The following is a 60,948-nucleotide window of genomic DNA, read 5'->3' as shown; positions in this document are numbered from 1 at the left end:
TCATGTGTCCGTTGGCCATTTGGATGTCTTCTTTGCAGAAATGTCTGTTCACGTCTTCCGCCCGTTTCTTGATTGGATTATTTGTTACTTGGGTGTTGAGTTTGATAAGTTCTTTATAGATCTTGGATACCAGCCCTTTATCTGATATGTCATTTGCAAATCTCTTCTCCCATTCTGTCAGTTGTCTTTTGGTTTTGTCAACTGTTTCCTTTACTGTGCAAAAGCTTTTTATCTTGATGAAGTCCCAGTAGTTCATTTTTGCCTGTTTCCCTTGCCTTTGGAGACATGTCTAGCAGGAAGTTGCTGCGGCTGAGGTCACAGAGGTTGCATTGCTGCCTGTGTTCACCTCTAGGATTTTGATGGATTCCTGTCTCACATTGCGGTCTTTCATCCATTTTGAGGCTGTTGTGTATGATGTTAGGAAATGGTCCTGTTTCATTCTTCTGCATGTGGCTGTCCAATTTTCCAACATGATCTGTTGAAGAGACTGTCTTTGTTCCATCAGATAATCTTTCCTGCTTTGTCAGAGATTAGTTGACCACACAGTTGAGGGTCCATTTCTGGGTTCTCTGTTCTGTTCACTGATCTATGTGTCTGTTTTTGTGCCAGTATCATACTGTCTTGATGATGACAGCTTTGTAATAGAGCTTGAAGTCAGGCATTGTGATGGCCCCAGCTTTGGTTTTCTTTTTCAACATTCCCTTGGCTATTTGGGGTCTCTTCTGGTTCCATACAAATTTTAGGATTATTTGCTCCAGCTATGTGAAAAAAGTTGGTGGTATTTTGATAGGGATCGCACTGAATATATAGATTGCTCTAGGTAGCATAGACATTTTCACAATATTTGTTCTTCCAATCCATGAGCATGGAATGTTTTCCCATTTTGTTGTGTCTTCCTCAATTTCTGAGTGTTCTGTAGTTTTCTGAGTACAGATCCTTTGCCTCTAGGTATCCCCGTATGGCTTTGGGTGCAATTGTAAATGGGATCGACTCCTCAATTTCTCTTTCTTCTGTCTCATTGTTGGTGTATAGGAATGCAATTTATTTCTGTGCATTGATTCTATATCCTGCCACTTTGCTGAATCCCTGTATGAGTTCCAGCAATTTTGGGGTGGAGTCTTTTGGGTTTTCCACATAGAGTATCATGTCATTGCAAAGAGAGAGAATTTGACTTCTTTTTTGCCAATTTGAATACCTTTTATTTCTTTTTGCTGTCTTATTGCTGATGCTAGGACCTCTAGTACTATTTTGAACAATAGTGACGAGAGTGGGCATCCCCATCCTGTTTCCAACCTTAAGGGGAAAGCGCTCAGTTTTTCCGCATTGAGAATGATATTCGCTGTGGGTTTCTCATAGATGGCTTTTATGATATTGAGGTACGTACCCTCTATCCCTACATTGTGAAGAGTTTTAATCAAGAAAGAATACTACTTTGTCAAATGCTTTTTCTGCATTTATTGAGAGTATCATATGGTTCTTTTCCTTTCTTTTATTTGTGTCGTGTATCACATTGATTGCTTTGTGCATGTTGAACCACCCTTACAACCCAGGAATAAATCCCACTCGGTTGTGTTGAATAATCCTTTTAATGTCCTGTTGGATCCTATTGGCTAGTATTTTGGTGAGAATTTTGGCATCCATGTTCATCAGGGATATTGGTCTGTAATTCTCCTTTTTGGTGGGGTCTTTGTCTAGTTTGGGGATCAAGGTAATCCTGGCCTCATCGAAAGAGTTTGGAAGTTTTCCTTTCATTTCAATTTTTTGAAACTGCTTCAGAAGAATAGGAATTAATTCTTCTTTAAACATTTGGTAGAATTCCCCTGGGAAGCCATCCGGCCGTGGACTCTTGTTTGTTGGGAGATTTTTGATGACTGCTTCAATTTTCTTGCTGGTGATGGGTCTGTTAAGGTTTTCAATTTCTTCCTGTTTCAGTTTTGGTAGTTTATACGGCTCTAGGACTGCATCCATTTCCCCTGGATTGCCTGATTTGTTGGCCTGTAGTTGCTCATAGTATGTTCTTATGATTGTATTTCTTTGGTGTTGGTTGTGATCTCTCCTCTTTTATTTGTGATTTTATTACTTGGGTCCTTTCTCTTTTCTTTTTGATAAGTCTGGCTAGGGGTTTATCAATCTTATTAATTCTTTCAAAGAACCAGCTCCTTGTTTCGTTGATCTTTCTACTGTTTGTTTGGTTTCTAGTTCATTGATTTCTGCTCTGATCTTTATTAATTCTCTTCTCCTGCTGGGTTTAGGCTTTATCTGCCGTTCTTTCTCCGACTTCTTTAGGTGTAAGGTTAGGTTGTGTATTTGAGACCTTTCTTGTTTCTTGAGAAAGGCTTGTGTTGCTATAAACTTCCTTCTCAGGACCACGTTTGCTGCATCCCAAGGATTTTAAACAGTTGTGTTTTCATTTTCATTTGTTTCCATGAATTTTTAAAATTCTTCTTTAATTTCCTGGTTGACCCATTCATTCTTTAGTAGGATGCTCTTTAGCCTCCATGTATTTGAGTTCTTTTCAAATTTCTTCTTGTGATTGAGTTCCAGTTTCAAGGAACTGTGGTCTGAAAATATGCAGGGAATGATCCCAATCTTTTGGTGCCAGTTGAGACCTGATTTGTGACCCAGGATTTGATCAATTCTGGAAAATATTCCATGTGCACTCAGAAGGTGTATTCTGTTGCTTTGGGATGGAATGTTCTGAATATATCTGTGAAATCCATCTGGTCCAGTGTGTCATTCAAAGCCCTTGTTTCCCTGTTGATCTTCAACTTAGATGATCTGTCCATTGTAGTGAGTGGGGTGTTAAAGTTCCCTACTATTATTGTATTATTATTGATATGTTTCTTTAATTTTGTTATTAATTGCCTTATATAACTGGCTGTTCCCATGTTAGGGGCATACATATTCACAATTGTTAGATCTTGTTGGGTAGACCCTTTAATTATGATACAGTGTCCTTCCTCATCTCTTATTATAATCTTTGGTTTAAAATCTAATTTGTCTGATATAAGGATGGCCACCCCAGCTTTCTTTCGATATCCATTAGCATGAGAAGTGGTTTTCCAACCCCTCCCTTTCAATCTGAAGGTGTCTTTGGCTCTAAAATGGGTCTCTTGCTGACAGCCTATCGATGGGTCTTGCTTTTTTATCCAGTCTGACACCCTGTGTCTTTTGATTGGAACATTTAGCCTATTTACATTCAGAGTAACTATTGAATGATATGAATTTAATGCCATTGTATGTCACTGTTGTGACATTGTATGTCATAGTGCCTGTAAAGTCACTGTTTCTATATATTGTCTCTGTTCCTTTCTGGTCTATGTTACTTTTGGGCTCTCTCTTCTCTTAAAGGATCCCTTTTAATATTTCTTGCAGGGCTGGTTTGGTGATCGCAAATTCTTGTAGTTTCTATTTGTCCTGGAAGCTTTTCATCCCTCCTTCTATTTTGAATGACATCCTAGCTAGATAAAGTAGTCTTGGCTGTATATTTTTCTCTTTTAGCACCCTGAATATATGATGCCAGTCCTTCTGGTCTGCCAGGTCTCTGTGGATAGGTCTGCTGCCAGTTTAATGTTTCTTGCAGGTTACGTACCTCTTGTCCTGAGCTCCTTTCAGGAGTTTCTCTTTGTCTCTGAGATTTGCAAGTTTCACTATTATATGTCAGGATGTTGACCTATTTTTATTGATTTTATTGGTTCTCTGAAAAATATGGAACGCTTCATGAATTTGCATTTCATCCTTGCACAGGGGCCATGCTAATCTTCTCTGCATCGTTCCAGTTTTAGTATATGTGCTGCTGAAGTGAGCAATAACCAGTTAAGTTTTGAAAGTTGGGTAGTGTTAAGTCCCAAAGTCCTCTGACTTTTTCTTTCTTTCATTTTTTAAAGAGTTTTAAGATTATTTTATTTGTTTATGAGAGAGAGAGCATGAAGTAGGGAGGGGCAGAAGGAGGAGGAGAAGCAGGGAGCCCGATGTGGGACTTGATCCCAGGATCCTGGGATCATGACCTGAGCTGAAGGCAGATGTTTAACTGACTGAGCCACCCAGGTTCCCCTGTTTTTCTCTTTCAATATTATATTGGCCATTCTGGATCTTTTGCCTCTCATATAAACTTTAGTATCAGTTTCTTGATACCCACAAAGTCAATGAGGTATTTAAAATAATATCAGACTCATCAGTTCCTTGGTTCCTTCAGGCCTGTGCTCCCACATCTGTAGACGTAGCCTGGTCACGACATTCTGGGCCTTCCTGGGAGGCAGGGCTTCCCTCTCTCACCTGAGCACAGCCCCTGGACAGACATGCTCACATAGGGTGGTGGGGATCTAAGATGCAATAGTGTTAACGGAAGACAACTTAGAAATCTCTATCAATGACAACTGCATGGGGCACCTGGCTGGCTCAGTTGGTAGAATATGCGACTCTTGATCTCACGGTTGTAAGTTTGAGCCCCATGTTGGGTGTAGAGATTACTTAAAAACAAACCTTGGGGCGCCTGGGTGGCTCAGTCCATTAAGCATCCAACTCTTGATTTTGGCTCAGGTCATGATCTTGGGGTTGTGAGATCAAACCCCGCATGGGGCTTCGTCCTGGGCATGGACCCCACTTGGGATTCTTTCTCTTCCTCTCCCCCTCCTCTCTCTCTCTCCTCTTAAAAATAAAATAAAATAAAATAAAATAAAATAAAATAAAATAAAATAAAACTAAAAAAGACACATACATGTTTTGCTTTAGCAATTCTGTGTCAGGGGATTTATCTTACCTGTAGATTTACACGCCAGCACAACTGTTGAAGGTCAAGGGTATGCGCTCAACACTGGTTGCAGTGGAAAAGGACTGAAAACAACTCAACTGTCTTGCAGTCAGGAAACTAGTTAAATAAGTGAGATCACAACCATAGAAGATCATCCAAACAGTTGTTCAAAAACTGAGCAAGCTCTCTTTGTACGATATTGAAATCTCTCCAAGATATACTGGTAAGTGAAAGTGAAAAGAAACCAGGGCATGGAAGAGTGTGTAAAGTGTGCCACCTTTTGTCTAAAAATGGGAGGACGTGAGAATACGAATATTTACACAAACCTAAAATTGTCTTATATTTATACAAATATATAATTATGTACAATAGTGAACCTATGTATTATAACAATATACAATTATATATTTCCATTACATATCATATTGCATATGTAAATATTGCATTATATGTAATTTTTATATATTTATAAAAATTGCAATTTTTTATTTTAAAAAATTCATTTATATTGGAGATATATACACATGTATGGGAACATATATGTATAAAATATATATCAATAAAAATCACACATGTATGTATATGCGTGTGTATATTATGTACAGGTGTAGGTATACTATATATGCATATACACGTATACACGCATGAAGAAACTGTAGAAGGACACAAACTAATTGCAGTGGTTACCCTGTGGTTACGGGCATAAAAAATTGGTGGGTGGCGCACACACTGTGGAAGGAAGACTTTTCACTGCAACCTATTTATTTACTTATAAACATGTAAACCATGTATTAACTATTCAAACAGGAGAAAGGCCACCCGGGCACCAGTCCTTTCCTCCCCCCCGCCCCAGCCCTGCCTTGAGCACCCCCAGGGGAACCAGTGAGGAGCGGCCCCGGATTTCCGATGCGCGGGCTCCGGCAGCCCCGCAGAGAGCAAGCGCAGACGCGGCAGGGCGCATGCGCTGCGGCTTCGCCTCTTCGGTGCGAAGCCCGAGCGTGAGCGGTTGTCAGGCAAGGCGCGGGGCGGGCGAGACGAGGCGCGTGGCGGGCGAGGTGAGCGCGCGCGCGTGGGGGCGGGCGTGGGGGCGAGCATGTGAGTGGCACTGGGCATCCCCAGCGAACGTGGTCGGAGGTGACGTGAGGGTGAGGGGCGGGCACACCTGAGAGCGCGAGAAGCCCAGGGCGGCGACGCAGGCCTCCCTGAGGGGCGTCGCCATGGCAGGCCCGAGGCTTTGACGCCTGGCATCCCAGCAGCTGTGCCGGGGGTGGGGATTCAGGGGGCGCCTCCGTATGAGGAGACCACGGGAAGTAGTGGCCCTCGTAGGGAAGGGGCCTGGGTGGGACGTGGGGTCTGCGGAGACCCAGAAGCTGAGGAACACCGGTGCGCGGGAGTGGCCTCTCTCGCTGCGCCCTGATGCGCCTCAGTTTCTCGACCTCCCTTGGCCGTCCTTACCAGGCCTCTGGCCAACGTCCTCCCTGAGCCGCTGGCCTCGGCCCCGCCCCCATGCCAGGCCCCACCCCTCCCGGCCCCAGACTCTCTGACACCCCCAGACCCCACCTCGAGCCTAAGCCCCACCCCTACCTGCTCCAGCGTCGGCCCCAGGCCCCGCCCCTCACACCCCGACCGGCCGTTATCCCAGGTCCCGCCTTGAGCTTAAGCCCTGCCTCCCCCCCAGGGCCCCGCCTCTGTCCCGCCCCTCGTGCTGCTCCGGCCTCTCCTCTCTCGGTCCTCCCCTCTGCCTCAGTTCTGCTCTTGATGTCAGTCTCTCCTCCCTGCCCCGGCCACGCCCCTTATTGCCCAGCCCAGCCCAGCCCCTGCCGTCTGCTCTTCCTCTTTGTCTTGCCCCATTCCCCCTTCAGCTCTGCCCGGCTCTTTGCCTTACCTTGCTCTGCTCCGTTTCTCTTGCCTTGGCTCCACTCTTCCATTTATCCCCTTCAGTCCCTGCTTCCTCCTTCCACCATAACCTCTGTCCACCCAGGATGAAATGAAATGTTTAAATAAAACAGTAATAAAATGTAATTGCATATTTAACTTATTTCTGAATGGAGAGTGATAAATTGCACGTTAAAATATTAAAATTCTACAAAGACTAAAGAGAAGGTGTGGCATGGCTAGAATTTTTTTTTAAGCAAGCAGGACAAGTAATATCCTTCATTTATATATAGTCTTTACCAATCAACAACAGAAGCACCTACTGAAAAGAAGGCGAAGGATAGGTGCAATTTATAAAGGGCCAATAAGTCTGAAAAATGTAGTAAGCTTTATTATTAATTTAGGGAAATACAAAATTTAAGATATATTTTTCATCTGTTTAATTGGCAACAGATTTTGAGGAATGATAATATTCTTGCTGAGCAGACTAGTTACATAATTTGCATGGCCTAATGCAAAATGAAATATCAGTCCCCTTGTTTAAAATATGAAAAATCTCAAGATAGCAACAGCAGAGTATTAAACTAAGCTTGAGGCCCTTCCGAGCATGGAGCCTTGTTTGACTGCACCTGTTGCATGCCCATGAAGCTGGCCCTATTGACTTGCAAGATGGCTAGTAATCTTATATATTGAGATTGGAAAAGGAAACTAGTGGAAGCCTTGTATGAATGTACTATTCTACCATGGTTCTTTCTCCTCTCAAACACTTACTGTTGTCTGATTCTTTTCAATTAGAATGTTCTGGAGGGTGTGTAGTGATAGCTCATTATGGTTTTAATTCCTACTTCTCTGATAACTAATGCAGTTGAGCCCCATTTCATGTCTCTTGGCCATTTCGCTCTGTTTTGTGCAATACCTGCTCAGATCTTTTAACTTTTTTGCTCTTGTTTATCTCCCCTTTTCTTACTGATTTGTAGGCATTCTTTAAATATTTTGCATATGAATCCAGTCCTTTGTAGGATGTATATGTTATTAGGCTCTTTACTTATTCTGTATAATATAAAGTCATTTTTAACTCATTTATTTTTTGAAGTGAAATTCTTCTGTCGTTCATCAAATTAATTCAGTTCGTTGTGTTTGAGGTTCAAGTCTCTTTTCCTTTCAGTGCTGTTTCTGAAATATCTCAAGCCTGTGCCTATGCATTTTCCAGATCTGGGGATAGGGCTGAAGTAGCATCTTATCTGGAGATGTGCAGATTTCTGGGAATGTGTATTTAGGCATTTGTGTGAAGTGAAGTAACTCCTTTTGCTTCAAATCACCTCCACCCCATTGTCCAGTGCTAAGGTGCAGACCATTTGTAAACCTCTCTACGTAACTTCTGCAGGTCCTGGGTTTCTGTATCTTTTTTTCATATGATACAACTCTGCCCACCATCTTCCACAAAGTGTGTTCTGGAGCAGCCTGCCTTTTAGAGTATCTCCATCCTGTGAAGGGCCAAGCTGTAAAGATGCTGCACGTGACAGACGTTTTGGATATCTTGAAGAATCCTCAGCTCTTCTGTCTACGTGATCAAGAAGAGAATCCAGAAACCATCCCCATAAGAAATCCAGGGGCTCTGAAAGTTTCTCATCAAAAGTTTAGGGATTTTCAATATCTTTTAGTGACCGGGCCTCACCAAGTTGTGAGCCAAATCCAGGAGCTCTGCCGGCAATGGCTGCAGCCGGAGACCCACACCAAGGAGCAGATGATGGAGCAACTGGTGCTGGCACAGTTTCTGAACACCCTACCAGAGGAGGTTCGGACCTGGGTGAGGTCAAAAAAGCCTAAAAACAGCAAGGAGGCAGGAACCCTGGTGGCCAGTTTGATCCAAGCATGTGGGGAGAAAGGTGAGAGAGAAAGGAAGCAACTAGCCATTTCCATTTATTGAACATCCTCTGTATGCCTGGCATGCAACAGGAGATGAATAAAAATTTGTCAAATGAATAAATGAAAGAATGAATTTTATAATCCAGTCTAATCTACCTCATTTGAGATGGAAGAAATTTTGGGTTTGGCTTTTGCTTCTAATATTTACTATTTCTCTGAGAGTACCCCTTTTCCCCAGCTTTGTTCCTCACCGCTCCATTTCTTATCTCGCCTAAACTTTAGTATCAACACAAAACAAAATAACACACACAGCCAAAAAAAGGAGGATGTAAAGTGTGGGAGATGCAAGGCCTGGAGGTTTAATCTTGACCAGAATTTGGTCTCTTGGAAACTCAAGTTACTAGATTGGAGCTAAGGGTATTTTAATAATGAAAGAAGAAAGCCATTTATTTCTCATAGTCCTTTGAATAAAAGTGATACTAAACAAAGTATTGTTTAGGGGTATTTTATATAGAGAGGGAGAGAGAGAGAGGGGTAGAGAGAGGCAGGCAAGGGAACAAAAAATATGAATATAAGACCACAGTTACCTCTGAAGAGAGGGCTGGGGGTGGACAGGAAAAAGCAGATGGGTAGATATAAGTTATTGGGAATGTTCTAGATTGGGGGTTGGGTAGTGAATTCACAGGCATTAATTAAACATGTAAATGAATAAATTTAAAGTAAACAGGGCCATGCATGGCTTAATACTGATATGAATTAAGGAGTATGATTAGTCCAATTATGTGCACCTGCATTTCTTAAAAGGATTTTGAAGATAATAGTGAACATGTTGAATACTTTTTTTAAAAAATATATTTTTTAAATTTATTTGATAGTACAAGCAGGGGGAGCAGCAGGCAGAGGGAGAGGGAGAAGCAGGCTCTCCACTGAGCAAGGAGCCTGATGCAGAACTTGATCCCAGGACGCTGGGATTGTGACCTGAGCCAAAGGCAGAAGCTTAACTGACTGAGCCACCCAAGCACCCCATATTGAATACTTTCAATGTACTATATTCTAGGTGTTTTATATATACTAATTTATTTAGTCCTCTTAATAGCTCTTGAAATAGGTGTTACCCTTAATCTATAGATGAAGAGACGGAGGCACATAGAGGTTGAGTAACTTGCCCATGACCCGGCAATTCATCAGGATTCAGGCTGGAGCAGTTGGCTCCAGCATCTGTACTCTAATCGTGGTGTTATACTGCCTCAGGTGGACATACAGGGTATTGTCCCAGAGGTTAAAAACTTGGCCAAAGGCCAGAGCTATTGATGGAGCTGGAATTCAGGGGAAAGAGAACTCCCTGCGTTATGAGAAAGAAACAATAGATGAATAAAGGGTGCACTTGGGAAGAGACTACAGGCAGGGAAGGCCTTCAAGGTTCGGGTTTCTGTAGGGAACATGGTGGCCATCTTCTAAATCAGTGAATGAAAAAGATGTAGGAAAAGCTTTAAGAGGGGCCACATTTTAAAATGCTTGTGTGCTTCATAAGATCCCTTAGAAGTATAAGTATTATTCCCATTTTACAGTTGAGAAACTGAGGTTCCCTGGTGATTGTGAGTGGACGGTGAGGCTGGGAACCACTGATAAAGAAGGAATTTCCACTTTATTTGGAAGGCAGTGGGGAGTCATTGAAGGGTTTAAAGCTGGGAAATGCCCAGAGCTCTTTTTTGGAACTTGCTATACTGAGAGGAGAAAAGATGCCCATGGTTTTTCTCTTATAGGAAGTCCAGGACTGCTGCTGTCTTCTATGGCAGGAAGGGTGGTATGGGGCGGCAAGCCACTCTCTGTCTGTGGGTACTGCCAGACTGGACTCAGTTCCATGGTCATTCCTTCTCTCTTCTAGGTTTCCCTCCTCAGGACTTTGTTCTTGAAGAAGAGAGGAACACCAAAGAACACCAAAAAGACACAGAGATGTCTGATAATCCCTCATCTGCTGGATCCCAGGTGAGTGAAGCTTTCTTCTGATTTGGTTCTCCAATATGGGGATCTCACCTTCCTGATTTCTAGACCTTCCCTATCGAATTATTATTATTATTATTATTATTATTATTATTATTATTTAAAGATTTTATTTATTTATTTGACAGAGAGACAGCCAGCGAGAGAGGGAACACAGGCAGGGGGAGTGGGAGAGGAAGAAGCAGGCTCCCAGCAGAGGAGCCCGATGCGGGGCTCGATCCCAGAACACTAGGATCACGCCCTGAGCCGAAGGCAGACGCTTAACGACTGAGCCACCCAGGCGCCCCTTCCCTATCGAATTAAATCACATTCTCATTTCCTTTAAGTCTTTACATAAATATCACCTAACTGAGCCTTTCCCTGGCTATCCTATTTAAATTTTTTTTCTGACTCGGGGTACCTGGGTGGCTCAGTCTGTTGAGCTACTGCCTCTTAGTTTTGGCTCAGGTCATGATCTCAGGGTCATGGGATTGAGCCCCCCCCTCAGGCTCCGCGCTCAGTGCAGAGTCTGCTTGTCCCTCTCCCTCTGCTCCTCCCCTGCTTATGTGTGCTCTTTCTGTCTCTCTCTCAAATACAATCTTAAAAAATTTTTTTTCTGACTCTTTATATCCCCTTTCCCTGCTTTATTTTTCTCTGTTGGACTTATCACCATCCCACATACTACCTGTTTAACATTTTTCTGCTTTTTCTATCTCTTGAAATAATTGTTGTGTCTGTATTTTAGTATTCCATTTTATGCCTAGTGTTGGCTCCTTCAAAACAACTCTTATGTCGTTTGCACTGTTATGGTCCTTTTTATATGTGAAATAAATGGCAGCTATTATAGGGACACGATACTGTTGTGAGGTTTTACTTTTTTTTTTCAGAAATGTTCTCCTTAATGTTCTTGTTAAATAATTTCTTTAAAGATTTATTTATTTACTTTAGAAGGGGGGGAAGGGCAGAGACAGAGGGAGAGAAAATCCTGAACTGACTCCGTGCTGAGCATGGAGCCTGATTTCTGATTTTAAAACTCCAGTTAATAATATTAAATCTAAATTTTTTGGTGTTGGCAGTTAATATGAATTTTAAATAAAATAATTTTAAAAATCCATAAGAAAAGCCAAATAAACCCCTCTGTAGGAGCTGGGTAGCCAGTATATGACTTCTAGTTTAAATCAATTGTCCATAGATCTGCATAATGTTTTCCTGAAAACACAATATATGATATTGTATATTAATAAAATGTGTATCATATTCTTATGTAGTCTTCTAATACCTAGTTTAAATTCAACCTTAGGGGTACCTGGGTGGCACAGTTGGTTGAGTGTCTGACTCTTGGTTTCTGCTTGGGTCGTGATCTGGGGGTTGTGGGGCTGAGTCCTGTGTTGGGCTCTATGCTCGGTGTGGATTCTGCTTAGGTTTCTCTCTGCCCCTCCCCCACCAGGCACATGTGCACGCACATGCATGTGCACGCTCTCTCTGTCTGTCAAATAAATAAATAAATAAATCTGTAATTAATTAATTGATTGATTCAACCTTCGGTTATCAAGATTGTTATAACTGTAGTTAATTGGTTTGCATTGCTGGAATATTATTCCATGGTATGACTATACTGTAATATATTTATCTCTTCTACTCTAAACAGACATTTGGATTGTTTCCAGGTTTTGGGTGTTATAAACAGCAGTGTTAAGAATATAAGTGTCAGGGGGCCCCTGAGTAGCATAGTCGGTTAAGCGTCTGGCTCTTGATTTCAGCTCAGGTCATGATCTTTGGGTCTTGAGATCAAGCCCCACGTCAGCCTCCACGCTGGATGTGGAGCCTGCTTAAGATTCTCTCTCTCACCCTCTCCCTCTGCCCCTCCCCCTGCTTCATGCATTTGTGCATGTATTCTTTCTCTCTCTCTCTCTTTCTCTCACTGGCTAAAAAAAAAATAGAATGTAAGTGTCTCCAAGTACACATGAGCAAATATACCTAGGAATATAATTTCTGGGTCCAAAGTGGTTTACCAGTTTACATTTTCCCTAGCATCTAATAAGAGGTCTCACGGGTCCACATTCTAGACAACATTTGGTATTGTCAGACTTACTAATTTTTGTCAGTCGAATGAGTATAAATGATACTTTGTCATTTTGATTTGCATTTCTCTGTTTATTAATAAGATTGAATATCTCTTTATAAGCTCTTTGGATTTTACGGATGAGTCACTGAGGCTTAACCTATTCACATTCACAAAGATTGTAAGAACCAGAGCCAGGACTTAAACCTAACTCTCTCTGATTCCTGAGGCTGAGCTATACTACTCAGCTTTTAATTATGCACATTCATTATTTCTTTATAAAGTGGCTTAAAAGGATCTTTTTAAAAAATATTTTATTTATTTATTTATTAGAAAGAGAGGGAGAGAGAGCACAAGTAGGGGGAGCAGCAGGCAGAGGGAGAAGCAGGCTCCCCACTGAGCAAGGAGCTCAATGTGGGACTCGATCCCAGGACCCTAGGATCACAACCTGAGCCGAAGGCAGACGCTTAACTGACTGAGCAACCCAGGGATCCCTTAAAATGATCTTTTGCCTCTAACCCAGATTTGGAGTAATTAGCAGTGGGAACTGTATCAGAAATACTCTCCCTTCTTTCATACAACAAGACAAAGAAAGGTATATGACTAGGTCCCTGTACCCTCTGGATTAGAACACTTGGATTAGAAGCTTTCTGCCAGGGGCACCTGGGTGGCTCAGTCCATCAGGAGTCTGCCTTAGGCTCAGGTCATGATCCCAGGGTCCTAGGATCAAGCCCCAGTCGGGCTCCCTGCTCGGCGAGGAGCCTGCTTCTCCCTCTCCCCTGCTTGTGCTCTCTCATCCTCTCTCTCTCAAATAAATAAATAAAATCTTAAAAAAAAAAAGGAGTTTTCTGCCAGTCTCAATGCTTTATGTTCAGTCCTCTCTCATCAGGCTCCTTCCCCCTCCTTGGAATAATTTCTGGCTTTTGATCATTTGAAGTGTTTTTGGTATTTAGGAGTTGGTGACTTTCAAGGATGTGGTTGTAGACTTCAGTCCAGAGGAATTAACCTACCTTAGTGCTGCTCAGAGGAACCTCTACCGGGAGGTGATGCTGGAGAATTACAGGAACCTGGTCTCCTTAGGTAAGGCTGCCTTCTCCATGGAACTTGGTTTCTGCCCGCTAGGGCAGTGGTTCTCAACTCTTTTCTGTCCTCATATCAGGAAGATCAGTAATAGCGGTTAGCCATGTCAGTGAATCTCAACTCAGATCAAAGACAATTTTTTTTTTTTAAGATTTTATTTATTTATTTGACAGAGACAGCCAGCGAGAGAGGGAACACAAGCAGGGGGAGTGGGAGAGGAAGAAGCAGGCTCCCAGCAGAGGAGCCCGACGCGGGACTCGATCCCGGAACGCCGGGATCACGCCCTGAGCCGAAGGCAGACGCCCCAAAGACTGCGCTACCCAGGCGCCCCAAAGACAATATTTTAATATCAAATTCACTGTTACTCATAATAGAGCTAACATTGAGTACTTAAAATGCGTCAGGCAGTAGTCTAAGCGTTGTACATGTCTTAATTCCTTTAATCCCTACACTAGTCCTGTGAGGGGGAGGTATATTTCTCGTTATTTTTATTATTATTGCCATTTCACAGATGAGGAAACAGAGTCATGGGAAAGTTTAATTATCTAAAACCACACGGCTACGAAGTGGCAGGTTGGGATTTGACCCTAAGCCGTTCAGCTCCAGAATCTACTCCCTTAAATTAAATGGCTGTACTGCCGGATGGGGGTGGGCTTCAGCAGGTCTTGGCACAGTAGAAGTGATGTTTTTTGAATGTGTGAAGAAATTGATGAAAATTTCAGGAGCTCCAAAGGCTTCTACTAGACTTAAAGTTTAAGAGGCAGAGATTGCCAGTCTCTCTTCATATTCAGAGGCAAGGTTGTTTACCTCTCCCCACAAGCTAAACGTTTTTAGTACTAGTGCTAGGATCTTCATTTCAGGTTAAGTTATTTTTTTATTTTTTCTATTCTATTATGTTAGTCACCATACAGTACATCCCTGGTTTCTGATGTAAAGTTCGATGATTCATTAGTTGTGTATAACACCCAGTGCACCATGCAGTACGTGCCCTCCTTACTACCCATCACCAGTCTACCCCATTCCCCCACCCCCTCCCCTCTGAAGCCCTCAGTAGGTTTCTCAGAGTCCATAGTCTCTCATGCTTCATTCCCCCTTCTAATTATCCCCCCTTTCTTTATCCCTTTCCTCCCCTACTGATCTTCCTAGTTCTTATGTTCCATAGATGAGAGAAATCATATGATAATTGTCTTTCTCTGCTTGACTTATTTCACTTAGCATTATCTCCTCCAGTGCCATCCATGTTGCAGCAAATGTTGAGAACTCGTTCTTTCTGATAGCTGAGTAATATTCCATTGTATATATGGACCACAACTTCTTAATCCAGTCATCTGTTGAAGGGCATCTCGGCTCCTTCCACGATTTAGCTATTGTGGACAATGCTGCTATGAACATTGGGGTACATATGGCCCTTCTATTCACTACGTCTGTATCTTTGGGGTAAATACCCAGTAGTGCAATGGCTGGGTCATAGGGTAGCTCAATTTTTAACTTTTGAAGGGACCTCCACACTGTTTTCCAGAGTGGCTGTACCAACTTGCATTCCCACCAACAATGTAGGAGGGATCCCCTTTCTCCACATCCTCTCTAGCAATTGTTGTTTCTTGCCTTGTCAATTTTTGCCGTTCTAACTGGCGTAAGGTGGTATCTTAGTGTGGTTTTGATTTGAATTTCCCTGATGGCTAATATATTTGATCATTTTTTCATGTGTCTGTTAGCCATTTGTATGTCATCATTGGAAAAGTGTCTGTTCATATCTTCTGCCCATTTTATGATTTGTTTATTTGTTTCTTGCATATTGAGTTTGAGAAGTTCTTTGTAGATCTTGGATACCAGTCTTTTATCTGTAGTGTCATTTGCAAATATATTCTCCCATTCCGTGGGCTGCCTCTTAGTTTTTTTGACTGTTTCCTTGGCTGTGCAGAAGCTTTTTATCTTGATGAAGTCCCACAAGTTCATTTATCTTTTGTTTCTCTTGCCTTTGGAGATGTGTCATGAAAAAGGTTGCTTTGGCCAATGTCGTAGGGGTTGCTGCCTATGTTCTCCTCTAGGATTTTGATGGATTCCTGTCTCACATCGAGGTCTTTCATCCATTTGGAGTTTATCTTTGTGTATGGTGTGAGAGAGTGGTCAAGTTTCATTCTTTTGCATGGAGCTGTCCAATTTTCCCAGCACCACTTATTGAAGAGACTGTCTTTTTTCCACTGGATGTTTTTTCCTGCTTTATCAAAGATTAGTTGCCCAAAGAGCCGAGGGTCCATTTCTGGGTTCTCTTTCTGTACCATTGGTCTATGTGTCTGTTTTTGTGCCAGTACCATGCTGTCTTTGTGATCACAGCTTTGTAGTACAGCTCGAAATCCGCATTGTGATGCCCCCCGCTTTGTTTTTCCTTTTCAACAGTTCCTTGGCGATTCGGGGCCTTTTCTGGTTCCATACAAATTTAGGGACTATTTGTTCCAATTCTTTGAAAAATGTCATCAGTATTTTGGTCGGGAGAGCATTGAAAGTGTAGATTGCTCTGGGTAGCATGGACATTTTAACTATGTTAATTCTTCTGATCCATGAGCATGGAATATTTTTCCATCTTTTTGTGTCTTCCACAATGTCTTTCAAGAGTGATTTATAGTTTCTAGAATATAGGTCCTTTACGTCTCTGGTTAAGTTAATTCCAAGGTAACGTATGGTTTTTGGTGCTATTGTAAATGGGATGGATTCCCTAATTTCTCTTTCTTCAGTCTCATTATTCGTGTATAGAAATGCAACTGATTTCTGGGCATTGATTTTGTATCCCGCCACATTACTGAATTGCTCTATAACTTCTTATAGTTTGGGAGTGGATTCTTTTGGGTTTTCCATATAGAGTATCATGTCATCTTCAAAGAAAGACATTTTGACTTCTTCTTTGCTGATTTGGATACCTTTTATCCCTTTTTGTTGTCTGATTGCTGTTGCAAGGACTTCTAGTACTATGTTGAATAATAGTGGCGAGAGTGGGCATCCTTGTCGTGTTCCTGACCTTAACGGAAAGGCTTCCAGCTTTTCCCCATTGAGAATGATATTTGCCGTAGGCTTTTCATAGATGGTTTTTATGAGATTGAGGAATGTACCCTCTATCCCTACACTCTGAAAGGTTTTAATCAGGAAAGGATGCTGTATTTTGTCAAATGCTTTTTCTGCATCTATTGAGAGAATCATATGATTTTTGGCTTTTTCCTTCTGGATAAAATCTAAGATACTGATAGATTTGCGAATGTTGAACCACCCTTGCATCCCAGGGATGAATCCCACTTGGTCATGATGGATAATCCTTTTAATGTACTGTTGGATTCTATTAGCCAGGATCTTGTTGAGGATTTTGGCATCCATATTCATTAGGGAAATCGGTCTGTAATTCTCCTTTTTGATGGGGTCTTTGCCTGGTTTGGGGTCAAGGTAATATTGGCCTCATAGAATGAGTTTGGTAGCTTTCCTTCTGTTTCTATTTTTTGAAATAGCTTTAGGAGAGTAGGTATTATTTCTTCTTTGAATGTTTGGTAGAATTCCCCAGGAAAACCATCTGGGCCTGGAGTTTTGTTTTTTGGAGGGTTGTTTATCACTGACTCAATCTCTTCATAAGTAATTGGCCTGTTTAAAAAATCAATTTCTTCCTGTTTCACTCTTGGTAGTTTATAGGTTTCCAGGAAGGCCTCCATCTCTTCCAGATTGCTTAACGTATTGGCCTGAAGCTGTTGATAAAAGTTTCTAATAATCCTTCCAATTTCATCGGTGTTGGTTGTGACCTCTCCTTTTTCATTCATAATTTTATTAATTTGGGTCCTTTCTCTATTCTTTTGGATAAGTCTTGCCAGTGGTCTGTCAATTTTATTAATTCTCTCAAAGAACAAGCTTCTAGTTCTGTTGATCTGCTCTACTGTACTCCTGGTTTCTAATTCATTGATTTCTGCTCTAATCTTGGTCAGCTGCTTCCTCGTGTGTGGATTAGGCCTGTCCCTCTGTTGCTGTTCCAGCTTCTTGAGGTGAGAATATAAAAACTGCATTTTAGATTTTTCTATTCTTTTGAGTGAGGCTTGGATGGCTATGTATTTCCCCCTTAGGACTGCCTTTGCAGTATCCCATAGGTTTTGGACCATTGTGTTTTCATTCTCATTGGTCTCCATAAATTGTTTAAATTGATTTTTTATTTCCTGGTTTATCGAATCATTCCTGAGCAGGATGGTTCTTAGTCTTCAAGTGTTTGAGTTTCTTCCAAGTTTTTCCTTGTGGGTGAGTTCCACTTTCAAAGCATTGTGGTCTGAGAATATGCAGGGAATAATTTCAGTCTTTTGGTATCGGTTGAGACCTGTTTTGTGTCCCGGAACATGGTCTATTCTTGAGAATGTTCCATGGGCATTAGAAGAGAATGAGTATTCTTTGGTTCTGTGGTGTAGTGTTCTATATATATCTATGAGGTCCATCTGGTCTAGTATGGCATTCAAAGCTCTTGTTTCTTTGTTGGTTTTCTGCTCCGGTGCTCTGTCTATTGCTGATAGTGGAGTGTTGAGGTCCCCTACTACTAACGTATTTTTATCTATATGTCTCTTTATTCTGGTTAAGAGTTGGCTTGTGTATATTGCTGCTCCCCTTTTGGGGGCATATATATTTATAATTGTAATATCCACTTGTTGGATACATCCTTTAAGAATAATATAGTGCCCTTCTGTGTCTCTAACTATAGTCTTTAGTTTAAAATCCAATCTGTCTGATATGAGAATTGCTACCCCAGCTTTCTTTTGAGGTCCATTGGCGTGAAAGATGGTATTCCATCCCTTTACTTTCAGTCTGGATGTATCTTTAGGTTCAAAATGAGTCTCTTGTAGACAGCAAATGGATGGGTCATGTCTTTTTATCCACTCTGCAACCCTGTGGCGTTTATGGGAGCATTTAGGCCATTTACATTGAGACTGAATATTGAGAGATATAATTTTAATGATGCCATGTTGCCAGTAAAGTCTTTGTTTCTATAGATTGTGACTTTCTGTTCTGTATCACTCTTGGGGCCTTTTTACTTTTATAGAACCCCCCTTAATATCTCCTGTAGGGCTGGTTTCGTGGTTATGAAATTGGTCAATGACTGGCGATTCTGGAAGGTCTTTATTTCTCCATCAATTCTGAATGACAACCTTGCTGGATAAAGGATCCTTGGCTGCATGTTTTTCTCTGAAAGAGCTTTAAAAATGCCCCCAACCCTTTCTCTCATTCCAGGTCTGCGTATACAGGTCTGACATAATTCTGATACCTTTGCCTTGGTGCGTGAGAAATTTCGTTGCCCTGGCCGCTTTCAATACTGTATCCTTGGATCTAATATTTGTGAAATGCACTATGACGTGACGTGGCACAGGTTTGTTGTGGTTGAGCTTGGGAGGGGTCCTCTCTGCCTCTGGGACACGAATGTTTGTTTCCCTTGCTAGATTAGGGAAGTTTTCAGGTACAATTTGTTCAACTATCTCTTCTAGACCTCTGTTTTTCTCCACTCCCTCGGGGATGCCGATGATTCTGACATTGGAACGTTTCATTGAGTCAGTAATCTCCCGTAACCTACATTCCTGAGCATGGATTTTTATGAGTCCAGATTCTATTTTACCTTTTTCTTCTACTAACCCATCCTCCAATTTGCTGATACGAATTGATAAGAATGCTGATACGTTCTTCTGCCTCATTTACTCTGGCCGTCAGAGCCTCTAGTTTTGACTGCATTTGACTCTTAGAATTTTTAATTTCTGCCAGATTCGCTCTCATTTCCGCCCTTAGAGATTCTATATTCTCATTAACATTTTCGTTAATACTTTTTTCAAGTCTACACATCATCTTGACCATTGTTACTCTGAATTCCATTTCTGATAATTTGGTTATATCCATATCCATCAGTTCTGTGGCAGAGACCACAGACTCATTGTCCTTTCTTTGCTGGGGGGGGGGATTTCTCCTTCTCGTCATTCTGATGTGGAGAGGTTGCGGGGTTGTCCAGAGCCCAAATTATTGACCGGGACCCAGGCCATGTGCCCTTGTTTTATAGGGATCTTAGGGATGTGGGCTTCTTGATTTTTCAGCCTGCCTTCTGGGGGAGGGGCCTGCCGCACTGATACTCAGGCAACCCTGTTTGGGTAGAGTCTCCGTGTCCCCTGCGAGGGGGGATGGGGATGGGCACACTGTGAGCCGGTGTTTCCAGGCTTTTGTTCTCTGGCGGCTTTCCCTGGTGGTTTGCTGTGCCTCTTCTGAGAGTCAGAGCAGCAGTGGCTGAATCTCAGCCTCTGTCTCAGAACAGAGGGATCGCAGACGGTTCTCCAGTGATGTTCTGGCCACTTTAACTCTGTTTCTGTTGGTGCTGCTCAACCCTGCAGCGTCCCGGGATGTGCGCCCCATACCCGGCCTCCCAGCCCTCACTTCCAGGGCCGGCGCGTCTCTGTCCTTTGTATTTCTAACACCGCCAGCCGCCAGCCACCCCGTGCGCTCCTGGAGCTCCTGGTCTCATTCTGGTTCCAGTGAGCACACCGGAGCTCCGTTTCAGTCTGGTGGCGCGCGTTCCCCGGCTCACGGTCTCAGTCTGTTCTCTCGCGGGTGCTGGTCCGCAAGTCCGCCTGCTCCCCCGTGTAGGTGGCCGCCTGAATGCGGTGGCTCCCTCCCCCTTCCGTTTATCTTCCAGTATCTGTGCTCGGTTTCATGGCACCCCGCTTTGTACCTCAATACTCAGCGCTGGAGATGTTCATTTGTAGAGATCCAGATGTATCTTCCTGCATCTCAGGCTGATTCCATGGATGTTCAGGCTGGTCTGGTACCTATCCAACTCGACTCAGGGGACTGGCTGAAAAAGGGTTCCCCTACTCCTCCACCATCTTAACTCCCTCCCTAGGATCTTCATTTCAGTGGCTTTTTGGGGGGCCTGAGGTCTCCTGAAACATACCATCAAACCAAACACCATTCCAGTGTCAGTAAGCTGGTGCTCTTGTCCTTGTGAAGTCAGAGACCTGTGTGAGGAGATTGGAGTGCCTTACCTCAAACCAGGCACAAGAGTGTATAATGTGAGGGGAACTTGGGTGGTACAGTCGGTTAAGGGTCCGACTCTTGGTTTTGGCTCAGGTCATGATCTCAGGGTCCTGGGATCAAGTCCCACATCGGGCTCTGTGCTCAGCACGGAGTCCGCTTGAGATTCTCTGTCCTTCTCCCTCTGCCTCTCCCGCTCATGCGTGTGCACTCTCTTGCTCTCTCTCAAATAAATAAGTATTAAAAAGAAGAGTGTGTAATTTGAACTGAGACTTCTGTTGGTCACAAGGAAGGCAAAAAAGAGTGCCTTTTCCTGTATAACTCTTCTCTCAGTTACCACATTTATGACTTAAAATAGAGGGAATAAGTCAGTTTTACCTTTTTAGCCCTTGTGCAGTAACCTGGAGGCATTTCTGTAGTCTTGTGAGGCCTTGGCTTCTTGTATCATTGAAGGTTTTGGGTTAATAGAGATCTTACATATCACCCAGGACATTGTCTTCCCAAACGTGGAATGAGTACAGTGGATTACAGAGAAGGTTATTTTAGGTAGTACCTCTTGTTGGCCTCCCATTTTAGTGAAGAGAGAGCAGACCTCAGGCCCTGAGCCTTAGGCGACCAGAACTAGGTAGCACTCCATAACATTAATTTCGGTTGGGTCTATTGCTGTATTATATTCAGGGCTCTTTTCCTTTTTTGCAAATGACTGTGGTTTCTATTTCTAAGGTTGATATAAAGCTTCCATTTTAATAAGTGCTTTTAAGTTAAAAAGAGAGATGATCCAAAGAAGAGTATTAAATGCTAAATATTACTATAAGTGGCACATAGATAGGGCCAGAATGTGAAGGTCGTTAATAAGTTTGTCAGTGAAATTGTCAGTATGGCAGGTTCTGGAATAGGCATTGGTGTTACAAAATTGATGAGGATTCCTGTGTTTGTGGATGTTACTAAGTCTAGTGGGTGAGACAGACAATAAATAAGGAAATAATGAGGTAGAGTCTTAGTTCGTTTGGTCTGTTATAATAATATCACAGAATGGGTGACTTTAAACAATAGACATTTATTTCTCATAGTTCTGGAGTCTGGAAGTCCAAGCTCAGGGTGCCAGCATAGTCAGGTGAGGGCTCTCTTCTAGGTCATAGGCTTCCTGTTGTCTCCTCACTGGGTGGAAAGGGCTAGGGAATCTCTCTTAAGCCTTTTTTTTTTTTATAAGGGCACTAATCCCATTCATGAGGGCTCCACCCTCATGACCTAAGCCTACCTCTCAAAGGCCCCACCTTCTAATAACACCAGCGTGGGCATTAGGATTTCAACATATGAATTTGGGGGGGTATACAAACATTCAGACCATGGCAGGTGGCCTGCAAATGACTGAAGTTTGGGAAACAAAGAACTGGGGAAGAGGGAAAGGAGCATTTTAAGACAACGGGAATGAAGGTATCAGGAGGAAAAGAACTTTTTGAGCAGCAATGACATCAGATCCCGCAAGCTGACGTAGAGAGCCCAGCTCACTGTCCTTAAGCCGCCTTTCAGTTTTTACTCCAGAGCAGGGTTTTTCAACCTTGGCACAGTTGACATTTGGGCCAGATCATGCCTTGCTGTGGAGGAATGTCCTGGGCATTGCAGGATGTTTAGCGACCTGGCCTCTGTGTACCAGATATCAGTAGCTTTCCTTCCTCTCCCTGAACTTGTGACAACCAAAAATGTCTCCATTTGGGCCAAATTCATTAGAAACAGTCTTCACTTTTCTTTTGTGTGAATTTGCATCTTCCTTATTATCTCTGAGTCTTTAGAGCCTAGGCTGGGAGTCGCTGTGGGTGCACGGTAGAACCCCCAAGTTATGAGTCTCCTTCTTCAACAGGGTACCAGTTCTCTAAACCTGACATTATCTCACAGCTGGAAGAGGAAGAGTCACGTGTGATGGAGGAAGACAGTAATGCAGAGATATGTCAAGGTGAGTAGTGAGGGGGAAGCCCATGGAGACTGGAATTATGGGAAGACAACCCCCCCATCAGTCAGATGGGGGCTGGGAGCTGTTGGTCAGGGACCATCCCTCAAAGTCCTCTCAGGCCAGGGAGAGAGAGGTGGTAGGTGCTTGTAGGTGCTCTCATCTCAGGGCTTCACCACTTAGTGTGCACTTAGTTCTTTCATCTGCTCGTCCTGCAGTCGAGTGACACTCTTACCTAGTGCTAGGGAGGCCCGTTTCCCTTTTCTCTAGTGTTTCAACCCCTGTACTTATTCGTGACTTTCCCCTTGCAGCTAGAAAGCCTAGGTCTTTCCTCTTTAACTGAGACAAGAAAAAACCTTGGCGTGATAACACTCTTCTTTCCACTTGACTTGCATTTTCCCTCATGGCAGCTCTTCAGACTTGTTGACACCCAAAGGCTCTCTTTCCCTTCCCTCTTTAACCACCACAATCTGGTTTCCATCCCCCTACCTCTGCCAACACACACACACACACACACACACACACACTCTCTCTCTCTCTCTCTCTCTCTCACTGTATCTCTGTCCATCTTTTCCTCTCCCTCTCTCACACTGTGTTCTACAGCCCCCAAAAGGTCCCTAACAACATCCTTATGGCTTAAAGACAAGAACCTTCTAGATTTAACCTTCTCTAAACTCTATGGCTACAAAATGATAACATTTGCCATCTTCATGAAATCCTCTCCTCTGAATTGGGTCACTATGTGTATCAGCCAGGATCATGGCTGCCCTTCAGCTCCTGTTAACAGAAAACCACACCCAAACTGGTATAAGCCATAAGGGGATTGTATTAGCTTACAATACTGCTCACCTGGGCTTCAGGGATGGCTGGATTTAGGGGCTCAGTGATGTTATCAAGGGCCTACTTTCATTTTTTTTTCACTCTGCCAACAAATCCTAGGTGTGCTTTCTTGTTCTAGTCTGGGGGTGGGGGCTGGAAAGAGACAGTGCTCGTGAGCGCAAGCGAGCAGGTGTGTCCAAGAAGCATTCTCAAGAGCGAGGATGCTTCTTCATTAGAAGCTCTTGCCATGCCTCTCCTCAGTTTTCAGTGTTCCATTTGGGTCATATCCCATTCCTGAACCAGTAGCTGTGCCCAGTCTAGTGCTAATCAATACAGCTTTCCCTGCCTTTTCCTGTGTAGGCAGAGAAGTAGATGTCCAAACAAAGTTCAAGGCCCTGCCAAGGGGACTCCTCTATCTGCCTCTGTGTTGCCTTCAACATCTTCTTTACATTCACTCTTTGACTCATTCAGTCATTCCACAGATATTTATTGAGCCTTTGTGGTGGGCCAGCCCTGTTTTAGGTTCTGTGGCTACAGTAATGAACAAGTCAGACAAAGTCCCTTTCTTTATAGTCCTTGCATTTTAATGGGGATGATAGTTGATACACAGACAAATGATGCAGTCTGAGTGTAAAGCAGACAGTGACAAATGGGAGGCTACTTAAGACAGGTAGTCAGATGGAGGAGTAGCCACATAGAACTCTTGAGGAAGAGTGTTGCAGGCAAGGGGAATAGTAAATACAGAGTCCTCAAGTTTGGAACGAGCTTAGGTGTTCCAGAAAAAGGAAGAAAAGCAATACGGTCTGAGTAAAGTGGAGGGGGGTAGGAGATAACGTTGAGAAGATAGACATAGGCCAGCTCACATAGGAATATGTTAAAGAATGTGGATTTCATTTCTAGTGAGAGGTGAAAAAGGTATTAGAGGGTCTGCACCAGGGAATGAGGTAGTATTATTGACTCCTTAGAACTGTACTGTCTGATGTGGCAGCCACTAGACACACATAGTTGAATTTACATTAATTAAAATTGCATAAATTTAAACTCAGTCACACCAGTGACATTTCAAGTGTTCATTACCTACATGTGGCTAGTGCTCTATATCAGACAGCAAAAACAGACCTCATTTACTGCATTACAGGGCATTCCACTGGGCAGCACTGTTCTAGAAGGATCCCTCTGGCTGTTCTATGGAAAGTGGGCTTTAGGAAGACCAGCAGAGAAACCAGTTGGGAGCCTGCTATTGTAGGCTAAAGCTGATGGAAGATGGTGCTGTGATTGTAGAGTACAGGTTTGAGGTGTTCTCTGTGAGGATAACGGGCAGAACAGCTGTCTCTTAGTCTTCCATGCTTGAGTCTTCTCTTCAAAGACCATTTCCTAAAAGATCTAATCCATTGTGGTGGGTCCAGTTATCCCTTTCCTGATGATTTCCTAATCTGCATTCTGGCTCTACTGTTTTCATCCGTACTTTGCTCACCCAACCTGCTATCTGCCAGGACGAGACTATTGTGTTCATCCTTGTCTCTTGTCAGTTTCTTTCCCACACAGAGAGTTGTCTTTGTAAAGCACAAACTTTTGACCAGTACTACTCTCAAAAGAAAATCCAAACTTTTAGCAAAGCGTTTAAATCCCTCCCAATCTGCATAAGATCTGTTCTGTTATTTTTGGTCCCTTTCTTATGTTTCTACTATAATGATGTGTCTCTGAGGAAAGAATAGAGGAACTTTTACATTTCTTTTAGATGGGGAGAAAAGACCTAAAACCAAAGATCTGACTCCAGAGCAAAGCCTGCCTATGGAAGAGTCACCCTTGGGGGCAGGAATGGAGGATCGGATGGTAGGTAACTTCTGCAGTGTCTGTGTAAGAGAGTCTTCTCCCGATGATCCATCAGATTTGTACCAGGTCAACCAGCAGAAACCTTCGAGTTCCGTAACAATGAGTGAGCCCAAGACCCGCGCTCAAGAAAGAAGCCAAGACAGTGATGATTTTGAGAGAAGGTCAGATCTTACTAAACAATCAGAAGGGTCTCCGGGAAAGGATTCCCGGGAATGTGCTATTCCTGGAATTTGCACCAGTCCCCAGCCGGTGGGTGATGAGCCTTTCCTCCAAGAGAACAGATGTGGATTTTGCGAAAGAACTTTTATTACCCAGACAGCTCGTGAGAGACATGAGCAGATCCATACCGGGAAGAAACCCTTTGAATGTAAACGATGTGGAGAAGCCTTCTACCTCATGCCACACCTCACCAGACACCAGAGGACTCATTCCAGTGAGAAGTCCTTTGGATGCAATGAAGGTGGAAAGTCTTTGATTCAGCATGCAAATATCTGTGGCCGTGTAAGAATTCATAGTCAGGAAGACTACTATGAATGTTTCCAGTGTGGCAGAGCCTTTATCCAGGATGTGCATCTTTTTCAACATCTCAAAGCCCATGAGGCAGCAAAACCCCTCCCACCTGGGTTGCCCCGCGTTAAGACGCATTTAATTCGCTATCAGCGGAAACATGACTATGTTGGAGAGAGAGCCTATCAGTGTTGTGACTGTGGCAAAGCCTTCAGTCGGAGTTCACATCTCATTCAACACTATCGAATTCATGCTCAAGAGAGGCCTTACCAGTGTCAGCTGTGCGGGAAGTGTTTCAGCCGACCGTCATACCTCACTCAACATTATCAACTCCATTCTCAAGAGAAACCTGATGAGTGCAATTATTACTGAAAACCTCCAGTCAGAGAACATTCTCAACATCTTTGGCTCCATCCTGGAGAGAGACTGAGTGCTCTGAATGTGAGAAGACCCTCCCCCAGCCCTCATAACTTAATAACTTGAAAACTCTTCATGATGTGATAAACGAAAATGGTGAATGGTTGCAAGGGTATAAAACAATCTTTTTGCAAAAGAAGAGTCAGCACGTGTCAGTAAGTCAGGTGAAAATTCTTACAAAGAATATTTTTGTTACATAGGAAAGAAGTTAATAGATTTTGCCTTTCTTTGGTGGTGCTCATGGAATGGAAAACCTTCATTTTGACACCCTGACAAAAAAATTGTGACTGGCAGTTGTGCTCCAGACAGGCAATCTGTTCCCAAGTTTTTCTAGAAGTGTTTACATACAGTATCTTCACCACATGGGATGTGTCAATACAGAGCATGGTAGAAAGATTTTTAAGGTGTGCTTATATTGATTCATCCACAGAGCTGATGTAATTGGTAATGTATTTACCTCATAATTTACAAAATATTGTCATGTATATCATTTGATCTTTTAAGGAATGCTGCAGTGTACCTAGTGAGCATATTTATTCTATTTTTACAGGCAAAGCAAACTTGAAACTCCCAAGCTGTGGGTTGATCTGACCTAGGTTGTAAGTGACGAAGTAGGAACTGAACCCAGGTTTTGTTTTATTTTGAGATTTCATGAGATATTTATTTCATATCTTGATTTCGACCCTGGTTTTCTTTATTCCTGCCACTTCCTCTCTGAAGAAAAGGTGCAGTGCTATACTGCCTTCAGCCATCTTCCCCAGCACTGTTTCACGTGAAGTCAGACAAGGACACCTACAGTATTAGAGGTTCAGAAAGCTTTCTTAGGGTGAAGTATGATAGCCACTTCTCTCAGATTAGAGATTAGGATTAGAGGATGACTTTTTGAGACTAATTCAGGGAAGTGTATTTTTGCTAACACTTATAAGTGTTCTTGTAGATCGTGAAACAGTTACTGATTAAGGAGAATTTTTTTGTAGTTTCCTGTGGTTGTTTGAGGGATTGGGGTTTCTTATTTCCCTTTTCTTTCCTTTAAAAAAATCCTATTTGAGAACTTTCTTGGGCTGTGCCATCATTAGCACAGCCAACTTCACCTAAAATCCTAATTCTATGCAGAACACACTTCATTCTTTAAAGGTATGAACCCTGAATTGCGTAAAAATCTCTTGAATACCATATTGCTTTAATGTTGAAAGCTCTCCAGCACTGCCTTGACTGGTGGTCAGATGCAATGACACATGGTAACCCGTTGGACCTGGAGTCCCGGAATCTGATTCCTTGCCTGGTAGGGTGAGTTGTTGCTGTTGTTATTCACTGCCCTGCTTTTTCTCATCAGCCATTTTTGAGGTTGATCTACAGTGTGTGGCCCAGAGTCATGAAATTAAAAGCAAATATGACTCATCAGAACCTGATAGCCAAACGAGTGCTAGCTGCACGACCTCTCTTCATTTCCAAAGTTCTTGACGAAATAGCCCTCATTGGCAGGCCCTATTTTCTCATGACAGTCTACTCTTCAACCCACTGTAAATTGGTTTCTGATCCTGCCACCACTCCCACAAAGGAGCAGGATGTCAGTGCATCTTATTGATGGTGATGCTGATTAGTCTTGATGCCTTGATTTAAAGTGCTGTCCGCTGGGTTGTTCTTTGAAGTTGCTATTTATTTCTCTTTGTAATTAGTAAATATCTTACAGGAGAAACTTTGAGACTATGCAAGTACAGACCTTCCTTGACTTATGATGAGGTTTTGTCCTGATAAACCTATCATAAATTGAAAATATCGTAATGTGAAAGTACATTTAATATGCCTTACCTACTGAACATCATAGCTTAGCGTATTCTACCTTGAAAGTGCTCAGAATACTTACACTTGCCTACAGTTGGGCAAAATTATCTAATACAAAGCCTATTTTGAAATTGTGTGGAATATCTCATGTAATTTATTGAATACCATACTGAAAGTGAAAAACAGAATGACTGTATGGATATATAAGGGCTCTCAAGTGTGTTGGTTGTTTATCCTGTGATTGCAAGGCTGACAGGGAGCTGAGGCTCGCTGCCACTCGCTGCCACTGCCCAGTATCATGAGAGAGTATTGTACCACATATCATTAGCTGGGGAAAAGATAAAAATTCAAAATTTGAAGTACAGTTTCTACTGAATGCATGTTGCTTTTGTAAAGTCACTGTAAAGTCAAAATATCGTAAGTTGAACCATCATAAGTCTGGGACCATCTGTATCCAGTTTCTCCTCAAACTTTTACCCACTAAATTTTAGCATCTTGCAAGTGGATCTTGCCTACAGCCATTGTGACACTGTGGTATTGCAATCGTGAATTTTTTTAAAAAAGATTTTATTTATTTATTTGACAGAGAGAGAGACAGCCAGCGAGAGAGGGAACACAAGCAGGGGGAGTGGGAGAGGAAGAAGCAGGCTCCCAGCGGAGGAGCCTGATGTGGGGCTCGATCCCAGGACTCTGGGATCATGCCCTGAGCTGAAGGCAGATGCTTAACGACTGAGCCACCCAGGCGCCCCTGTAATGGTGAATTTTTATTTCCCTCATTCTTTCTACATTTAGTAATTAGATTTCTCCTGTGAGGAAATTACCCTCCCTATTTATTTTTTCAGTAATTTATTTACATCAGTGTGAATTCATGGATATTTATTTTATTCTATGGGCTGTAATTAAATACTGTTTGTTGTTCACATTCTTCCAGCTTTGGCCATTGGGATCCCTTTCAGTTTGGCTCCTGGACCTTTCAACAAGTTGTCATCCTTTCCTGAACACTTCTAACTTGCTACACCCTCCTTCATTTCTCTCCCTTCCCCTCCGGGAATACCCTGTATGACTTTTTGATGAATTCTACCTCCCATCTTGTGAAATCTGCCTCTTTCCCCAGGGCCATCAGTTTACTCAGACCCCTGTCAATCTCAGCCATTTCATTTCTCCCTTTACCATTTTTACTAAATCTACATTCTACCCCAGATTGTGATTCATTGAATACATTTTTTTTAATTGTCTTCTCTCTGTTTTTTAAACTTTAATACATCTATTTATTTTTTAAAAGATTTTGTTTTTTTATTTGAGAGAGAGCATGAGTCAGGGGGAGAGGCAAAGGGAAAGGGAGAAGCAGGCTCGTTGCCAAGCAAGGAGCCTGACGTGGGGCTCGATTCCAGGACCCTGGGATCATGACCTGAGCTGAAGGCAGATGCTTCACCGACTGAGCCACCCAGGCACTCCTTAATACATCTACTTTAGAAGGAAAATTTTAAAACACCTCAAACAAAGGGTTTTACCCAGGCCATAATCAGATTTCACTGATTGCTGCTAAGATTAGTCTTTTTACAGTTAGCTTATTTTAATCCAGATCTAAACATGGTCTACAAATTGCATTTGGTTGTCTGATCTCTTGAGTCTTAATCTAAAGCAGTCTCCTCTTACTTTTTTTAATGCCTTGTGCAACCCCAAGGATAATGTAGAGATACACCTCTCTCCTCTCCCCACCCAATGCCTAATATATCTAACAGGTTTGGTACTCTTATATTCTGGTTTAATTTTTAGTTTGAAAGCACTGATTTTTAAAACTTCTTATTTACATTGTGATAAAAAGCCCCACATAACATAATATTCGCCATCTCAAACGTTTTTAAGTGTGCAGTTCAGTAGTATTAATTATAGTCACATTATTGTTCAACAGATCCCCAGGACTTTATCATCTTGCAAAACTAAAACTCTATACCCTTTAAGCAGTAACTCCACATTTCTTCCTTTCCCCAGCCCTGGTGACCATCATTCTAGTACCCTTTTTTCCGTTAAAGCTCTGTGTGATTATGCAAATAATATTGGAAGAAACTGTGCCAGTTGTCCTGTGGGATGTCCTCTGTTCTAAACCTGTCTGCTTCCTGTGGTGTCCTTAAGCTTGTTCCTCTCTCTGTGTTTTCTATAAATGGAAGTTAGTATATCAGAGACTTAGATTCATCTTCAACTTTGACAAGAGTACATTTTCGGTAGTTTTGTGTGCTTGACCAACATGATATGGTGTTGGCTTTTCCCAGGGGCCCAGCCTTTTTAAGTCATTCTCCAAGCCACTGCACCAGTCACAATGAGGTTTCAAAGCGTTCACCATCTCTGGATTATACATGGGCCAGCTGCTTTAGTTCCTTCTTCATTACCTCTTCTAGATTTCTCTACATTCCTCCATCACTCCAGTTTGGTCTTCAGACACTTGAATTAAGAGGTGGTGGAGACTCCATGAGGGGTCTGAGTGTGGAACATTTGTTGAGAACCCTGAGCCAGGGCTTCAGACTTCTTGAGGAGCCTGAACTAGAGAAAGTCAAGGAGCACGACTTGACTAATTTTGTTCTGATGCTTCTTTCATGCCAAAACTGGAATCAGTGATAACATGGGATAGCTGACTCTGCCTGTCACCCCTGAACTATTTGGAACATATGGAAGATGTATAAGCCACTGCCTCCAAATCTTAAAAACTTGACCTGACCGAGATGCTACATACCTCAGCCTGTTATTTTGGCTTTCAGCTTGCTGATATTCTAGTGGGCTCCCAAGGATAATGCTTTGCTGCTTCCCTGTTTTTCCCACCCAATTCCTAACATCTGACAGGGCACTGCTCTTTTATTCAGGTTAATTTTTTTAAATTTAGAAATACTCATGTTTTAAGCATTTTTTTGTGATTATGCAAGTAGTATATATTCTTTGACGATTAGAAAATAACATATTTTTCTTTGAATATTTGCATTTCCCTCTCCCAGATACACTTGCTGCTAAAAGGGATATAAAATTGTCCAAATATTTTTCCTATACATAGATCTATATAGATTTTTATGTAAAAATATTTTTATGAGATAGAATTTTACCATTGGCACAGTTTTGGAGGGTGTCATTTTTATTCTAATATATCATGAATATCTTTCCAGATCCATATTTATGCCCCTAGCTTTTGTTTTTCAGGACTGCCTAGTACTTGTTTACATAAATGTGTCCTGATTTATTTTCTAGCACTAGCCTTCATGGTTGTAAACTGAGGTTGCTTTTAATTTATCTTTTATGTGTACATTACTGCTATCATTACACTTCCCTGATATCTCTTAGGCCTTAGCATTTCCCTTATCAATTTGCTTTAATGTCTTTGCATATAGTCATGTTTCCTAAGAAGAAATTTCCAGCAGCAGAATTTCTGGGCCAAGAGGTATGTGTATCTCAAAGGTTTTAGAAACCTTCCTGACCTCATCCCAGCAGTCTTAAAGTTGTGATTTTTTTTCTCTAAGGAACAACTAAACTACTCAACTCTCTCTCACTTTTCTCCTTGAAGAATTTGCTCTATGAACCCACCTAATAACAGGATTGAAGTCAGACCTGGAAAGAGTCACAGGCAAAGTTTGTTAGAACCCTAATTTTAACATAGTTTTATTAGGTTTACTTCCCTCACTAAACAAATAATAGTAAGCATATTAAGGAAAATTCTGGAAAGCGAAGAAGGCTAATATATTTCTTAATAGTCCCAGAATCTCAACAAGTATAAACCCAGGAATGTAGTTATGTTTACAGGTAGAAGAGCTCTTGGCAGAGAAGGGAGAGTGTGGGCTTTGGAGTAAGGCTGACCTGAGGTCAAATCTTAGTCCCTTCTTGGAGCCTGATTGATTAAACTTTGTTTCTGTCAAAAGGCCTGGAGCTCATCTGCATAAAAGAGCCTAATAGTGCCTGCTACATAGTAGGTACTCAGTTACCAGTAGCTGCTATTATGGAATATTTCGTTTTCATGTATTTTTATTTACTTCTTAAGACTTCCTTAATGACAGCAAACTACAGAATTGTAAACCAGATTTTATCATACTTTAGTATTCTCTATACAAGTAAGTTTTTCTGTGTGTAAGGGTTTCTCATACATGTTGCAAATCTGAAGTTCTCTTTTTCTCATTTAGTAATCACATTTTTAAATGACTAATTATATAAAGGTTTGATTAACAAAGCATAAAGCATTGTATTTATAGTTTTCTTAGGATAGATTTCCAAAAAGTGATATTATTAGATGAGATGTGGTATAAACATTTCTATGGCTCTTGAAAGATCCTGATAAATTTCTTTCTGGAGGGGCCATGCCATTTGTAGCAAAGGGAGGTACAGGGGTGTGAAACAGGTGACAAACCATCCTTCCTCCTGAGTCAGTAACAAGTGTTGCTAATCACTTATGCTCTCTGGCTCCACTGCACTGGAAGAATCTTTCACAACACAGCCCTCTGGGCAGACAAAACAAACTGAGCAAAGTTTGTACATGCAAAGAAATGTGTTTGCCATGCCTGGTATAAATAAGCATTTGAACAACTTTACCAGCAATGGGTGGGTAACTCATTTAAAACAAACCAGCAAAAGTTTGCCTATTTGGTAAGCCAAAAAAGTGGTTCTTTGCTTACTAATGAATTTTTCCACATACGCTTTTAAATTTCTTTGTGAACAATCTAGGCCCTTTGCCTATTTAGCTAGTGTGTCTTCATGCCTTTTCTTATTGATTTGCCCAAACTCACTTTACTTTAAAAAATTTTTTTAATTTAAATTCAGTTTAGTTAACATACAGTATATTATTAGTTTCAGGGGTAAAATTTAGTGATTCACCAGTTGCATATAATACCCAGTTTAATGGCCATCACCCAGTTATCCTATCCCCCCACCCACCTCCCCTCCAGCAACCTTCAGTTTGTTTCCTATAGTTAAAGAGTCTCTTATGGTTTGCCTCCCTCTCTGTGTTTCTTTTATTTTTCCTTACCTTCCCCTATGTTCATCTTTTTGTTTCTTAAATTCCACATGAGTGAAATCATATGGTATTTTTCTTTCTCTGAATGACTTATTTCACTTAGCACAACACCCTCTAGTTCTATCGATGTTGTTGCAAATGGAAAGCTTTCATTCTTTCTGATGGCTGAGTAACATTCCATTATATACATACATATATATATATATATATGTATGTGCGCGCCACATCTTCTTTATCTGTTATCTGTTGATGGACATCTGGGCTCTTTCCATAGTTTTTAAAGTAGGCATTTCTGAAGGATTAATGTTTTTATATTTAAAGTAATACTTGGCTCATTAAAGACAACTCCTATTTTATAGAAAGGTAGAGCTCTCTTCCCTTTGCCCCCACAATGCCCCATACACCATGAACACCATTTTCTTATAATTTAAAAATAATTACTAGATTCATGAAAGTAGTTGCCTCTGGGGAGTAGTGGGGAAAGGTCTGGTTTTCACAGTCTGTCTGCCTTTTCACTTTTCTACCCACGTGACTGTATTACCTCTTATAAGGTGTTCATGGTTTTCATAGAGCTGTGATCACCCTGCGTGCAATAGTGCAGATCTTATCTTTCCACCCGGTCTTACACCCTACACCCTGCTATCTCACCTCCTTGTCTGTTAGCACCTTGTTAACAGCTGCTCCAGAGCTTTCCATGTGGGGCCCCACATAGAAGTTCTGATTTTTCATAGTTGTAAATGACACTGTGATGAACATGTTGGTGCTTAAATGTTTTTCCAAATTTAGGATTCTTTCCCTCAAGATAGGTTTTGCCAAAGGGGAATCACTGGGTCAGGATGGGTGGGATTGTTTTAAGGTTCTTGATACATACATCCAAGCTCCTTTGAAAACATGACACCAGTTTACACTGCTGCCTATAACGTGATGGTGTGTGTTCCACACATCCTTGTTGGCATTATGTATTAACAGCATTTTTCTCCATTGGTAATTTAATAGGGGAAAGGGCATCTAATTTTAATTGCATTTCCCTCTAAGTTTGTTAAGCAATATTTTTCCTCTCTTTGCATGATCTTTGTGGCCTTACTACGTTTCTATCAATTTAAATAATCTATTTATATAATAAATATATTAATTCTTTCTCTTCATTTTGGCCCTATTTTGCCGAAATTGTTTGACATTTTCTTTGAATCATTTTTTGACAAGATTTCAGTTTTTATATAGTTCAATCCTTCCGTGTTCCAAGCCTACAAAATCTAAACTTCTCTAAACAGTGTTTTCATTATTTTATTTTCAGATCTATTTTAACTACTCTTCAATTGACTTTGATGTATGTGTGAAGTAGTCAGAATTACCCATTCTTAATTGCTCCAACATCAATTATTATTAAATGATTCATAGTCATAACATATTGTACAGTGTAGGATCTATTATCTGGACCATCCACTTCGTTTCATTGACTTGTCCTTTTTGATTTTACATCTATATTCTTAATTTTAATAGCCTTGAGTTTTCTACCATTGTACCTTTAAAAAGTGTATTTATATGTGTGCATATTTATATGAAAAATATATAATTGCTATTCTTCTGGATGAAAATTTATGTTTTTCAATTAAGTCTCTTGATGATTAGTGATGTGAACTTATAAATAAATTAGAGGAAAAAAAACATTGTTACATTTAATCTTAGCATCCAGGAACATACTGTCCTTTCAATCAAAGTCATTCCTACGTACTGTTGCAGTTGTGGATTTCCTTGTGTAGGGTTTTTCTTTTTTCTGTTAGAGTTCTCGTAAAAAAAGCCAGCATTCCAGGAATGCGGTCACTTCAGTGTTGCTCCACTGCATGCATTCAAGCCAACCAAACCACAGACTTCCAGAAGCAGTTGGGGGCCACAGATGCTCCTGAAATGTTGATGTAAGCTGGGGACCCTTTCTCCAGGAAATCAAGAGAAGCCTAGCAGTGTGTGTGGGTATGTGTGTGTGTGTGTACCCACACACATACTTATGAATACCTCAGTGGGTCAGCCATGCCCCCACCTTAGCTTCAAATCTCTCCTCCCACTGTTCAAATCTCTCTTCCCAGTTGGGAAACTCTGGGTTCAGTGCTGGTGCCCAGGCCATCAGGTCTCCTACAGGTGGGATCTTGAAGGAGGAAAGTACAGGACCTACTGCCATGGCACCTGGCTCACTTTAGCTTCTCAGGTAAAATGTTAGGCTTGGAATAAAGAGAAGAAGGGACCTGAGCTGCATAGAATCTCCACTATGATGTGTACCTGAGGGAGCCAGGTGGGCAGGATGGGGAAAATCATGAAGAGGAAGGGGGTTAATCCTCAACAAATGACCTCTTGTTACAAGATCTTTGATTTTTCATGAGATGCTGGAATGCTCAATTTTTATGTGATGTCACCCAATATTTTAATGGAGGCAACTAATTAAAAAAAACCCCCACAGGACCATGAAACATTTGTGGGCTATGTCTGGTCCATAGGTCCTATTTTGAGATAGCAGAATCACTATGGGCCAGATCCTCTGCTGGTTTCTAATCCTTATGCCTTGACTAGGTAGGGATTTAGAGTGAATAGATTAGGAGGGGCAGTCATTTGCTCAAGAGCACACAGGTAGAAATTGGTGGTATCATAACTGAATCCAAGTCAGGCCTATGTGACTCCGAAGCCATGCTATTACCTAGCCCATGTTTACCTAGCACTGTTTCTCAGCGTGTGGTCTCTGGACCAGCAGCATCCCATTACCTGGTGTAGTAGACTAGTGACGGCCCACAGAAATCAGGTCCTAATCCCTGGAACTTTTAAATTACCTTGTTTGGAAAAGGGGGCTTTTCAGATGTGATCAAGAAATGTGAGATGAAGAGATTATCTGGGTGGGCCCTAATGCCACTAACATATCCTTATAAGGAAGCAGAATGAGATCTCTCTCTCTCTCTCTCTCTCACACACACACACACACACACACACACACACACACACACATGTTTAAGACTAGAACGATTCAGCCACAAAACAAGAACACCAGCAGCTGAAGAGGCAAGGAAGGATTGTTCCCTAGAGCCTCCGGATTACGGCCCTGCTGACATCTTGATTTTGACCCAGTGATACTGATTTCAGGTTTCTGACCTCCAGAACTGTGAAAAAAGAAATTTCTGTTGTTTTAAGCCACCAGGTTTGTGGCAATTTGTTAAAGGAGTCACAGGAAATGAATACATCTAGGAACATCTTAGAAATTCTGAGGCTCCTACTGAACCAGAGATTCTGGGAGTGGGGCCCAGCACCCTGTTTTAATAAGCCCTCCAGGGGATTCTGTTCAAAGGTAAAGTTCCAAAAACACTGGCTTAAGGCAAGGGTTGAAAAACAGGTACCAGGCATTTTGTGCAAATGTGTTAATCAGGCCTGTGGCAGAACCAGAGGTGAGCTTGACATGAAGGCATTCTGTATTTGCATGAAGTGCTTGACAACCCCACAGGCATATGAGCTCTTCAACTTTATCCTGAACCAGTATTTCTCAAACTTCGGTGTACAATAAAGAGAAAGGGTATAAGCAAAACAAGGTGGTATGTGCAACAAAGGAAAAGATGGTGAATAGGCAGAGGGAGTGCCATATGGGTGGGCTAATTTTAAACTGGGTGGTCCAAGAAAAGCTTTCTGAAGAGATGACCTTATGAGAAGTCACCCAAGGAGCATTGGGGAGGACAGGATTCTGGGCAGAGGGAACAGCATGAGCAAAGGTCCTGAGGTCAGAAAAGAGCTTAATGTTGGGAGAAAGTGGTGGGAAAGCAGTGTTGTCACAACCCGCTGTAGGAACTAAATGTGTACTGTGTGACTCCGCTTGGAGAGGAATCCTGAAAATTTGTGTTTGGCTTCCTCCAGACTTCACCCCATGCACCTCTTGGCTGGTTTTGCTTTGTATCCTTTAGCTATGATAGCTCTTAGCCATGAGTATGACTATATGCTGAGTCCTTTGAGTCCTCTTACTGAGTCACCAAACTTGGGGGTGGTTTTGGGGACCCCCGAGGCACATCCCCATGACAAATGTACAATATGATGTCTCAGACCTCTTGGGGTGAATGAAATCTGAAGGTTCCATGTGCATAGTATTTTTTATTAAGAACTGCTGGAAGTTAGTTGCCACAAAGCTCTTTCTCACCCTCACTGTCTGCATAGGATTTCTCCCTGGTATGGATCCTCTGATGTACTTTAAGGGATGAATCACAGCTAAAGGCTTTTAGACATTCCTTACACTCATAGGGTGTCTTGATGCTGTGGGTCCGCTGGTGCTTGGTCAGGGAGGAGCAGTACCTGAAGACGTCCCCACACTCCTTACACATATAGGGACTCTCCCCAGTGTGAGTTCTCTGATGGAGGCTCAGGGAGGAGCTGTAGCTGAAAGTCTTCTCACAGTTGCTGCATTTGTAGGGTTTCTCTCCTGTGTGGGTTTTCCGGTGCTCGATGAGGGAGGACCTGTACCGGAAGGGTTTCCTACAGTCGGGGCACTTATAGGGGTTCTCACCTGTATGAGTTCTCTGGTGGAGATTAAGGGATGAGGCCCAGCTAAAGGCCTTTCCACATTCATTGCATCCATAAGGTTTCTCCCCACTGTGGACCCTCCGGTGTTGGCTGAAGAATGACTGATCACTAAAGGCCTTCCCACACTCATTACATTGATAGGGTTTCTCGCCAGTGTGAATTCGCTGATGGGAGATGAGGGCTGAGTGTTTGCTGAAGCCTTTCCCACATTCATTACAGAGAAATGGCTTCTTGCCGCTGTGGATGATATGGTGCTCCCTGAGGGAGGAGCTCCGCCTGAAAGCTTTGTCACAGTCCTCACACTTGTATGGTTTCTCTCCAGAATGAATTCTTTGATGCTGAATAAGGTTTGCCCTCTGGCTGAAGGCCCTTGCACACTCACTGCATTCATAGGGTCTCTCCCCTGTGTGGGTCCGCCAGTGTTGAGTAAGGAAGGATTTGGAGCTGAAGGCTCTCCCACATTCAGGACATCCGTAGCCCTTCTTCTCTGTGAAGCTGCTCAGAGATTTCACCAGGACTGGCATCTCGGGGAGGCTGTCCTCTTTGCAGGCCTTTATGAAGTTCATGTTCCAAAGTCCTTTCTTTTGGGGTGACTTTTCAGAGATGTTATGCTTTGAAGGTATCCTGTTGTCAGGCCCAGTGCCCCAGTCTGAAATAAAGTTTTCAAAACTGCAAATTCCTGTAAGATGTGAGAAAGAACACCGAAAATAAGATGGCTGCTCCATTGCCCACTGTGACTATTAGTCTTACTTGTCAGCCCGACCATGTTCTAGTCCCCAGTGATTTCAATCAAATACAAATCTAACTGTTGGTTAGTATTTATAATTACTTTAGGTAAAGGAAATTATCCATGATCATGTAGGTGGGTCTCACCCAATCAGCTAAAGGCCTGAAGAGCAAAAACTCCTAGAAAGAAAATTCTGTCTTACGACTGCAGCATCAGCTCCTGACTGTTTCCAGCCTGCTGGGCAGCCCCACAAACCCATGAGTCATTTCTTAAAGTAAGTCCCTCAATATATATAGTTTATTGGTTCTCTTTCTCTGGAGAATTCTGACTGATGTACCAGCTCTCTAGTGAGGCTGGACATCTGGGTCCAGGCTGGGTAAAGGGGGAAGCATGCATAGATAATAAGATCGGGGAAAGCAGGGTTGACCCACAGAGGAAAGAAACATGTCAAGGATGAATCTAGCTCATCTGGGAAGATGAGAACTTGGAAAGGGCCGACCAGGATACTGGGGCCTCAGAAGCCCATGTGGGCCGAAGTGAGCCCTCACTACCTCACAGCCTGGTCTCAGGAGCTGGATCACATGCACGTTCAATTTTAGGCAGTTGCTGTTCTTCAGTGGGTCATAGAACTAAGTCAGGTTCCCAACTTTGGTACTACTGACATTTTGGGCCAGGTAATTCTCTCTTGTGAGGACTGTCCTGGGTGTTGTAGGGTGCTCAGCAGCACCCCTGGCCACTTCCTCTCTGCACCAACAGCACCCTCTCAGCTGTAACAACCAAAAAAAAAAAAAAATATCTTCAGACATTGCTATGTCACCTCAGGGTAAAACCACTCCAGGTTGAGACCACTGCTTTAGTGGGTTGTGATAAGAAGTTTTAAAAAACAAAATAGAATGGAGTAACAGAGTGCACTGTGTATAATAAGGACAAGTACCATTTTATAGAATTTTTGTTTCAATTATATCAGATGGATACACAGCATGTGCAGTGGGCTGGGAAGTAAAATGTACCTTTTACCAGGGTCGTGAGAGAAACAAGTTTGAAGAACACAGACATAGGGGCAGTCAATTCTATCACAGGGATTGTGGGAGACAGGGCCAGAGGGAGAAGCAGAGAGGGGCAGAGGCAGAGAAAGAAATAGGGCTTTAAACTGAACTGAGAGGTCTACAGTACATTCTTTGTGGGCACCCTTCAAGGGGACCCCAACTGGGCCCTTGTTGACCCTCATCTCGGCTCTCCTCTTCTCCTCCCCCACATACCCCAGCCATACGCCGGCATATAATGAGCGTTCAGCGGGTGTCAGCTACCAAGAATGGGTAACCCAAGTGTGGCCAATTAAAAAGCTCGATCCCCTGGCCTCTAATTGGCTTAAGAAAGAGAATAGACATGGTCAATGGCACTAGGGCCTGCAACTTCTGTTAGAACTTCAGGGAAAGAAGGCTTCCACCCTGCTGGGACCACTGAGTGTCACTGAAGCCTGTTGCTGCTAGAAGCGGAAGGGGCCAGCCTGGGAGTGGAGCCAAGAGAGGAGAAGAGAACTGAAAAACAGAGTGGGAGCCTATAGAGGACCAAAAAGACTAAGGCCAGGAAGTAACACTTGAGCTCCTGAATCCAGCCATGCCTGAAGCCTGCAGCAACCTTAACTTTATCATTATGTTCATCCAGAGAGGTGGACACTTCAGGGGAAGGAGGTTGGGAGGACCCTCAGAGACACTGAATGGCTGAGCCCCATCCCAACATGATGCTGACATTCCTGACACCCCCTCGCTTCTATGCAGTGAGGTGGGATCTGAGTTCACTGCCCTTACCCAGTGAGACCAGGTTCCTGTAGTTCTCCAGCATGACGTCCCAGTACAGGGCCTTCTGGCCAGGACTCAGCTGCTCCCACTCCTCCTGGGAGAAGTCTACCACCACATCCTGGAATGCAATCAGCTCCTGGAACGACAAGGCCACGGCATGACTAGTCCTTCATATGGCCATAGGGAAAAGGGTCTGGGGTTGGGAGGGGAGTCAAAAAAGGAAAGAGTGGGTCAGGCTGGGTTCAGGACTCACCACAGCACGGCTGAGGCTGCATGTGGTGGTCCAAGAACTAGAAGAGCCCACAGACTCATGGAGTCTGGCATCCCTGTGGGGTTCTACAGGAAACTGCAAAGCATTCAGTGTGACAAAGATTTACAGAGTCCGACTTATGCCCGGCACCTTTCTAGGCACTGGGGATACAGACCAAAACCCTGCTCTGGTGAATCCCACATTCTGGTCAGGCTTAAACAATAAACCAGCAAAACAGAGCATGTTAGATGGTGCTAAGTGCTACAGAGAAAAACAGGCAGGGAGGGACAAGAGTGATGGGTGATTAGGTGCCAGCTAGAGTGGTCAGGAGAGACTACAGGAAAGTGACCCTGGACAAAGACCTGAGGGAGGGGAAGAGGTGTGTGCACCGCGTGGCTCCTGGAAGATGTCAATATTTATTGGCACCGCCGCTATTTTAAAACGTGGATATCTGTACAAAAATCCAAATAATGTCTTGAAAAACAGGAAACTTTTACGTTGCAAAGCCTGGATTCCTGCAATGACAACAGGCTGGAGCCAGGTCACAGTGGCCCCTTTAGATGGGCTGTGTTTCCAATATGACACAGTAGGACGCCCACCTCCCCACCTCTGGGATCTCAAACTCAAGAGCCTATGGGGGCTAGCCAGGTAATGGGAATGAATGAAGTGGGCTGCCCGAATGCTTCTACTTTCTAGAAACGCATGGCCTTCCTTCATCTTGCTTCCATCTCTCCCTTTTCTGATGGAAGTAATTCTCTGCTGACACAGGATTCATTTGCTGGGGACCAACAAGGAGGGTAGAGACTGCGGCAAACTGGAAATCCCTCTGTCCAAAGGGGACGCCCTTACTCAGCCCAGCTAACAGCTGTCATGGAACACTGGCCTAGTGTTGCTACCCTGAATGTGGCCCTGACCCTGCTTGGTGCACTCACAGATCTCCCACAGCACTTACCACCCCTGAATGACCAGGCTGGTGTGTTTGTTGGGTGTCTCCCACATCATTCCTGGTCTCCACATAAGCAGGGACCTCGTCAGTCTCGACCGGACTGCATCCCAGTGCCTACAGGGTGCCCCCCACACAGGAGGCCTGCAGATATCTGCTGACTAACAAGTGAAGCACACCCACCATCACCACTACTGCACCAGGTCCATATGCTCTGCACACAACCAGGAGTGATGGCCTGCCTTTCAGAACCCAATGGCCCTTCCAGGGAAGACCAGCAAAGACCAACCTACCTGGAGCCTTGCAGTCACAAGCCCGGGAACCATGCCCTCCTCTTCAGAGAACCTCTCCTGGTGGAGGCCAGAGACCCGAGCTGGGGGAGGAGGAAAGAGTGGTGAGAGAGGAGGCCCAGCTGGGCCATCATATCACGGCCTCCTCTGGGACCTGGAATGACCACATCCCTTGTTAGGGTTGCAGGAATGGGTTAAGTGGCCACTGGTTTCTGCAGCCTGATCCAAGCTGAGAACTCAAACTCTGGAAACAAGGTACCTGGGTTTGAATCTCATCTATGACCCACTAACTGTATGACTTTGGACAAGTTCTAGGACCTCTCTCTGAGACTCAGTTTCCTTATTTGAGAAATGGGGATAAGAATAGGATCTACCTGTAGGGCATGGTGAGCATGAGCTCGTTACTGTGGCAGATGGTGTTACTGGCCCCGGTTCTTCACGCTCCCTGCAGCTACACTCTTGGCCATGTATCACTGCGGTGACCTGTCACCTGAACTGTGGTGCCCTTCCCCACCTCTCAACATCAGGTCTGGCCTTGTAACTTATGTCGACCAGCGGTGGCCCTCACCTGCTCACCACCTCACCGCCCTGCAGTTCCTCCAGCATCCCAAGCTTGTTCCTGCTTTAGGGCCTTTGTCCTCGACCTTCCCTCTGCCTACACAACACTCTTCCTCCCACTTCTCCTCCAGGTTATTCTCACCATTCAGGGCTGAGCGTAGACCTCCGTCCTCAAGAGGGTGTTTCTAACTGCCCAAACTCAATGAGTGGACCTAGCCCTAAGTCACTCTGTCCTACTGCCCTCTAGTCTTTCCTTCAGAGCATTTATCAGTGCCTGGCATTATTTTATTGCTGTTTCTCACTAGAAGGTAAGTTCCATCACAACCCACACCATCCAGGAACAAGACTTCACAAGCATCCCCTACAAATCTCATATACAAGGGACAATGACACCTACAGATGAACACACAGCCACGAAGGCTCACTACAGCGCGACCACGTAGTTTAGATACGCTGTCATACTTACGCCCGAGCACAACCACACACACGCACGTGGATGCCTGGTAACCCTCTCCACAGGGACATACAGCATCGCACAGTGAAACGTATCACAACAGCCACACAAAACCGCCCACCACGTAAGCCCCTCCCACACAAAATCAGAGACATAAACCAAACTCCATCTCACAGAGTCACAAAAGTCACACAGGCCTACATTCCCCATCACACAAAAGCCCCCCACTCAATCCCACACAAACCCATAAAATGACAAACTACAATCTACCCTCGCCACACACAGATCTGCATTCAGTCAGTCACACAGACCCACGCATGAGTACAAACTCATACTCACGCACCAAGCCCTGTCAACACTCAACAGGCTCACCCAGCCTCGTGCAGGCAGGGACAGTCCTAGACAAAATCACACACACACACACCCTGAGAGACAACTTCAGACACTCACGAAATCCCACCTGAACTCTGACAACAAACCTTCCTCGGCAACGCCCCACACTTGCACGCGCACACACACCGCCCTCACTCCACTCGCAGGGCACCAGTCGCTCGCCCCAGGCACATCCGCACGGGAACACGCAGCAGCGACGCCTCACCACACGGACTTCGCGGGATCACAGTCACACCCGACACCACACGCCCTCGTCACACACACACACTCGCACCGAGTCACTGATCACAAAGTCACACTCAGGAAAGGACACACGCACAGACCTACGCGCGCTCGCCCGCCCGCCATGCGCACCACGCGTGCACGCGCGCTCCACACCCGCGATGCTGGAGCCCCCACGCAGCCCGCCGGAAGCGGAAGCGCTCCCGGCCGGGCGCAGAGCACTCTGGGAGTTGTGGTTCCAGAGAGCGGCGCGCAGGCGTTACGTCCCTGTGGCGCAGGAGCTTCATCCTCCGCGGGATAAACTCCCCTCGTCTGAGAGGTACAAAGTAGAGCTGCAGAGCTGATACCCCCTGTCTCCGAAGTGAGACCCCTCGTCTGAGAGGTACGAACCAGCACTGCAGAGCTGATACCCCCTGTCTCCGAAGTGAGAAGCAATACTCCGCCAATGATAAGGGACCGGAAGGCAATAGGAGGGGAAAGGACGAAGCTGCTGAAAGAGGCGGCTTGGGAAGGTCTCCTTCAAAGCGATGACACGTGAAGCGAGTCTCAAGCACGTGCAGCGGCAGCAACGCTCCAGTTTGGGGAAAGGTATTCCAGACTGAGGAAAGAGCAAGCGCAGAGGCCCTGAGGCAGAGAGAAGACTGATGTGTTTGAAGAACTGAGGTAACGCCAGCATAGCTCACTATGAAAGATGCAGGGGAGGGTGCAGAGGAGGAGGCTGGAGAGCCCGAGGCAGTGAAAGGGCACTGAAGGGCTGCAGCAGGGGGATGGCGCGGCCTGATTTATACTTTCACAGGAACCCATGGCTTCTGGGTGGAGGGTGAGTTTGGGAAGGTAAGAGTGAAGGCAGGAGATGAGAGAGGAGATCGTTGCAGTAGTCCAGACAGGGTTGATGGTGGGCTGGGTGAGGATGGTGGCCATGGGCTTGGTGTGAAGTGCGTGGGTTTAAACACACACCGAGGGACATGTTGGACGTGGCGTGTAATGGGAAGAGTTAGGGGTAAGAGAGAAATCAGTACGCCTGCTAGGTTTCTGCCCCGAGTGCCACTAAGTGGGGCGGAAACTGGGGAAGGCGCACGTATGGAGGAGGACTAGAGAGCTGCGTGTAGATGTGTTAAGTTTGAAGTACTTGCTACGTATTCACTCAGTGTGGTTTAGCATCAATGTATTCGTTCACTAACCAGTTATTTTTTGAGTTTCTATTAAGCACAGACGCAGTGCGTGGTCCTGGGGCAACTGCGTGCTGGAGCGGGCTAGCACATCACACAGGAGTTCATTTTAAATGTTCAGAAATGTTGCAAATCAGTTGTTAGGCTGTGGACTCCTAGTTTGACATCAGCTGTGGTGAGATTATTTACTCCATGGCAGTTGGCAAATGCTACAATATTGTTTTCCAGAGAGCTGGCTTTCCAGCACAGCATTGGATAATAGCAACAAGCACATGTAATCTCTGCCTTCATTCAGCTTTCATTCTAGTGGGGAATAGATCTGTAAACAACTAAACAATTCATTGAAACTGCAATGCGTATTTTGGAGAAATGGGAGTTCAGAGAGTATAGACAGAAAATGACCTAGGTTGGCCAGCAGGGGTGATCAGGAAGTGTTACTTGAGCTGTGATCTGAAGGCTGAGCAGCACGCTTTAACAGGGGAGATCAAGATGTGTTTTATTGACAGGGTGTCATAGTTCGATTGGAAGTGTCTTTTTCTTTCTTAGTGGAATGTAAAATAAGAGACTATCTTCCAGTCAGTGGCGGTTTGGATTCAACTGCACTTATTAATTTGATTAGGGAAAGGTTGTCTGAACTGGGTTTGTGGAGCCCAAAGAGCCCATGCAGGTGTGGCACAAGTAAGTGAGGAAAAGGGGATAAGAAACCGTTAAGTGCTCAGAGGTCCCAGCCCTCTGACTCCAACTAATACCACAGCAGCTCTGGCTTTTGTTTTTTGTTGTTCTGTGTCACATTTGTTTGTTCAGAGAAATGCATATTGAACACCTAGTGTGTGCCAAACAGTATGCTACACACACGGGAGATAGTATTGAAGAAAACAGAGCTCCACTGTCATGGAGGTTACATTTGGAGGGAGGGGGATAGGGATTTGAGGTAGAACAAACAAACTGAATAATCTAGGTAACTACAGAGGGTGATAAATGCAAGTAAATAATAAAACAAAATGAGGGCATTGAGAGGGACCAGGAGGTGACATGCTTTGGATGGGAGGGTTGTGGAGGATCCTTCTGAGGAGGTGACATTGGAGCTGAGACCTAAAGGATTATAGGGAGCTGGCCACCCAGGGACCCAGGGAACTCACCAGCACCTGGATGTTTTCTGTCTTGCTGAGTAGATCTCGGGTGGTTATGGGAGTGACATCCCATCACCTTTGCTATATTCTTTTGGCTAAAAATACATCACAAGTTTCTTCCACACTGGGAGAAGTGGATTATATAAGGATGTGATTCATTGGTGATCACCTTAGGGTGTGTCTGCCACACCCAAATGATTCCTAAAGATTTGTCTAATCTAACTGGCTCATCACATGCCCCTTTTGTCTTTTTGGACAATTTGTCTCTCCCAAGGGTAATGCATTTGATCAAGAGGTTGGTATTCTCAAGTAGAAGAGGACTCTTCAATCCTCAAGGATATTTTGGTAGCACAGCAACTGTCTCCTAAAACCTCCCCACAGATGTCTTAACGAAGTAAGCGTTTGTTGTTGTTGTTGTTGTTTTTTAAAGTTGTATTTATTTATTTTTAGAGAGGTGGAGGCAGAGGGAGAAGGAGAGAGAACCTTAAGCAGGCTTCATGCCCAGCATGGAGCCCGATGTGGGGTTTGATCTCATGACCCTGAGATCATGACCTAAGCCGAAATCAAGAGTCAGACACTTAACCGATTGCACCACCCAGGTGCCCCAAGATTTTTAAAGTCATAGAGAAATACAGCCTAATTTCTATCATTCAAAAATGATAGAAGCACCCTGAGTGCTTCTGGAGTAAAAAATATCAATCCTTTCCCTACCTTCTTCAGTTTGGGTAAATTGCCAAATCTATCTGAATTTTATTTTCCTTATTTGCAAAATGAAGAGAATTACAACCACATCACAGAAGTGTTTGAACGTTAGAGATAATGTATATAGAAGTGACTAGTAAAGATGGTCTGGGAACAGAGGAAGAACTGGAAGCATGATGATAGGATGGAATAAAAAGATAGATGGTGGCTCATCACAAGAGTGGATGTGGAGGAATTATTAAAAATTAGAAACTGTTCTAAAAAAATAAATTTAAAAAATTAAAAAAAACCAGGAACTGTTCTTCCCTTCTTTCTAGAGTTTAATGTGGGTGCATGGCAACCCAGCTGGAAACAATATTTCCCAGCCTCCTTTGCAGGTCACAACGGCCATGTGACTAAGCACTAGCCAATGGGGTTTTAGCAGAAGTGACTAGTACAACTTCCGGTTTACATCTTGAAAGTATGTTTCTTGCCCTCTATTTCCTCTATGTCCCTTCCTGAAGCTGGATTGTGAATGAGGTGCTGGTGAGCCATTTCCCACCCTGTGGATAAGGAGAACTTAAGGAATGTTAGAGCAACAAGATAGGAAGAACCTGGTCTCAGGATGACTTTGTGGCACAGAGACACCAGGATCACCCTCAAGCACAGATGTTTACACGAAAGAGAACTAAACCTTCTGTATTATTTAAGCTACTGCTCATTGTTTTCTGTGAAAGCAGCTGAACAAAAAATCCGACTCATACAAGCCTATCAGGTAAACATGGTAGAAAGACAAAAATGCCTTTGGCATTCCCTTAGGAAGGAGTCACGTGAAGACTACACAGTATATATGGGCAGGTCCAAGATGGCGTATTTTTCTTCTGGAATAGTTGCTTCTTCTGATGAAGTCATTGGCTTGCACTGAGAACAGATATTGAATGTCTACCCCTAACCATGAGAAGGACGTGAGTAGGCCAAGGTATGCCCATCTGTGGAAGGCCCATGGAAACTGAAAGGAAGATCTCCTATTGGACCTACAGTCCAGGATGTAGGGTCATTGAAGGGGCTTTTGGATGGAACGATCGCTACTATTTAAATTATTCACTCCCTCTTGCTCCATCTTCCCCATGTACATATAGTACCATTTACCTAAATCAATCCCATCAGACATATCTCTGTCTTACCTGGACATCTACTAGGGCTTCCTGAATGGATCATTGTCATCCAACTTTGTTGCCAACTTTTTGGCGACAGGTGTGTTCCTGGTGGTCTCTGGAGGCACTAACACCTTCACCATGACCATAGGAAAAATCCTGTGAGGGCGGATTTCTGGGTCCCTCCCATGTCCAGATGCCAAGTCCTAAAATGGCCCCCGAGGATAAAGCTTCTGCAGGGCTCCCTTCACGTCCTTGTTCCTCAGGCTGTAGATAAGTGGATTCAGGGCGGGTGTGAGGACGGAGTAGAAGACAGCAGCCACGCGCCCTTGCATCGGGGAGTAGCTGCTGCTGGGCTGCATGTAGGCAGAGCTGCCAGTGCCATAAAACAGGAGCACGGTGGCCAGGTGGGAAGAACATGTGGAGAAGGCCTTCCAGCGGCCGGCGGCGGAGTGGATCTGAAACACAGTGGCCAAGATGCGGACGTAGGACAAGACAGTGAGGCCAAAGCAGCTCATGATGACGCAGCCACTGACCACAAATCCTGCAGCCTCATGGTCATCTGCGTTGGCACAGGCTAGACGCATGAGTGGGGGGATGTCGCAGAAGAAGTGGTCAATCACGTTGGGGCCACAAAAGGGCAGGGAGAAGGTGTTGGCTGTGTGGAAGGCCGAGAAAACGAGCCCGCTGCCCCAGGCCGCCGACACCAGGGAGACGCAGGTCTCGGGGCTCATGGCTGCTCTATACACCAGGGGCCGGTAGATGGCCAGACAACGATCGAAAGCCATGGAGGTGATGAGAAAACACTCCGTGGACCCAAGGCAGACAAAGGCAAAGAGCTGGGATGCACACGCACAGAGGGAAATCTCCCCGGACCCCAGCGGGGTGGCCACCAGGGCCCGGGGCAGGGTGGTGGACACGGAGCAGATATCCACCAAGGAGAGGTGTTTGAGGAAGAAGTACATGGGTGTGTGCAGGCGGGCGTCGTGTGTCACGGCGGCCACAATAGTGATGTTCCCCAGAATCGCAGCCAGGTAAATGAGAAGGAGGGTGGCAGTGCTGAGCAGCTGTAACTCCGGGACAGCTGAGAAGCCCCGGAGAAGGAAGACGGATACTGCTGTGAGATTGGTCATGGTCTGCCTTCGGAAAAGCTCCTGAGCTGCCCAGGACACTCAAGGAGCAGCATAGGAGGGGAATAACGAGACAATAGCAAAGACCTAGGAGGAAAAGAAGGGGGTGAGCTGCGTCCGGATTAAACACACATGCACTGTCTTCCCTAGAGGTCTCAAATTCCAAACACTCACGGCCTGGCAGATACATACATGAGTGAATCTGGTGGTGTGTCATGACGGGGGCCGTACAGAATGTTCTGTTCAATGAGACAGCTGCTCCAAGCTCCCGCCAGCTGTTGTTGGGAGACCATGCACTGCCAGATCTTCTGATATTTGTCAAGAAAAGCCAGAATTCCAGGTTGTTTTTTAAATGTGAAATTTCCTGGGGTCTCTGGGTGGCTCGGTCAGTTGAACGTCCAACTCTTGATTCGGACTCAAGTCATGATCTCAGGTCGTGGGATCGAACCCTGTGTCGGGCTCCCTGCTCAGTGCAGTTTGCTTCTCCCTCTCCCTCCCCACTGGCTCATACTCACGTGCATGAGCTCTCTCTCTCAAGTAAATAAATAAAATCTTTTAAAAAATGTGAAACTTCTGGGGCGCCTGGGTGGCACAGCGGTTAAGCATCTGCCTTCGGCTCAGGGCGTGATCCCGGTGTTGTGGGATCGAGCCCCGCGTCAGGCTCCTCTGCTATGAGCCTGCTTCTTCCTCTCCCACTCCCTCTGCTTGTGTCCCTCTCTCTCTGGCTGTCTCTGTCTCTGTTGAATGAATAAATAAAATCTTAAAAAAAAATGTGAAACTTCCTGACTTCTATATGTTGGCAGGAAGTTCAAATTTAAAACACTGCGCATATCAAATGGGACCCTCAGTGTAAGACTTTTGGTCTTGTCATGTGTATTTGCTTCATAACTCCGTAGCATCTTAATTATGATACCCAACTCAAGGCCTTCCAATGATCTCTTTCCCCCATGAGACCATGAGTACCCACCACTGAGTTCAGGGACCACTTCTTACTTGTGTCTTTGTTTCCTGCCATCCAGTATAGGAAGTGGTGTAGAGTAGGGAAGTTGTTCTTAGGAGTGTTTTTGCAACCAGACACCCAAGGCTTTGGATTCTGCGTGACCTTGGACAAATACCTTAATCTCCCAGAGCCTCAATTTCCTCCTCTGTAGAATGGGGTAATGTGTGCGGTGAGGATCACATGAGGACTGCAAGAAACATACTTAAAACAAGACCTGGCAGGTGGCGAGCCGTCCCTAAAAGTTGGCCGTTACTATTACCAGTTTCTTTGTGAGTGTGTGTTCCTTATTTTCCTTTCCGTTATGGTCCCTGAGCTGCTGGGATTGTGTAATAAGATAGACATGAAAATATATTTTTAAAGTTCTTCACGGAAAGTATTACTTTTCTCACACTCCATCAGCACCCTGCTGTTGTCACTTCCAGTGGTTTGGAATGGCAGCCCCGGACAGCTGGGTGCGGGCCTGGCACTCCCAGCCAAGTCTGGGTGGTCTTCTCGGGGACATAAATCACCTCACTTATTACTGCCTCTTATCGGCAGAATAATGCCTGCCCCCCAAAGTGGTCTGTGTCCCAGTCTCCGAAACCTGGGGTATATGACCTTAACGTGGCAAAAGGAACTTTGTGAGTGTGATTAAGTTGAGGCTTTTCAGATGTGGCGTGTATCCCGGATGATCCAGGTGTTCTGGATGAATTGTGTCCCCACCCTCCCTGCTCCCAGCAAAGATACATTGCAGTCCTAACTAACCCCCAGTACCTCAGAGTGGAACCTCCTCTGGAAATAGGTGACTGCAGATGTAATTAGGACGAGGTCCTTATAGGAAGATGGTCATACGAAGACAGAGACACACAGGGGAACGCCGTATGATGACAAGGACAGATAGCGAGACGATGCGTCTACGGCCAAGGAATGCCAGATGCCGAGCTAGGCAGAGGCGGGGGCGGGGGCCACTGCAGGGGTCAGGAGGAGTGTGGGCCCGTGGACAACCTGATCTCAGACTTCTGGTCTCCAGAACTACGAGAGAACAGGTTTCTGTTGTTTGAAGCACTCAGCCTGTGGCCCTTTGCTGTGGCAGCTGCAGGAAACTAATGTGCTGGCTGAGAGCACTGTAGGGACAGGCAAGGACTTGGATTCTCCCCAAGAGCCTCTGGAAGAGGAGGCAGCCCCGCCGACACCTTGATCTTGGCCCCGTGAGACCCATCTCAGACTTGAAGTTCCCCAAGCTGTGAGATGGTGCATGTGTGTGGTTTCAGGAGACCGCGTCTGCCGTGATTTGTGGCAGCAGTGCCAGGAAATTACACCCCTCCCTCCCTCCATCCTCTGCCCTCTTTCTCATAGTCTGAGATTCGCCCTCCCTCATGGACCAGTGGAGCCTTCCCACATCCAAGCAGGAGAAAAAAAGCAATCCAGTTGCATAGCTAATGCCGTTTCTCCTCTTCCTCTCCTGCACGAGATTCTCCGGAGAACAAACACTGTCCCCATGTTTCCCTCGGCAGGACACAGCGAATGGACACAGCGGATGGATACTGCCTATTGTCTCGCTGCGATCTGATTGATTGTAATGTGTGTCTGGAGAGAACACATCAGGCTCCCAACTTTTCGGATATTCTGCTCAGGGAGAGGCTGCGGTGTGCATTGCAGTTCCAAAGAGGGCTGATCAATGAAAAGGACTGTGGCAGCAGTGTCTACCGTCCGAGAACGCCCCGGTGGCCAGTGTGGACTGCTGCATCCGTTTAAATTCCTTACACCTTGACAGCCCATCTTCCCGTCTCTAGGTGTACTGTTATCATCTCACTCATGTGTTTTGTTCAGAATTCACTAGGAACAAGAGTAAATGTGACCTATCTGCATGCTGTCACTTGGAGAGGAAGCAAGGTGATCCTACGGGTGTGTGCCACGGGGCCGGTACACAACATATAAATGATAACCTGCAGCCCTTGGGGTTGTTCATGACTACTCTCATTCAGCTCTTGTCTCCTGAAAACTGAGACTTGCAAAGGCATTTCCAGCGGTTCCACAGAACCCTCGGGGAGCTTTTCTGTTGGGACTCGACCCTATCCTCCAGCTGGAGCCGCTTACACGTTTACCTGCTATATTGTTATGGATTTTCACCGTACTTTTCATTTGATGACAGGTTTCTGCCGTGAAAAATTAGTTTGAAAGACACTGGAATTGGAATTCACAACCAAGAGGCAGCTTGTTGTGGTTTACAGAACAGACTCGAGAGAGAACGCCTGGCCCTGCCACTTACTAGCTGTGTGACCTTAGGTAAATTACTTAACCTCTCTGTGCTTTGGTTCCTTTATCTGTAACACCTAGGAATAAGGAATAATCCCTTCTCTGCCCCATGGGATTGTTAGTACGTGCAGAGTACGTGTGGCGCTCTTAGGACACCACCTGGCAGATAAAACTGGGCGTCTTCAGGGAGAGTCTCCAAATGGGAGAGCCTGTGTTTCTCAGAACTGTGTGGTATTACCTCGTCGTGGATGTAAATTAGAATACCACCAACATCCTAACCCGAAGCGGTGGAGAGGAGCAGAGGGCCTGGATCTGAGCCATCAGCCAATGGGAGAAATGAGCCTAGCTGACGACTGACATAGAAGCATCGATTCTGGGGGTGGTGTGAGATTTTAGGAACTGCCTCTCCCCCAGAGCCTGAGTGTCTCCCCTGGTGTTCCCGCTTTGCCAGCGCACAGTCTTGGCTTACATGCCTCCACTCACAGGGAGCTCACTCAGAGCAGTGGTTCTCAACTGGGGACGACTCTGTCCCCCCAGGGCACATGTGGCAAAGTCCAGAGACAGTTTTGGATGTCACGACTGGGGAAGGTGCTAGTGGCATCTAGTGGGTAGAGACCAGGGATGCTGACGCACATTCTGCAGCACACAGGACGGCCCCCCAGCAAGAATGGTCTGGCCCCAAAATGTCAGAAGACTGAGGTTGCCTCTCCGATGGTCTTGAGTCCCTTGTGCTACATCAGCCCGACAACCGGCATTTAAATATCCCTTCCTGAGAGCCAGGCACGGAACTGAGTACTTAACATTCAAACCACTTATGCCTGCCCACCGCCCTCGAAGGAAGGCACTATTTCATCATCCCCATTGACAGATAGAAAAACTGAGGCACAGGGGTGTCTGGGTGCCTCAGTCGGTTACGTGTCTGCCTTCAACTCAGGTCGTGATCCCGGGGTCCTGGATTGAGCCCTGCGTCGGGCTCCCTGCTCTGCGGGAAGTCTGCTTGTCCCTCTCCCTCTGCCCTGCTCATGCTCACTCTCTCTCTCTCAGACTCTCTCTCTCTCAAATAAATAAATAAATAAATAAATAAATAAATAAATAAATAAATAAATAAAAAGCTGAGGCACAGAGAAGTTAAGCACTTTGCCCAAGGTCTTGGTTAGTAATATGTAGTGCTGTGGTTCAAAGCTGTCTGACGAGCCTTGTAACTACAGGCTTTAGTCACAGCTTTGCTGCCTCCAGTCATCCCAGGGATGAGATGGAAGCCATTCAGAAATTTGGAGCGGCCCGACCTACCTGGCTGAGTGTCCTGACCATCCTCCCGAGGAGCAGCGAAGCCAGACTTCTTTAAAGTGCTGTGCTGGGCTTGTGGGAGGCCAGTTCCTCCAAGGGGAAGAGGTGACAGAGATCCAAGCTGGGATTCCTGGCTCCGGGTTGGATCCCCACTTATAGGCTGCAGGCAGGGAAGGCATTAGGGACAGGCGAGCATCGGCGACTCCAGCTGCGGTCGGCTCTGAGCCACGCAATCTCTGCTTGGCTGTCTCTCTCATCAACTTGGGAATTTGTCCAAAGTCACCTCTGGGGACTTTCTGTCCCACGGTGGCTCCAAACTCTGAGAACATGACTCTCTGACAAGCAGGGTGTCAGCCATGCCGCCTGCTTACAGCCTTCCCAGAGTGCTTACATCAAAAGCCGTAACAGTCAATATTATCAGACAGTGGTAATACTATTGACTATTGAGAACACTCTCCTGCAATGTGTATTTTTTGTTTACCATGTCCTGGAGATGTATCTGTTGAATAAATAGGGATTACACATAGAATTACCTCTGTCTTTTTGACTACTGCAGAGTACGTCACACTGTGGATAAAAAAATTCGTGTAGCCATGCCCATGTTGGTGGACTTTTAGGTTGTTTTCAACATTCTTTTGCCAAGACAAATAATCCTGTAATGAGCATCTTTTTTTTTTTTTTTTTTTTTTTTTTAGATTTTATTTATTTATTTGTCAGAGAGAGAGCACAAGCAGGGGGAGCAGCAGGCAGAGGGAGAAGCAGGCTCTCTGCTGAGCAAGGAGCCTGATGTGGGACTCGATCCCAGGACCCTGGGATCATGACCTGAGCTGAAGGCAGATGCTTAACGACTGAGCCACCCAGGCATCCCTCAATAATGTGTTTTAAAAGCTATAATACACACTGCCAAAATAGCAACAACTTTAAAAATCTGTCAATACCTCAAAACCTAGTTTCTGCGCACCATCGAGCACTACATGTAACTTCTTCTTCCCTTGTTGTCTGGAGCCTCCAATTTTAGCTGCAGTTCTGGGGTTTCTAAGCTCAGCAGTGCTTTCGACATCATGCATGTGAATCATATGGGGAAGATGAGTTGGATCTGCATTTGAGGCTCCATGCCCTTTCAGCTTGCATGCAGAAGCTGGTTCTTTGCATTTGTGGGACTGAGGCCCTCAGAAGTCACTGATCTACATAAGCGACATGTTTTTTTCATTTCTTTGTTCTTTGCAGACATCAGGAGAATCCATCTTGTGTAATGACTTCACCTGATTAATCCAGGCCCACCCATTGTAATCTCCCTTTTGATTAACACAAAGTCAACTGATTAGAGATCTTAATCACATCTGCATAATCGCATTTGCCACACGACCTAACATAATTACAGGAATGGTATTTCCTCATATTCACTGGTCTCACTTATGCTCCAGGGGAGGGGATTATACACAGGGGTGAGTCCTTCGGAGTCATCTTAGAATTTTGCCTACTGTAGCATCTGCTAGAGTAAAGCAAAACTTCTCTGGTGGAAGACATGCTTATCTTGTGCCTTGAGGAAAACTCCCAAGTTGTTTTTTTAAGGGCAATGACTGATAAAAGTTGAAAAACAACTAGGCACCCAAGGAAATAAGACAAAATGCACAAGAAAGAGAAGAAACAACACACAGCAGAAGCAGACCCAAGGAAACTCCAGACACTGGAATCGCCAGTTACAGATTATATAACATTTGCCATATTTGAAGAAATGTAAGTTTGGAAATATCTGTACGAAACAGGAACCTATAAAAAATAACAGGTGGTTTGAAAAAGAATCAGAGAGAATGTCTAGAAACACAAACATCACAAGACTGGAAATACAAACAAAACAGATTTATTTAACAGTGGATGGGACACAGCCGGAAGAAGAATTATGAACTAGAAGGGATATTAGCAGAAAGTATCCATAATTCAGCACAGAGAGACAAAAAAGATGAAAAAAATCCAAAAGAGAGACTAAGAGGTGTGAAGTTTTTATTGAAAAGGTCCAATATGTGATCGATTAAAGTCCCAAGAGAAAAGACACAGAATGGGGTCATGATGAGTTAATTTTGTGGTGAACTTGACTGAGCTCAGAGAAACGCTCCCCTAGTGCAGGGGTTAGGGCAATATTTGAAGGAAAAATGGCTCAGAATTTCCCAGAACTGATGAAAGATATCAACATACACATTCAGGAAGTTCAGCAGATCCCAAGCATGATAAATAAAAAGAAATCAACACCCAGAAACATCATAGAATTCAGAAACCAAAGTTAAAGAGTCATCTTAAAATCAGCCGGAGAAGAAAAGGTCACCTTCAAAGGAATAGCTGTTAGACTGATACCAGCAAAAATGGAAATCAAGGTCAGCGAATGATTTCTTTTTTTTATATATAATAATTTTTTATTATATTGTTAGTCACCATACAGTACATCCCTAGTGCGAATGATTTCTTTAATGTGTTGACTCTTTCTACATAACGTATACCAGAAAAAACCATTGCTCAAGAATGAGGGCAAAATAAAAATATTTTTTATATGAAAAGATTGAGTATCTGCCACCAGTAGACTGAAGGAAACTCTAGAGGGCGTACTTCAGACAGAAGGAAGGAGATTTAAGGAAAGTCTGAGTTGGAGCAAGAAACGGAAAGGAAAGAAAGAGGTAAGCATGTATCCAGGTGTGAGCAAACATATAAAACAGAAATAAAAATGTCTGAAAGGGTCTGGAAAACAAACAGGCTACATTCAAAGACATTTAAGCTGGGAGGGAAACGAGTTACGGCTTCCAAGCTGTGGTGATCTGAAGATGCAGGTCCTCTACGAGGCAGCGCTTGGTTGCAACGGCTGGAAACACAACGGAAACAGTTCAAGTGGCTGGCATCCTTAGAATGTGCGTGTGTATATATATGTGTGTGCTGTGAGTGTGCACATTTTTGTGAAAATACTAACCCCCCCAAATTGTACACTTAAAAAATTAGATTACATTGATGCTTTGTACAACTCTGTGAAGATATGAAAAACCATTTAACTCTACAACTTAAATGGATGAAGTTCATGATGTAAATTATCTATCTATGAAACTGTGAAAATATTAATTAAAATGATCACTCTTGGGGCACCTGGGTTGCTCAGTCGGTTAAGCATCTGCCTTCAGCTCAGGTCATGATCCCAGGGTCCTGGGATTGAGCCCCACATCAGGCTCCCTGCTCAACAGGGAGTCTGCTTCTCCCTTTCCCTCTGCCCCTCCCCCCAACTTGTGCTGTCTTGCTCTCGAATAAATAAAGTCTAAAAAGAAAAAAAGAAAAAAAAAAGAAAATGATCACTCTTCCCTTCAAAAAACAACACCCATTTCTTTCCCACCAACAGTGAAAATGAGTTCCCGTTTACTGACATTCATTGTCAATGTTTTAATATTTGCCGATTTATCCGCAAAAAATAAAAATAATGCTAGCAAGCATTTATCTACCGCTTACTAATTTTCAGGCAGTGTTCCACGTTCATCTGTATTAAACCCTCAATCCTCACAACAGCCCTGTAAGGCAAGTACTATTATTAGTCCTTATTTTACAGGTGAGACTATGCAGGCTCATAGAGACCAGGGAACTTGTCCAAGGCCACATAGCTAATAAGTGACAAGGACCATGATATTAATCCAGGTCGTCTGGCTCGAGTCCTAGACCCATGGAGTCCTAGACCATGATACTCTATTACTGAATCCTTTAAAAATTTATTTTTAAAAAATTTCCTGTACTTTAATAGTTTTAGATTTACAGAACTGTCATAAAAATAGCACAGTTTCCATACAACCTCCTGAGAGCCTCTCCTAGTATTACTTACACAACCATGTGTGTCTGTCAAAGATTCATGTCAGTCCGTTATTAGTAACCAAAGTGTGAATTTCAGTTACTTAATTACATTTCTCCAGTTTTCTGGCTCATTTCCCTCTTCTCTCCCAAGATCCAGTTTGGGGTCCCAGCTGCATTTAGCTGCCTCCTTTTTACTGCACCCTTATGTTGGTATGCTCTACTCGGTCCCATGTTTAGTATTCCTTGGCCATTTGCATTTCTCTTGTGAATGTTAAGTTCATCTTCTTTGTCTCTGCTTTATTGGCATTTTGGTCTCGTGTGAGTGTGTAAGAACTCCTTGTATATTCCTACAGATATTTGATAAAAAGGTCCTACTCAGGGCATTTATTTTCTAGACCTGCCCTAACAAGCGTCTGCTTAAACAACAGACATTTGTTATCTCAAAGTTTTGGAGGCTGGAAGTCCGAGGTCAGGGTGTCGGCAGGTTGGTTGCTCCTGTGGGCTCTGAAAGATCTGTCCCAGCCCCTCTCCTTGGCTTGTAGATGACCGTCTTGTCCATGTGTCTCTACACACTGTCTTCTCACTTTTATAAGGTCGCCATTAGTATCAGATTAGGGGAATCCTAATCCAGGATGACCTCCTCTTAACTTACCTGTGCAAGGACCCCATTTCCAAATAAGGTGTCATTCTGAAATCGTAGGGGGTTAGGGTTTCAACATATGAATTTTGGGGTGGGGGACACAATTCAACACATAACAGTTTATCATTTCTTCGTTTTATTTTTATGTCATTGACTCATTCAACGACTGTTTTTTCAATGCCTTTAAGACACTTCTTTAAGGACCACTGTAAACCAGAGATCCAAGGTCTCTGAAGTCATGGCTATTATATTCTAGCTGGGAGTCAAACAGTAAATAAGTAAACAAATACATTTTCAAGTTTCAGGTGCTGGTTGGTATATGAAGAAAAACAAAGCAAGGTGAGGGGCAGAGAAAAGACAATGGAGCACTCATTTAGCCAGGCTGCTCAGGGACAGCTTAATGGGGAGGTGACAATGGAGCTGAGACCTGAATCAAGTGGCAGAACGAGCTGTGCAGGTCAGTGCAGTGACCTGTGGAGGGAACATTCAAGCAGAGGGAACAGTACATGCAAGGTCTTGAGGTCAGGAGGCACCTGGCATGCTGGAGCATTGGCAAGAAAGCCCTGATGTGACTGGGGCGGGGGGTGGGGTGGCAGGAGATGAAGAGAGGTCAGGAGTGGGGAGGGGGGTCCATCTGGCCACGGTGAGGAGTATGGGTTGGATAGCAAGAGTGATATGAGACGCCAGGAGGGCTTGGATGAGGGTGGGACACGGTCTGAATTACGTGGTGTAGAGAATAAACTTTAAGGGAGCAAGGGCGGAATTAGGGGGTGTAGGTGCTCTGGGAGGGGTCTGGTCGAGGACAGTGGTGGCTTAGACTAACATGGTGACAGCAGAGGTGGTGATGAGTGGGTTTGAATGAATATATTTTGAAAATTGAAAGTTCAAAGTGTGAAGAGTTGAAAACTCTTGCCAGTGGTTGCATATGGGTTGTGGGAGAAATAATAGTGATGTAATACAAAATAATACCTAATATAATAATGTTGTAATATAAAATAACAATGTAATACGACGTAACAGTAATATGCATAACAATGATAGCAAACCCATGCTTACTCTTTGTCATGCGCTGTCATACATATGACATATATGATCTTATACACATGTAATTACACACACACACTGTGTGGTCCTCACAATAACCCTATGAATCAAGTCCTAATAGATTTCCATTTTACAGATGAGGAAACTGAGACATAGAGAAATTATGTCCAAAGCCACAGAGCGAGTAAGTGGGAGGAAAGTCAGGATTTGAGCCCAGCCATGTGACCCCATAACTACAGCCATCCTGTTCCAGGGTTGGGGGTGAGTGTCAGGTTTTTATCCTGAGTATCTGGGTGGATCGTGCATGCCATTTACTGGGCTGGGGAAACTTGTAGGAAGAGCAGATTTGGGGACCCAAAGTCATGGTTCTACTTTACTATGTTCAACGTGAGACGTCTGTTAGACATTCAAGGGGCGAAACAGCCACAGAGGGAAACAGGCAGCTGGGGTCTGGAGGAGGTCCTGGCTGGAGCTGTCAGCAGGTCGACATCAATTAGAGCCACGGGGCTGGGTGTTATCACTCAGGGGACCGTTGCAATCAGTACACATCTTCGTCGTTGCTACTTGGGCTGAATATTTAGTGTCTACGTGAAAGAGGCGAAGTAATGCGGGGAAGAACACACAAGCCCAAGGGTGCGGATTCCCCCAACCTTGACTAACCTCTGTCTGCGGATCCCGGCGTCCAGTGAGACCGCTCTCACCTGCTAACACAAGCTGGGAATTCCAGCCGCCCCAAATCAATTTAGCGCCACGTAGCAACACGTTCGTGTAGAGCTAAGAAAAGCCTCATTACGTGGGAGCTCCTGGTGGTTCCCCAAGGATGAGAACTTTGCTAACACGCTCAGTGCCTGAGCAGAGTCCCCCTGGCTTTGCAGGGCTCAGTCTCCGCAGAGGAGCCGGATGGGACTGGAGTAATTGGCCTCCGTGTCGCCTCTGGTCGCCCCTGAGACCAGGGCCTCTGAGCTCGTTAGGAGCTGACAAGTGGAGACCGGCCTGGGAATTGTGAGGAAACTTTTTGACTTGTTGAACTCATTAGTAAAGCAGCGGAAGATCTGGCAGGCACTTCTGCCCCAGGGGAAGTGGCTTTGTCTTTGTGCTGAGCAAACACACCCCAGAGTAGCAAGAGAGGAAAAGAGGTCTGGCTGCGGCCCAGGGCAGCCACTGTGAGCCATTTCTGCTCTCTGAGAAGTGATTTCTTACTGTGAAATGGGCGCGTGGGTGAGGACGGGGCTTCGGCTGTCTGGTTCTCTCTCCGTGTTTCAATGCCGAGAGCAGCACTGAGCATCCTCTATCGCTGAAATGATCTCTCGTGTTTCTTCACTGCCGCGGTTCTCGATGAAGGGTGACTTTGCTCCCCAGGGAACACGTGACAATGTCCAGGGATACTTCTGGTTGTCACAGCTGGAAAGGGGGCGCTCCTGGATTTAGTGGGTAGAGGCCAGGGATGCTGGTCCACATCCTTCGGGGCACGGGACAGTCCCCACGGCGAGGGACTGTTGCAGCCCCAAATGTCAGTCGTGCAGACACTGAGAAACCCTGCTTTGCCCGCTTGTAACTCACCTCCCTCCACCAGAACATAAGACCCAGCGGCTTTCGTCTGCCTTGCTTGCTGCTGTCTCTCCCGCTAATAGCACCTTGTTTGACATAGTAGCTGCTCCATAGGTTCGCTCGGACGGGAGTGATGACAGGAAGCTCTGTGCACCTGCTTCAGAGTCTCTCTGTCTGTTCTTCCGTTTCGAACATTCTCTGGGTGCTTACCCGAACAGCCCAGGCTGCACACTGGCGGCCTGCGTGTGAGCTGAACGCGGCCCCTGTTCTGTAGAAGTGCTCCTCCTGCTGGGGAAGACTGACCACCCAGACGTGGGCTCTCCATCTGTAACAGGGGCTCATCTCCTTTCGGAGAAATAGAACTGCAGACAGAAATCCTCAGCGATGTGACAAAAATAGTGTTTTACTTCTGTGCTGTCCCTCCCCCAAAACACATAACCCCAGTCTAATCATAGGAAAACCGTCAGACAAATCTCAGTTGCCTGAGAAGAGTGATTTCGCTGTGGAGAAACCTGAAGACGTCACCTGAGCGACAGTCCTGTCACCCTATATCATGCAGACCAAGTGTGCCATTGACGTTGTCTGATGAAATGGTACTTAACCTTTGTGGTCTCCTTTCCAAATCCCATAGCCCCATCCCAACCATGAGAAGAACATCAAATTCCATTAAAGGGCATCCTACAGTGGATCTGAACAGTCCTTCTCAAAACTGTCAAGGTCATCAGAGACAGAGAAAGTCCGAGACACTGTCAAGGCAAGAAGGGCGTCAGGACACATGGAGAGTCAGTGTAACGTGGTGTCCTGGGTGGGATCCTGGAACAGAAAGAGGACATCAGGTAAAAACTCATTCAATCTGAATAATTTTATGCATCACCTTGACTGGGCCATAGGGTGCCCAGGTATCTGGTTAATCATTATCTCAGGGATGCCTGGGTGGCTCAGTCGGTGAAGCTTGGGTCTTGATCCCAGGATCCTGCGATCGAGCCCCACATGTGGCTCCCTGGTCAGCGGGGAGCCTGCTTCTCCCTCCCTCTGCC

General features: G+C 44.4%; 3 protein-coding genes and 1 non-coding gene across 4 annotated transcripts; 1 reads left to right on the top strand and 3 right to left on the bottom strand.

The window, feature by feature from the left end:
- Positions 1–3,702: 3,702 nt before the first annotated feature.
- Positions 3,703–3,809, bottom strand: LOC123777437 (U6 spliceosomal RNA). The gene has a single exon (XR_006775648.1). It is a non-coding gene; the product is annotated as a U6 spliceosomal RNA (small nuclear RNA).
- A 4,323-nt stretch (positions 3,810–8,132) lies between these two features.
- ZIM2 (zinc finger imprinted 2) lies at positions 8,133–26,103 on the top strand. Its single transcript, XM_045774010.1, has 5 exons — positions 8,133–8,511; positions 10,377–10,477; positions 13,487–13,613; positions 22,486–22,578; positions 25,130–26,103. Exons 1-5 carry the CDS (start codon positions 8,133–8,135, stop codon positions 26,101–26,103), a joined length of 1,674 nt encoding a protein of 557 aa, XP_045629966.1.
- A 10,804-nt stretch (positions 26,104–36,907) lies between these two features.
- Positions 36,908–42,062, bottom strand: LOC123777381 (uncharacterized). The gene is made up of 4 exons (XM_087853402.1): positions 42,041–42,062; positions 41,460–41,539; positions 39,983–40,109; positions 36,908–38,126 (listed from the first exon to the last, which is right to left on the bottom strand). The coding sequence occupies exons 1-4, from the start codon at positions 42,060–42,062 to the stop codon at positions 37,042–37,044; spliced, it is 1,314 nt and encodes a 437-aa protein (XP_087709528.1). The 3' UTR covers positions 36,908–37,041.
- Positions 42,063–47,203: 5,141 nt separating this feature from the next.
- On the bottom strand, positions 47,204–48,350 carry LOC148108342 (olfactory receptor 9G4-like). Its single transcript, XM_087853330.1, has one exon. The coding sequence runs from the start codon at positions 48,348–48,350 to the stop codon at positions 47,424–47,426; it is 927 nt and encodes a 308-aa protein (XP_087709456.1). The 3' UTR covers positions 47,204–47,423.
- Between the last annotated feature and the right edge of the window lie 12,598 nt (positions 48,351–60,948).

The sequence above is a fragment of the Ursus americanus genome, chromosome 21 (assembly GCF_024610735.1).
Source record: "Ursus americanus isolate L20-20 chromosome 21, mUrsAme1.1.p, whole genome shotgun sequence".
Lineage (NCBI taxonomy): Eukaryota > Metazoa > Chordata > Mammalia > Carnivora > Ursidae > Ursus > Ursus americanus.
The sequence above is the reverse complement of the archived record's forward strand: the minus strand, read 5'-3'. Positions and strand labels throughout refer to the sequence as shown.

Excerpts from the sequence above, each read along its gene's own strand:
- ZIM2 (XM_045774010.1), top strand. The coding sequence starts at position 8,133 with ATGCTGCACGTGACAGACGTTTTGGATATCTTGAAGAATCCTCAGCTC. Across the intron at positions 8,512-10,376 it reads CCAAGCATGTGGGGAGAAAG|GTTTCCCTCCTCAGGACTTT; the intron begins GTGAGAGAGAAA and ends TCTCTCTTCTAG. Across the intron at positions 10,478-13,486 it reads CCTCATCTGCTGGATCCCAG|GAGTTGGTGACTTTCAAGGA; the intron begins GTGAGTGAAGCT and ends TTTGGTATTTAG.
- LOC148108342 (XM_087853330.1), bottom strand. The coding sequence starts at position 48,350 with ATGACCAATCTCACAGCAGTATCCGTCTTCCTTCTCCGGGGCTTCTCA.
- LOC123777381 (XM_087853402.1), bottom strand. The coding sequence starts at position 42,062 with ATGCTGGAGGAACTGCAGGGCG. Across the intron at positions 41,540-42,040 it reads GCTGGAGGAACTGCAGGGCG|CTCGGGTCTCTGGCCTCCAC; the intron begins GTGAGGTGGTGA and ends CTCCTCCCCCAG. Across the intron at positions 40,110-41,459 it reads TTGTGACTGCAAGGCTCCAG|GAGCTGATTGCATTCCAGGA; the intron begins GTAGGTTGGTCT and ends TTGTCGTTCCAG.